The sequence below is a fragment of the Myripristis murdjan genome, chromosome 17 (assembly GCF_902150065.1).
Source record: "Myripristis murdjan chromosome 17, fMyrMur1.1, whole genome shotgun sequence".
In the NCBI taxonomy this organism is placed as follows: Eukaryota; Metazoa; Chordata; class Actinopteri; order Holocentriformes; family Holocentridae; genus Myripristis; species Myripristis murdjan.
Window position 1 is genome coordinate 34898338 of NC_043996.1, and position 72089 is coordinate 34970426.

The 72089-nt window shown below is 42.4% G+C and overlaps 2 protein-coding genes across 2 annotated transcripts; both read left to right on the forward strand.

Moving 5' to 3' along the window:
- The first annotated feature begins 11549 nt into the window (after nt 1-11549).
- LOC115375418 (uncharacterized) lies at nt 11550-16867 on the forward strand. Its single transcript, XM_030074807.1, has 7 exons — nt 11550-11614; nt 11691-12241; nt 13062-13143; nt 15217-15501; nt 15627-15701; nt 16128-16193; nt 16737-16867. The coding sequence occupies exons 1-7, from the start codon at nt 11572-11574 to the stop codon at nt 16865-16867; spliced, it is 1233 nt and encodes a 410-aa protein (XP_029930667.1). The 5' UTR covers nt 11550-11571.
- A 9255-nt stretch (nt 16868-26122) lies between these two features.
- On the forward strand, nt 26123-39039 carry LOC115375419 (uncharacterized). The gene is made up of 8 exons (XM_030074809.1): nt 26123-26153; nt 27940-28000; nt 28248-28455; nt 30634-30790; nt 33219-33308; nt 37744-38034; nt 38160-38234; nt 38773-39039. The coding sequence occupies exons 1-8, from the start codon at nt 26123-26125 to the stop codon at nt 38901-38903; spliced, it is 1044 nt and encodes a 347-aa protein (XP_029930669.1). The 3' UTR covers nt 38904-39039.
- Nucleotides 39040-72089: the final 33050 nt, after the last annotated feature.

Sequence of the window (72089 nt, forward strand, 5' to 3'; positions counted from 1 at the left end):
CTTATTTTACACTATTTCTATTTTGTTATTTGGTAAATCACTGAGAGACTGAGACGCACAGCAACACGGCACACTTTACTAATCAACCCCACAGTTTGTTTCCTCATTACCTCCTTTTATCATGGCCTCCACCGTGCCCCCTTGGTGTTTGACGGAGCAGATGTATTGATACGTGATGAGCTCTTGCTGATCGATCAGCACGATGGCGGCGGCGTGCTCTTCCTCTCTGAGCTCCACTCGCTCTCCCTCAGAAGTCGGCCCGTTGTTCTCCTGTGTCCTCCAGGAGAACTGGACCTGAGGAGGAAACATGGATGTGGCCAGACACAGCAGGGAGCTCTTCCCCTTCAGGTCGGCTCTGGTCGCTGGGTAGATGCTCACTTTGGGCGGCACAACTGGACGACCTGAGGTTTGACAAGAGCAACAAGCAGCACACAGTCACAGTCAGTGTGAAAACCCTGTTTTGACTTGCCTGTGTCTTGTCCTGTGATCAGTCTGGGCTCAGGAAGCTGCTGGATGCTGTGTCAGTCTTTGTGAGGCTCTCATCAAGTGGATTAAATGTTGCTCCAAGTTTTCCCCAAGAGTCGCTCCTGGCTCTGTTCTTGTTTTCTTCTGTCCATCTGGATTAACAATCTGGATGACAAATGTACGTCTGTATGCAGATGACGCCCTCATCTATTCTTACAGATATCTGGCAGCTCTTATTGATGATGGACTTTCTTCACTTTTTCAGAATCGGGGTGAAATACTAAAAACTGCTCTAACCTATCATGTGGCAGAAACATATATTTTTACAATGTTTAACAAAAGAAAATGTATCTGCTGTCATTTCCAAAACAAACATATTTCCTAAAAGATTTATTTATTGAAGATTTTTTTTTTTTCTGGCTTTTCTGTTTCATTTGACAGTCACAGGGGAGAGAGACAGGAAGGGCAGGGGAGAGAGGGGATGACCTGCAGCAAAGGACCTGAGGTCGGATTTGAACGCCGGTCGCTGTGATCAGGACTGAGCCCTGGTACGCGCTCTTTACCGATGAGCCACCGGTGCGCCCAATATATTTTCAATGTTTAACCAAAAAAAAAAAAAAAAAAAACATTTAGTCCCTATCATATTTATTTTTCTGTCTCATAACAAAAAAAAATCAAATATCAAATCACATTTTAAAACATATGTATATATTCATCTTCATGTATCATGAAAATATACATATTTTTAATTTTCATTTTGAGCCCTTCTTTAACCATTAAGTCTCTTTACAATCGTATACCATACTACATATATTTTCTAATGCATGGAATATAAAATATATTTACTATCAATAATGTATCATGTCATTGTTATAATTTATTATTTAAGGTATCATAACAGTGGAACAAGTGTGATTTTTGCAGATTTCTTTCTACTGGGTGTATGTCACAGCCCATCAGAGCGCTGGTCATCATCCACTTCATCTCATACAGTCTGGCTTTTGGAAAGGTCACAACTCAAACTTTAATTTGACAATTCTGAATTTGATTTTAAAATTTTTACTTTGACTGCAAAAATCTGAGATTAAAGTCAGTTAGTAAGACACTGTACTGCTGGCACATTGTACTGCTGTTGTATCAAACACACATCAACACAGTTTGGGAAGACGGCTTTTTCAGTTGAAGCAGCTGAACTGTGGAACTCCTCGCCAAATCAGATCAGAGAGAACACAACCTTCACAAGTTTCTAATCACACGGAGAAACAACGGCTGAAGGAGATTACTACTGTCTCTGGGAAAATCACACAAGAAACCAGAAAATACTGATATTTTTACAACAGGCTGCAGAAATATTATGCTGTCATTTATTTATTAAATTCTCGAGTTGGTAATTAAAATTTCCGTTGAAAACAATGCAGTGAATAAGAGTTTTGTCTTCCCATTGAAGGGCTGAGGCTGAGAGTAGAGCTTCATGAAACAAACTGTGAAGAATCATGTTCATCACAGAGACTGACTTTGATTAATTGTAGATTTGATACAAATAGTGGACTAATGAGCCGAGCAGGAAAAGCCTCCACAATAATTCATCTATAATTTCATGCCTCCATTTCTTTCAGGACAGAGAAGAGAGAGAAGAAAAGCAGCCACAAGTTTCCAACAGCAGCACATTTCATTTACTGATCCTTAATACATGAACTTCAGCATCCAGCAACACACACTATGTTATTATGGGCTGTATTCCATTCTGTGATAACACAGAATGGAATTAGAGGAGCACTGCTGACTTTCTCTAATCACTTGGCAGATTTTCAAGATGTTAGGATGCACAAGAAAATGATCCAGCCAAACAAACGTTCTTCACACACTCATTTAGTTTTTCATGTATGAATGGCTGCAGATTGAATTGTCTGCCAGTGATGACACACTGACATGGAAGTCTAAAGCAGCAGAAAACAAACCTAAAGCCCCATTTTCAACTTCTACAAGAAAACAAATGAAGGAAAGAATAATTTTGTGTCTTACCTGTTACATACAGTCTGGTGCCTGAGCCAAAGATCTTGCTGCCCCCCACAGTGAAAAGTGCTGTGACAAAAACCTGTGTGTGTTGTTGAATGTGTCAGCTGAGGTGAACACGTCCAAATTATTGAACAAGTGTCATATTTGGGCTTCATGATGTGTTTCTCTGCTGTTGCTGCCAACATGACTGTCAGAGGTTGATTTCTTTTGCTTTATTTGAGCCACTGAGGTAGAAAGAGGCGGTATCCTAGATTCCTCCTCCAGTTGAAATGAGTCCAACAGATGAGACGTGCTGTCTGTCACTTTCCAAAGATTCACAAACTTCTGCTTTAACTCTGAACTCAACGTTGAAAGTGGATTTGTCCCTGATCCGGTTTGTCACATTCAGACCTGACCAGGGGTTCAGCACTTTGCTCAAGGGCTCCTCAGCAGTGGCTGTTAAAGGAGGGCAGACGTCACATTTGAACAAGGAGCGCGTGGACTTTGTTGTGCTCTAAAGTGGCTCTCTTCATATCTATGGAGCAGAGAGTTTGCTGTTGGTGTTGGACACCATGTTTTGGTTTTGCTCCACTGACCTCTGAGGTTCCACAGGGATCAGTTCCAGAGCCTTTTTATATTTGTCTCTGGGAGATTTATTACATATTGTGTAGCATCATAACACAAACAAAGTCCCTCTGCAGCCAAACTCTGACTGGCTCACAGCACAGAGCCGGTGAATTTTAACATCTGTCACAGAGATGATACTTATCATATCAAACACACGACAAAATTAAACACAGCACTTCAGAACACTGGACACAGATTATGAAGTTGACTGTATTGAGTAACCTACAGTTTAAAGTACTGGCAGTGCTGGGACGTTTGAAGTCGAGGCATGTCCCGCGCACGACGGGACGAGTCACATGAGGCTTGTGTCGCTTTACAGAAAACCAGGTGACCTGCGACAAACGAGGCCTCGCATCACATGGGACACGACACTGAAGGTCCTGATCAACTGGCCACACATTTTGCTGTCAAAGAGTGTAGGAAAATGGTGCCGGAAGTGCCCACTTTTACCCTCCTCCCACATTATTTTAAGCACAATCAGAGGTTCCTATATTGCAACACTTCCCACTGAGCAAGTGGGAAGTCTATATAACGTCCATATTTCGTTAAAACAGAGCTTTTGACCTGCGTCCACGCACCAAATACAAGAAACGTGCGTCTTATCGAGTAGAAGCGGTGTGACGATTTTCAAACTGATCTGACATTGCGATTTTTCGTAATTTATGTTTAAAATTGCGATTTTCACCTTCATTGAAAAATAATGGGGAACCGGCCGACACCCATGTATTTTCAAAGCCTCACAGCTCAGTCATTCTTTGGCATTGCGTGAGCTACAGTGAGAGACCTGATGGCTAGAGTGGAGCAGCCCTGGAAAATCACCTAAAAATCCTGTCTTAAAATTGCTCCACTGGCCACTATTTTTACTCCACATGCAAAAATTTCGGGTAAAGTAGTAGGAAAAATAGTTTTGCTTTGAAAAATGTAAATACAAAAGCAAAGTAGCTTAAACTTTTTAAACGGTGACACTTAACGAGGCAGGAGTGCCAGCTCTCTCCCCCATAGACTCCCATTATATCTGGAACTCAAAATCTGGGGAGAGAGGGAGAAACACACACTTTTTCAACTCGCAAAAACACATACATTTTTGGGAGTTAGAAAATAATTTTGAAAGCCCAAAGCCTTGCCTTTCTCATGATACCTTTTATTTCCGCTCGGACTTACTGTCATTGAGGAAAAAACAGTTCTCTCGTTCTCTCGTTCTCTCGTTCTCTCGTTCTCTCGTGCATGCTGTGTGATGTATAGAGCAGAAACACCTGTAGCTACTTCAATGTATTCAATGTATCCTTGGAATATGCTTTTTATTTGATCAGCTGCTGCGTGGCAGGGCCTCTGAACTCTAGCCAGAACTCACTTGATTCCACTGACCTGTTCCATTGCGGCACAACTTAGTGGCATTATCCTTGTATTTCTCTGCATGAGAAATACAAGGTGTGGCGTGTGAGCGTGTGAACGGGTTGAAATGTGTGTGTCTCACCCCCAATGTGTGAGACTTGAGAGCTTTGCCCCAGCAGCAGCAGGAAGCCCTCACCCTGGCACCAGATTGTAAGGAGGACTACAGTTATACAAAAATGATTTATTCAAAAAGCGATTCAAATTATATCTGGTTCGCATTCAACCATTTCTAGTGCACAATGTAGTAAAACGTGGCCTGGTGTGTTTTATTTTTCTCTCTATGGCCCCTCCGCGGCTCCGCAGTAAACAAACATAAAACAAGAGAGGAAGAATATTTACATTTTTAATCCAATCAAAGAGGACCTCACACAATTCAAACACATACAATGTACTGTACCTCAACCAATAGAATTGCCCCATCGTGATTTGGTCATACGCACTGATGCGTGCTCGGACGATACATACCGTACCGTGATGCGTCGGGTGGGAGACCGCAAGATGAACATGATGAGGAACTGCAGCAACTCCATCATTTCATTGAAAGAATTACCATTCAGTCGTCGAAATAATATAGATAAACTGGCTATTAAAGAATTGGGACCACCCAGACCAAATTTAAATATCAAGCAGCTGAGTCTATTGTATTTGAGGCATTTAACTTGATATAGCTATACAAAAATACTACTGTGTGTACAATTCATGTCTGGTGCTGCCATCTAGTGGTTGAACAGGAAAACCACATTAAACAATGCAATGTAACACTGTAAAGTTAGCTATCTGACGGGAATGAGCCGAACGTCTTTTTATTTTTTATACCGTAAGTGTTGTAATATAGGGGCATGGATGAGGTGCACAGAATAGAGGCACAGTGAATGAGCTGAACACAACTCGGCACTTTTTGGCCCCAACTTCTTTAGTGAATGCGGCGCTCCTGGGGCAGGCAGAGCTTTTTCCTTGGTCATCGCATGTTTCTGTCATAATATATTATTTATGTGAGACTAACAGCTGAAATTTACACACACACACACACACACACACACACACACACACACACACACACACACACACACACAAAACACTAACAAAATCAAGTTTCATTAAAATATTTCACAATTGGAACTGCATGAAGGGCGTTACTCTGCTGCCCATAACGGATGCCACACCCCAGAAGAAAACTATGGACCAGAAATGATCTTTCATTGTCTGTTTTTTTTTTTTTTTTTTTTTTTGCTCTTTTTCTCTCTTTTTTTTTTGTTGTTCAATATAAAACTTTCAAATCAAACTAAAATCAAAAGATAATTAAAAACTTATTTTTTTATTCGTATCATAATAGTTGTGGGGGCGGGGCCTGTTTGGATGGCGGCCCCCCGCCTCACAAATCCTTCTCATTCTGCCTTTAATGTTAATTAGCGTTCACAAATCAGCCTGTTTTCATCAAAAATGTTTCTTTCCACTTCATGAAATTGTTGACACGTTTTAGAAAAATATCATTTATTTCCACTTTGAAATAATCTCCAGTTCCAGGGCAGAAGGGGGCGGCATGGCTCAGGTGGCAGAGCGGTCGTCCAGTAACCGGAGGGTTCCCGGTTCAATTCCCGGCTCCTCCACAGTGCGTCGAAGTGTCCTTGAGCAAGATACTGACCCCCTCACCGCTCCTGATGGACAGCTAGGCGCCGTGCATGGCAGCTTCTCCCATCAGTGTGAATGTGAGGCAAACGTTGTAAGGTGCTTTGAGGGGTCAGTAGGTTAGAAATGCAGTCCATTCACCATTTTATTCCATTTAACGATGTGTTGAGGTGAGCGTTGCCTTTTCGTGCACGTCCTGGCTGAGGTGACGTGTTATTGTCGGTACGGTGTCACAGTAATAAATGTCCCATCAGCAGGTGATGGAAACATGAACAGGTCCTCACTTTACACAAACACATGGGCTCAACCCGTCAGGCAAGGAGATGAGTTGGATTTGATGTTGCTGCCGTCCCTTTCTCAGCTGACTTTGTGTTCTACCTGACAGGGTTTCATTCCCACCACCTGACCAGCAGGTTGGTCACTTTTATACAGTTTATGTATTTATTTATTTATTCATCATCATCATTATTTTATTCATTTTATACAGTTTATAATGATGGATCCACACAGGTCACACACCGACCAGAGAGTCAAACACAAAACAAAATACAACACAACATTTAACATCATGCTCAAAACGACACAATGTAAAGCAAAGCTTCAGAGCTCAGAGCCGTTTGTGTGGCTTCAGCAGTGTCCTGGAAGAACCAGATGACAGCTGAGATGGGAGCTGAAATATGTGAAGCTGGGCTCAAATCAAGCTCTCTTCCTGTGGTAAACAGGGTTTGCCATCTGTTCATTTCTTGGTTAACGCTGCAGAGTTTTTGTACAGCGACGAGCCAACACTTCTCACTGTGGTAATCATAACAGGCACAGTAGTAGGTGGCGTCATGGGAGGCTTTTACTTTGTCGATCACCAACTCACAGCTGCTGCCTCTCCCTTTAGCTGAGAAATCATCTTCTTCAGGATGGTTGAAACCTTTTTTAACTGTACCGTCATTCACATTAATACGAAGAATCACTTTGAATGTTTCTGTCTCTTTCTTCTGGTACCAGAACACATAGGTGTTACACAGGTCAGTTCCTGTACATCTGAAGGAGACTCTCTCATTGGTGCTGTTGGTCAGTGATACCTGGTCCTGATCCAGCTGTTCTGCCATGGCAACCCCTGCTGTGGAGAAAGGGACAGGTAAATGAAGGTGAGTGTTCCAGAGTTTGCTGGATGCTGATTGGTTGGAAACACTCACCTAAACACAGAGAGCACAGAGCAACACTTGGCAGTGAAAGCATTTTGTCCAGTGAGGTTTCCTCTGTTGAAGCTGGGTACAAGTGGGGCTCCGATTCAGCCGAGGCCAAATAAGGACGGCCGCTGACATCACATGAGGGCGGCGTGCTTTCTAACGCCTCCTCAGATGATTGACAGCTGAGTGGGACCTATGGTGTCAGAGCTTTTCAAACACGTCAGTAACATCCTCCTGTTGGTCACACACCAACAGGTGAGGTGGATGTGCTGCTCTGCTGGATGTAGTGTTGGTGTCAGAGCCTTCCAGCAGCATGGGAGTGTTTTTCTGAGACCAACAGGGAGGCGGTGGAAAGACCATGTGATGCTGTGTGTTTGTAGTGATGGACAACAGAGCAGATCAGCTGAGCTTCCTCCATCTGTTCCTTCCAACAGGCCGACCAACGCCGCAGAGCACAAGCTTCCTGCTGCGCGGCGCCAAGCGGCTGTCAATCAAACTGTGGTTTAGCCCCGCCTCCGCTCCCAGGAAACACCGGCTCAGCCTTTACTAGAAAACCAACCAACAGTTTCACCACATTTTCCATCATGCTGACAGCTTTTCTGTCCCGCTCTGAACTCAAAGACTTCTCTGCAGTGACTTATTATTGCTGCTCAGACCAGACCAGTCACCCCAGTTATTAATCAGCATCAATTATTGTTTATGTTGCTTATAAAACTGAAACCATAGGACAGGCTGATTCATTTTTCATGGTGAAATACACCATGGTCACAGTTTGAATGAAAAGTTTCTCTCCAGTGTGTTATTGCTGGAGATTTTCTTGAAGTTCTCACTGCACACACACGTCGTCACCAACTGGTTTAAAATCAATAAAAAACAGAGAAGTCGAGTCAAGTCAGCTGATTTGTACGGCAGATTTCATACTGAAGTAGATTCAAAGAGCTTCAGATAAACAAATAAAAAATCATAATTATCACTATTATGAATGCTATCATTGTGATGAAACTAGTGTGTGTTTCAGTTTATTACACACTCCAGGAGTCCAGGACTGAACAAGGGTCCTTAAGGTCACCTGGGGGTCGTTAAGGTCACATACAGAAACAACTGTACACACACACACACACACACACACACACACACACACCCACACACACAGGAATGGAAACAATACCTTGCCTGGCTACACCTGACAGAAATGATAATAAAAGTTCAAATCGTTGCTGTATGTAAAGGCCAGGATCTCTGTTTCCTCTCTGTGGCTTTTCAGGCCGACAAGTTGACAACAAACAGGACGACTTCATCCTCACAGCAGCAACACAAAACTAGAATATAAAACTAGAATATTAAACTGAATATAAAATGGACTGTAATCCCTAAAAAATTAATGCCATATTTTTCTTTAACCCCTTAAATTAAAGCTGAAAGTCTGCACTTCAGTCTTGATTAGTCCATTTCAAATCCACTGAGGTGTGTTCAAGGCCAACATGATGAATATTGTGTCTCTGTCCACATACTGATGGAGCTGACTGTATACATGTGCTGATATTAAAATGATGTGTTTAGAGGTCAGCTCAGTGATGCTGGATCACATTTCTTGTCTTTCCATTTTGCTTTTGTCTCAGCCAAATCTGTGTGGACATCAGGGTCTCTGCAGGGCAGAGTCTCTTCAGACGGGGCCGGCGGCTTGTTGCAGGTCAGCTCGGGGTGAGGAGCAGGACAAAGTTTGGAAGGCCCTGGTCTGAATGAGGAGTGGAGCCGTCAGTGAGTCAGTGCTGCAGGATGTTTCCATGATGCTGTTGACTCTCCACTTCATGTTGTCTGCTTTCCAGTGCAGCTGTGCTCAGTGTGTGGGGCAGGGTCTGTGTTCAGCTCCTCCACTAGATGGCGCTGTGGTGTTTGGGCAGCAGAGGGGCTCTGTGCTGAGTGGAGAGCGTGTGCTGTGTTTGTGAAGGAGGGCCCTGAACGCCTCCTGGCAGCTCTGCAGGAAGAGTCCCACAGACACAGTTCACCTGCGGCCCGACGGCATCGCTCTGCGGCTCCTCCGGCTCCTCGCGTGTCGCCTCCTCTTTCATTTCTACGTCACTGTGGAGGTCAGAGGTCAGAGGTCACGGCGGCCGGACCGCAGAGGGAACGCGTCTCCCCGACGAGCGCCGTAAGTTTCTCTGGATAATGACTCCGTTTCACAGCAGCGGCAGCACAGGCTCAAAGTGAGCCGCCGGACTTGTTCAGATGGACGTCCTTTAGTTTGAATAAAGCCGTGGATCATGTCAGGCTGGGACTTTCACTAAAATGCTTTCATTCAACACATCCTGAGCTCAGCAGCACAGAGAGCAGCACAGGAAACAGCTGGCAGCATTTCTACCTCTTCTTACCACACAGGCCAGTTCAGCCTTCTGGCCTGCTGAACCAGGATATTAATGTCAGAAATAGTTCATATTTTACTGATATTTTGATTTTGTCTCTAGATAGATATCTATTTTTTTTATTTTTATTTAAAGTAGGCTATTTGTAATTTGAATTTGATGTTGTATCGGCCCACAGTTACATTTTATAATTTAAATGTATAAGGGCTGTGCATTTTAAGTTGCATTATTTTGTGTCATAGTTTCATTTCATTTTCTTATTTGATCTCAAAGGGACAGTGTGCAGCTCAAACATATACTGTATGTCACTATTTGATGCCATATCTTGCTTTGTGTTTTGTTGACACTACAATAAATGTGTTTTTTGAAGAATAGTTTGATGTAGTTGGATTATTCAAGGTATTTCCTCTAGTTTTAGAGCTTCTTTTGAGTTTCTAGTTCTTGTAAAGCTGCTTTGATGGACTGTAGTGGAAATTAGAACAGTGAGCTAAGACATTTGGTTAGAGGATTATTGCTTTTAATAGCATTATTTAAAACATATGAACATGCTGAGGGCTAAACACTGTACAGCAAGTTTCAAAGGAGAGAAAGAGGGAGATACAGTAATAATAATAATAATAATAATGATAACAACAACAACAGCAATAATAATAATAATAATAATTATTATTATTATTATTATTATAATAACAATAATAATCAACTTTATTTATATAGCACCTTTCATACAGTGGTTGCAGCCAAAGTGCTTCACAGCAATATAATTTAAATGAAATGAGCATAAACAGACAGAGTACAGAATAAAAGCAAGTCGTGCCAGACAGCAATTTTTTCATGTCCCCTCCAGGAATTACTCTCTGACATTTTGCTGTTTATTGTCGCCCCAATAATGAAATGGGATTTTTGACCCTGAACTGAGAAAAACCTGTAATTTCTAAGAGATGTACTGTGTGTGTGTGTGTGTGTGTGTGTGTGTGTGTTTCACTTTTACTCGACTCCTGTTGGTTTTAAATGGGCTGAACAAATCAAAGTGACTTGACTCAGTTTGTCCATTTTACTGGAACAGGGACCACATTTGATCATTTAGGACCAAACATGTCTTATAGATATGTTACACTGTTCTATATATCCTATGTAATGTATGTATATTTCCCAACATGCATGTTATATTTTCCACATGATGTCATCCATGTCAGATTTCCTTGTTTGATGAGATTTTCATAAATAAAGGCCATTTCTGTGGACACATTTCTCTGTCATCATGTTGCTTTGTTTTATCACCAATTCTAAGACACGACAACAGCTGACTTCATGTTGCACACAACATGTTTTTACTCATTTTTATTTCTCACACACAAACACACACACACACACACACACACACACACACACACACACACACACACACACACACACACACACAGAAATGTCAGCAGATCCAGAAAAGACAGAGAAAAGGTGTGCAGGTGGAAACCCAAGACGAGCTTCTGTCAAACTTCAGCGTGAAACAACATCTGCACTGAGTGCAGCTTCTAGAAGAGGTGAAGAGCTGCTGAGGTCCAAATCCAGCCAGACAAATCATGTGAAAGTGAGGTAGCAGAGCTCCCACTGAGCACACACACAGTTTTTCTGTGGGAGAGGCCAGGATCTCAGTCACAGTGGGGTTGGGATCCTGGGGGGAGGAGGTCCACACACAAGTCAGGATGGAAGCTGCTTTGAAAAGTGCCGTATGAATCCTCCGCCCTCCAGAAGCTCCCACGCCACGCAAACCTCCACCATAGGTCCCACTCAGCTGTCAATCATTTGAGGAGGCGTTAGAAAGCACGCCGCCCTCATGTGATGTCAGCGGCCGTCCTTATTTGGCCTCAGCTGAATCGGAGCCCCACTTGTACCCAGCTTCAACAGAGGAAACCTCACTGGACAAAATGCTTTCACTGCCAAGTGTTGCTCTGTGCTCTCTGTGTTTAGGTGAGTGTTTCCAACCAATCAGCATCCAGCAAACTCTGGCACACTCACCTTCATTTACCTGTCCCTTTCTCCACAGCAGGGGTTGCCATGGCAGAACAGCTGCAGCAGGACCAGTTACCACTGACCAGCAGCACAAATGAGAAAGTCTCCTTCAGATGTACAGGAACTGACCTGTGTGACAGCAGCTATGTGTTCTGGTACCAGAAGAAAGAGACAGAAACATTCAAAGTGATTCTTGCTATTGATCGGGATTCCTGTGCAGTTGATTCACGTTACAACCATCCTCAAAAAGATGATTTCTCATCTGAAAGAAAAGACAGCAGCTGTGAGTTGGTGATCAACAAAATAAAAGCCTCCCATGAAGCCACCTACTACTGTGCCTGTTATGTTTCCCACAGTGAGAAGTGTTGGCTCGTCGCTGTACAAAAACTCTGCAGCGTTAACCAAGAAATGAACAGATGGCAAACCCTGTTTACCACAGGAAGAGAGCTTGATTTGAGCCCAGCTTCACATATTTCAGCTCCCATCTCAGCTGTCATCTGGTTCTTCCAGGACACTGCTGAAGCCACACAAACGGCTTCTTCATGCATCTTCATTTTCTGCTGCTTATCTGGAAGGCTGAGTGTGGTCAGAGTGTCTCTGTAGGAAGTTTAGCTGCAGCCATGAAACTGCCTGCAGGGATAATCTGCCCGGCGTCCTCCCCTGCCGGTGCGGGGTTCAGCTGCAGGAAACTGTGGACTGTCTACTCTGTAATGACACACACACAGCTGTGCTGCAAACACATTACTGTCTAAAACCCCTCAGGTCAGACCAACATAAAGCCTAAAGCTGAGAGTCACCAGAGACAGGAACACTGATAAGAAATTAAGCCAAACCTGTGGATAGGTGCTAACAGAAGCATATAGAGAGAATAAAAAAGGCTCTGGAACTGATCCCTGTGGAACCTCAGAGGTCAGTGGAGCAAAACCAAAACATGGTGTCCAAATCCAACAGCAAACTCTCTGCTCCATAGATATGAAGAGAGCCAGTTTAGAGTGCAACAAAGTCCACACGCACCTTGTTCAAATGTGACCTCTGCCCTCCTTTAATAGCCACTGCTGAGGAGCCCTTGAGCAAAGTGCTGAACCCCTGGTCACGTCTGAATGTGACAAAGCGGATCAGGGACAAATCCACTTTCAACGTTGAGTTCAGAGTAAAAAAGCAGAAGTTTGTGAATCTTTGGAAAGAGACAGACAGCACATCTCATCTGTTGGACTCATTTCAACTGGAGGAGGAATCTAGGATACCGCCTCTTTCTACCTCAGTGGCTCAAATAAAGCAAAAGAAATCAACCTCTGACAGTCATGTTGGCAGCAACAGCAGAGAAACATCATGAACCCCAAATATGACACTTGTTCAATAATTTGGACGTGTTGACCTCAGCTGACATATTCAACAACACACACAGGTTTTTGTCACAGCACTTTTCACTGTGTGGGGCAGCTACAGGTACAAGATCTTTGGCTCAGGCACCAGACTGTATGTAGCAGGTAAGACACAAAATTCAATTTTCCTTCATTTGTTTTCTTGTAGAAGTTGAAAATGGGGCTTTAGGTTTGTTTTCTGCTGCTTTAGACTTTCCATGTCAGTCTGTCATCACTGGCAGACAATTCAATATGCAGCCATTCATACATGAAAAACTAAATGAGTGTGTGAAGAACGTTTGTTTGGCTGGATCATTTTCTTGTGCATCCTAACATCTTGAAAATCTGCCAAGTGATTAGAGAAAGTCAGCAGTGCTCCTCTAATTCCATTCTGTGTTATCACAGGCTGATATTCACTGTCTGGGACTCAATGATCATGATGGAGGAAAACTGCTTATATTGATTCATATTCATACAGCCCATAATAGCATAGTGTGTGTCGCTTGATGCTGAAGTTCATGTATTAAGGATCAGTAAATGAAATGTGCTGCTGTTGGAAACTTGTGGCTGCTTTTCTTCTCTCTCTTCTCTCTCCTCAAAGAAATGAAGGCATGAAATTATAGATGAATTATTGTGGAGGCTTTTCCTGCTCGGCTCATTAGTCCACTATTTGTATCAAATCTACAAATTAATCAAAGTCAGTCTCTGTGATGAACATGATTCTTCACAGTTTATTTCATGAAGCTCTGCTCTCAGCCTTAGCCCTTCAATGGGAAGACAACACTTTCATTTACTGCATTGTTTTCAATGGAAATTTTAATTACCAACTCGAGAATTTAATAAATAAATGACAACATAATATTTCTGCATAATATCTCCTTCAGCCGTTGTTTCTCCGTGTGATTAGAAACTTGTGAAGGTTGTGTTCTCTCTGATCTGATTTGGCGAGGAGTTCCACAGTTCAGCTGCTTCAAATGAAAAAGCCGTCTTCCCAAACTGTGTTGATGTGTGTTTGATACAACAGCAGTACAATGTGCCAGCACTACAATGTTTTACTACCTGACTTTAATCTCAGATGTTTGCAGTCAAAGTAAAAATTTGAAAATCAAATTCAGAATTGTCAAATTAAAGTTTGAGTTCTGATTTTTCCAAAAGCCAAACTGGATGAGATGAAGTGGACGGTGACCAGCGCTCTGATGGGTTGTGACATACAGCCAATAGAAAGAAATCTGCAAAAATCACCCAGAGACATTGGTCCACTGTTATGATACCTGAAATAATAAATGATAACAATGACATGTTACATACATGATAGTAAATATTTTTTATATTCCATGCATTACAAAATACATTTAGTATAGTATATGACCTTAAAGAGACTTCATGGTTAAAGAAAGCATAAAAATGAAAATTAAAAAATATGTATATTTATATGATACATGAAGGTGAATATATCAGTATGATTTAATATGTGAATTGATATGTGATGGTAATTTTTTGCCGATAGACAAAAAAAAAAATAGATATCACAGGGAAAAAAATATTTTGCAAATTACAACAGATACATTTTCTTTTGTTAAACTCTGTAAATTTATTGTGCACACCGGTGGCTTATTGGTAAAGAGAGCGTACCAGGGCTCAGTCCTGATCGCAAGGACCGGGGTTCAAAACCGACCTTAGGTCCTTTGCTGCAGGTCATCCCTTTTCTCTCCCCTGCCCTTCCTGTCTCTCTACACTGTGACTGTCAAATAAAGCAGAAATGCCCAAAATAATAAATAAATAAATAAAATCTTTGAAAAAAAACATTGTAAATATGTATTTTTATGTCACATGACTGCTTAGAGCAGTTTTTAGTATTTTACCCCAATTCTGAAAAAGTGAAGAAAGTCCATCATCAATAAGAGCTGCCAGATATCTATAAGAATAGATGAGGGCGTCATCTGCATACAGACGTACATTTGTCATCCAGATTGTTAACCCAGATTGTAAAGAAGAAAACAAGAACAGAGCCAGGAGCGACTCTTGGGGAAAACTTGGAGCAACATTTAATCCACTTGATGAGAGCCTCACAAAGACTGACACAGCATCCAGCAGCTTCCTGAGCCCAGACTGATCACAGGACAAGACACAGGCAAGTCAAAACAGGGTTTTCACACTGAGTGTGACTGTGTGCCTCTCGTTGCTCTTGTCAAACCACAGATCGTCCAGTTGTGCCGCCCAAAGTGAGCATCTACCCAGCGACCAGAGTCGACCTGAAGGGGAAGAGCTCCCTGCTGTGTCTGGCCACATCCATGTTTCCTCCTGAGGTCCAGTTCTCCTGGAGGACAAAGGACAACAAGAGGATTCCTGAGGGAGAGCGAGTGGAGCTCAGAGAGGAAGAGCACGCCACCGCCATCGTGCTGATCAATCAGCCAGAACTCATGTATCAATACATCTGCTCCGTCAAACACCAAGGGGGCACGGTGGAGGCCAAGATACAACCAGGTAATGAAGTCTGGCTGCTTGTGTTCAGCAGTGATTTAGCTTCATCTGGAAACACGTCCAACAAGCCAAGAGGAGCAGAGAAATGACACTTTTCTCTTCAACATGTCCCTCATGTTGTGTTTCAGAGCTTCCAGCGCCTACAACCTCCCTCCCTCCAGTCAGAGACACAACAAAGCCGCCAGCCAGGGACCAGACTGACAGTAAGATCAGCTGCTGCCTTCGCTAATTCACAAGAAATCATGTGTTCAGTTCAGTAATCAGACGGCTTCAGCTGAATCTACAGAGTCCAGTAAGAAGATGGAGAGGGAGCTTCACATCACAGCCAGTTTGTCTTTGGTCCTGATTTTCTTGTAAAGGCAGAAACTCATTTCATTGAGCTATGGACAGATTGTTTGATGAAGTGGGAGGTTTCTCTCAACCTGGCTGTAAAATATGGGTTTTTTTTATATATATATTTTACTCTTTTTTTCATGTTTTCTAATGAAAAATTGGTACTTTTAAAACATGAGGCCTGCTCTCATAATTCAGCAAATGCAACAGGTGATTGTGGTTCAGGTGTAAAAGCACAGCTGATCTTCTTCCAAAAGCCAAGAGGAGCAGAGAAATGACATTTTCCCTCCTTGCAGCGTCTGCAGCCTCCATCCCTCCAGTCACAGACACAGCAGAGCCGCCAGCCGGGGAGCAAAGTGACGGTAAGATCAGCTGCTGCCTTCGCTAATTCACTTCCATCAGCACGTTGGACTGAAGTGCAGCAGCTTCCTGAAGACCGGAGGTTCAACATTTGCACAGCAGCATCTCACTTCTTCTTCTGATGTCTGACAGTAACACTGTGAGCACTGACAGCAGCTCTTCATACTCAACTGCTGCAATAATGTCAAGCATCAACATCTGCACCTTTGCATCGTATGTGGCTTTGCACACATTAGTTGCACATGATTCCACTTGCACAGCATTCAATTTCATTTGTGTCCCAGTTGCCAGTTACTTTACTTTCCCCTCATTTTTATCAGCCAGTTTTTATTTTGCCGTTCTTTCTATGTGTTTTATTCTGTGTGTGCTTGGTGCTTTGTGTCCTGCTGCTTTTGCACACACACATTTCACTGCACGTGGTGTGTGATTGTGTGTGTGGCCACGCACATTAGATGTGATGATAAATCCTGTGCATCAATGTGTGTGTGTGTGTGTGTGTGTGTGTGTGTGTGTGTGTGTGTGTGTGTGTGTGTGTGGTCTCCCAGTGTCCTTCCAGTTCCAGTGCAGGGTGAAGCTGCTCTCTCTGGTTTCCACAGTGATGATAGTGAAGAGCATGGTGTACTGCTGTGGACTCTCTCTCCTGATCATCCACAGAAATAAGGGACCTGCTGACTGACTGTTCTGCAGCACTGCTTGATGATGTCATCACTGACTGTCCTACAGTGCCGCTTGATGATGTCATCACTGAGCGAAGTGTCATCAGTTAATTGCATTTCCTGTTTTGCTCAGTCATTGGAAACATTGTCACTTTATGTTTAACCCTTTGAAAGGCTTTTATTTTGGAAAGGCAATTTATTCTCAAAATTCACTTTTAGTATCGCCTGTTCATTTTCTTCTTGGTGGCAATTTTCTTGATTTTTGTTTGTTAGTTTTTTTTCCCATTATTTCTGGTGACTATATTTTTTTGGATGCTAAATTTGCGATGTTTCAGAGTAATTGACTTAAAATATGATTGTATGAAATTACAATTGTACTTTTTGTTTTGTTGTAATTTTTTAATGAATTCTTTCTAATTCTTTGGACGTTTTCTTTGGTTCCTTCCAGTCTTTGTCTGATTTCTTGCTGATGAACTCATCATATTTTCTCCATGTTTTGGAAGGAGATCATGAGCTTTTGTTTATTGATAAAATCTGTTTTTCAGGTCAGGATCCATAATAAATGTTTCCCCTCCTGGTTGTGAAATTCTCCTCTGAACAAAAACCAACATGAGATGAATTTTCTGTTCTGTTCTATCGACCTTTTCAATAAAGTGTCACATCACAGTGTGTGTGTGTTTGTGTCCTACGTATATATGATACATACATACATTTATTTTTTATTTTAATTATTGTTATTGCTATTAATTAATTAACCAATTAAAAAAAAAAAACATCTATATATATTTGTCCCTTTCTGTTTTCCTCTACTCCTCCTTTATGAATTATGAAAGCCTGAGTCAAGATTTTTTTCTTATGTGTTTTTACTCTTCTTAGGGCATGAACATTTTTGTGAATCTCCATACTTCTTTAAGATGCAGGACTGGTATTACCATGTCATTATACAGGTATTAATATGTTTTCAGCAACAAGAACTGACAGTCTCTGCATGAAGCTCAATGGAGGGGAGCAGCAGAGAGCATTCTAACAGCTGATATGCAATTCCACCATAGAAACCACTGCATTTAGGAGAAAATGACTTTTAACCAGCTGTCCACTGCAGTGACCGCCATGCACTCCTACTTTGGCCAGCAGTTATCAGTGCATACCAACATGTATGCACTGATAACTGCCAGTGCATACATGTTGGTATATATTTATATTAATATTGATATTTATATTCATATATATAGATATAGTATATATATGAGAGTATGATTGCTGTGTGTTGAAGTGGGCGGTGGGCTTCCTGGAAGGGCTCTTGAGCAGAACCAAGAGGTGCAGCAGTTGTTTTCTTGATATGAGAAACCACAGCTAACGGAGCGGAGGCTGCACAGAAGCTGCTGTGAAAGCCACAGCGCCTGTCTGGAACATTCTGTGTCCCCCAGCAGGAAGTCAAATGTTGATTCACTGTCAACACTGCAGCTTTTATGTGTCCTCACTGCTGAGCTGCACTCAGCTGCTGCCACCACTGCTGCCTCTGCTGCTCTCATTATTATTACTGTCAGTATTAGCACTATCATTATAATCACTATTATTATTATCACTGTCATTATTATCACGATTATTATTATCATTCTGATTATTATTATCAATCTTATTATCGCTATCATTATTATCAGTGTGATTGTTGTTGTCATAGCAACCACAGTTCGCTTTGTCGTTACTGCTGTTATCACCACTGCTATCACTATACAGCCCTGAGGCGACCTGCGGCCTGTCTGTCTCTCTGTCTGTCTCTGCTACTAATACTACTGTCATTACTACTACTACTACTAATACTACTGTGACTACTACTACTACTGCTACTGCTACTGCTTTTATTGCTACTACTGCTACAAATACTACTACCACTATATTAATACTACTGTTACTACTACTACTGCTACTACTACAAATGTTACTACTACTACTGCTACTGTTACTACGACTGCTACTTTTACTACTACTACTACTACTACTGCAGTTACCAGTACTACTACTATTAGTGTTACTACTACAACTACTACTACTACTACTGTTTGTACTACTACCATGACTAATAATAATAATAATAATAATAATAATAATAACAATACTGATAAAGTCAGTGAGCATTAGTAGAAACAGACAAATGAAAACAGTGAAAGTTCTGTGCAGGAACTGTTTTAATGGATGAGATTTCTTGGTGAAAACAGACAGAGCTGTGCTTCTAAAATCCATTCTGCATGTCCACACATCAAACATGTTCACTGCCAAACTCACAACCTGGACAAAGAAGGAAAACATGACATGAAGTTGTTATGATTTCTGCGTGTTTCATACAGGTGAACTGAGCTATGAGGCAGACTGACTGATTTTACATCTGATGGATGAAAAGTGCTCTTTGAATCAGTTCCCAACAAAGCAAACACAACAGAAACACAGCGTCACCAAAACTGAAGGACATAAAGAGCAGCGCTGATTCAGAGCCTTTGACACCAGGAGTTTCCTGTTTGTTCTCTGTTGGAACCTTTAGAACAAGCAGCAGCAAGACCACAGAAGCATCTGGAGAGACGAGGAGCTCCATGACAGACAGGAGGAAGAGGAGGGCAGGGATGACATCATCAAGCGGCGCTGCAGGACAGTTGGTGATGACATCATCAAGCGGCGCTGCAGGACAGTCAGTCAGCAGGTCCCTTGTTTCTGTGGATGATCAGGAGAGAGAGTCCACAGCAGTACACCATGCTCTTCACTATCATCACTGTGGAAACCAGAGAGAGCAGCTTCACCCTGCACTGGAACTGGAAGGACACTGGGAGACCACACACACACACACACACACACACACACACACACATACACACACACTGAGGTTACTGTAGTTTTGTAAAAACACAATATCACTTCAGTTAGTTTTCAATTTTTCCTGAAAGTCTAGTTTTCATTTTTCTTTCCGTTAACCCAAATCCTTTTTCACAGCTAGTTTTAGTTGTGAGTTTAGTTTTAGTGAGCTAGAATAACCTTGGTGCAGACAACCAGCCGGCTCAAACGGAGCGTGAGGGATGGATCTTGGTCCCACTCAGATCAGATCTCAGTTGTGTGTGGACAGAAACACAATCTGAATATTGCAGCAACATCATTCATTTACAGCCTGAAGCCCCACAGTCCCACAGTGAGCGTCCTGCCTGTTGTCTGGAGACTGGACGATTAGAAAGCAGGAAATGTGTTTCCTCATATGAAAGCTATTTGTGCACAGTGTGTGAGGAGCTCAGAGGCGGTGTGTTGCTGCGTTCTCGGGACAGTTTCCCTCCACTGGGACCATCAGAGCTGAGGAACAGCCTGGGATTGGTGGATGAAGCTACGCCAGCTGCCCGCTGCCAGTCCTGCTGCTAAAAACTGGGAAGAAACAGCAGCAGAAGCTTTTCTTGTTTCTTGGCTCTAACATCTTTTTCATGGCTGCTGTCTCTGCTCTGAAAGACATGTTGCTTTTCAGACAGACTCCAGACGCAGCGCATTCAAATCAACTTATTTGACACTATTTCTATTTTGGTATTTGGTAAACCACTGAGAGACTGAGACGTTACAGCAACACGGCACGCTTTACTAATCAACCCCACAGTTTGTTTCCTCATTACCTCCTTTTATCATGGCCTCCACCGTGCCCTCTTGGTGTTTGACGGAGCAGATGTATTGATACGTGATGAGCTCTTGCTGATCGATCAGCATGATGGAGGCGGCGTGCTCTTCCTCTCTGAGCTCCACTCGCTCTCCCTCAGGAATCGGCCCGTTGTTCTCCTGTGTCCTCCAGGAGAACTGGACCTCAGGAGGAAACATGGATGTGGCCAGACACAGCAGGGAGCTCTTCCCCTTCTGGTCGGCTCTGGTCACTGGGTAGATGCTCACTTTGGGCGGCTCAACTTGACGATCTGAGGTTTGACAAGAGCAACGAGCAGCACACAGTCACAGTCAGTGTGAAAACCCTGTTTTGACTTGCCTGTGTCTTGTCCTGTGATCAGTCTGGGCTCAGGAAGCTGCTGGATGCTGTGTCAGTCTTTGTGAGGCTCTCATCAAGTGGATTAAATGTTGCTCCAAGTTTTCCCCAAGAGTCGCTCCTGGCTCTGTTCTTATTTTCTTCTTTACAATGATTAACAATCTGGGTTAACAATCTGGATCACAAATGTACGTCTGTATGCAGATGATGCCCTCATCTATTCTTACAAATATCTGGCAGCTCTTATTGATGATGGACTTTCTTCACTTATTGAAAATTCGGGTAAAATACTAAAAACTGCTCTAACCTATCATGTGGCATAAACATATATATTTACAATGTTTAAAAAAAGAAAATGTGTCTGCTGTCATTTCCAAAACAAACATATTTCCTAACATATTTATTTTTATTTATTTATTTTATATATATATATATATATATATATATATATATATATATATATATATATATATATATATATATATAATTTAAGATTTATTTATTTAATTTTTTTTTTTTTTTTGGCATTTCTGCTTCATTTGACAGTCACAGGGGAGATGGACAGGAAGGGCAGGGGAGAGAGAGGGGATGACCTGTAGCGAAGGACCTGAGGTCGGATTTGAACCCCGGTCGCTGCGATCAGGACTGAGCCCTGGTACGCGCTCTTTACCGATGAGCCACCGGTGTGCACAATATATTTACAATATTTAACAAAAGAAAATGAATCTGCTGTCATTTGCAAAACATTTAGTCTGTATCATATTTATTTGTTTGTCTCATGACAAAAATGATTTCAAATATTAAATCACATTTTAAAACATATGTATATATTCACCTTCATTTATCATGAAAATATACGTATTTTCAATTTTCATTTTGATCCCTTCTTTAACCATTAAATCTCTATACAATCATATACCATACTAAATATATTTTCTAATCCATGGAATATAAAATATGTTTACTATCAAGAATGTATCATGTCATCATTATCATTTATGATTAAAGGTATCACAACAGTTGAAAAAGGGTTCTGGGTGATTTTTGCAGATTTCTTTCTATTGGGTGAATGTCACAGCCCATCAGAGCGCTGGTCACCGTCCACTTCATCTCATCCAGTTTGGCTTTTGGAAAGGTCACAACTCAAACTTTAATCTGACAATTCTGAATTTGATTTTCAATTTTTTACTTAAACTAAAAAAAGTTGAGATTAATGTCAATTAGTAAGACATTGTAGTGTTGGCACATTGTACTGCTGTTGTATCAAACACACATCAACACAGCTTTTTCAGTTGAAGCAGCTGAACTGTGGAACTCCTCGCCAAATCAGATCAGAGAGAACACAACCTTCACAAGTTTCTAATCACACGGAGAAACAACGGCTGAAGGAGATTACTACTGTCTCTGGGAAAATCACACAATGAACCAGAAAATACTGACAATTTTACAACAGGCTGCAGAAATATTATGCTCTCATTTATTTATTAAATTTGTGAGTTGGTAATTAAAATTCCATTGAAAACAATGCAGTGAATTAGAGTTTTATCTTCCCGTTAAAGGGCTGAGGCTGAGAGTAGAGCTTGATCAAATAAAGTGTGAAGAATCATGTTCATCACAGAGACTGACTTTGATTAATTGTAGATTTTATACAAACAGTTGATTAATCAGCCGAGCAGGAAAAGCCTCCACAATAATTCATCTATAATTTCATGCCTTCATTTCTTTCAGGAGAGAGAAGAGAGAGAAGAAAAGCAGCCACAAGTTTCCAACAGCAGCACATTTCATTTACTGATCCTTAATACATGAACTTCAGCATCCAACAACACACACTATGTTATTATGGGCTGTATGAATATGAATCAATACAAGCAGTTTTCATCCATCATGATCATTGAGTCCCAGACAGTGAATATCAGTCTGTGATAACACAGAATGGAATTAGAGGAGCACTGCTGACTTTCTCTAATCACTTGGCAGATTTTCAAGATGTTAGGATGCACAAGAAAATGATCCAGCCAAACAAACGTTCTTCACACACTCATTTAGTTTTTCATGTATGAATGGCTGCATATTGAATTGTCTGCCAGTGATGACAGACTGACATGGAAAGTCTAAAGCAGCAGAAAACAAAGCTAAAGCCACATTTTCAACTTCTACAAGAAAACAAATGAAGGAAAAATTAATTTTGTGTCTTACCTCTTACATACAGTCTGGTGCCTGAGCCAAAGATCTTGTAGTCGCTGCTCCCCACAGTGAAAAGTGCTGTGACAAAAACCTGTGTGTGTTGTTGAATGTGTCAGCTGAGGTGAACACGTCCAAATTATTGAACAAGTGTCATATTTGGGCTTCATGATGTGTTTCTCTGCTGTTGCTGCCAACATGACTGTCAGAGGTTGATTTCTTTTGCTTTATTTGAGCCACTGAGGTAGAAAGAGGCGGTATCCTAGATTCCTCCTCCAGTTTAAATGAGTCCAACAGATGAGACGTGCTGTCTGTCACTTTCCAAAGATTCACAAACTTCTGCTTTAACTCTGAACTCAACGTTGAAAGCGGATTTGTCCCTGATCCAGTTTGTCACATTCAGACCTGACCAGGGGTTCAGCACTTTGCTCAAGGGCTCCTCAGCAGTGGCTACTAAAGGAGGAGCATGTGGACTTTGTTGTGCTCTAAACTGGCTCTCTTCATATCTATGGAGCAGAGAGTTTGCTGTTGGTGTTGGACACCATGTTCTGGTTTTGCTCCACTGACCTCTGAGGTTCCACAGGGATCACTCAAACATTTCTAGTGCACAACGTAATAAAACATAGCATGGTGTGTTTTATTTTTCTCTCTATGGCCCCTCCGCGGCTCCGCAGTACACAAACATAAAACAAGAGAAGAAGAATATTTACATTTTTAATCCAATCAAAGAGGACGTCACACAATTCAAACACATACAGTGTACTGTACCTCAACCAATAGAATTGCCCCAATGTGATTTGGTCATACGCAAAATCACTGATGCGTGCACGGACGATACGTGCAGCGCGCGGATGCTTCGGGCGGGAGACCGCAAGATGAACATGGTGAGGATCTGCAGCAACTCCATCATTTCATTGAAAGAATTACCATTCAGTCGTCAAAATAATATAAATAAACTGGCTATTAAAGAATTGGGACCACCCAGACCAAATTTAAATATCAAGCATGTGAGTCTATTGTATTTGAGGCATTTAACTTGATATAGCTATACAAAAATACTACTGTGTGTACAATTCATGTCTGGTGCTGCCATCTAGTGGTTGAACAGGAAAACCACATTAAACAATGCAATGTCACACTGTAAAGTTAGCTATCTGACGGGAATGAGCCGAACGTCTTTTTATTTTTATACCGTAAGTGTTGTAATATAGGGGCATGGATGAGGTGCACAGAATAGAGGCACAGTGAATGAGCTGAACACAACTCAGCACTTTCTGGGATTTTTAGTGAATCTGGTGCTCCTGGGGTAGGCAGAGCTTTTTCCTTGGTCATCGCATGTTTCTGTCATAATTTATTATTTATGTGAGACTAACAACTGAAATTTACACACACACACACACACACACAAAACACACACACTAACAAAATCGAGTTTAAAATATGAATTTCACAATTGGAACTGCATGAAGGGCATTACTCTGCTGCCCATAACAGACGCCACACCCCAGAAGAAAACTATGGACCAGCAATGATCTTTCATTGTCTGTTGTTGTTTTTGTTTTTTTGTTTTTTTGCTCTTTTTCTCTTTTTGTTGTTCAAAATAAAACTTTCAAATCAAAATCAAATCAAAAGATAATTAAAACCTCATTTTTTATTTGTATCATAATAGTTGTGGGGGCGGGGCCTGTTTGGATGGCGGCCCCCCGCCTCACAAATCCTTCTCATTCTGCCTTTAATGTTAATTAGCGTTCACAAATCAGCCTGTTTTCATCAAAAATGTTTCTTTCCACTTCATGAAATTGTTGACACGTTTTAGAAAAATATCATTGATTTCCACTTTGAAATAATCTCCAGTTCCAGGGCAGAACGGGGCTCAGGAGGCAGAGCGGTCGTCTGGTAACCAGAGGGTTCCCAGTTCAATTCCCAGCTCTTCCACAGTGTGTCGAAGTGTCCTTGAGCAAGATACTGACCCCCTCACCGCTCCTGATGGACAGCTAGGCGCCTTGCATGGCAGCTTCTCCCATCAGTGTGAATGTGAGGCAAACGTTATAAGGTGCTTTGAGGGGTCAGTAGGTTATAGAAATGCAGTCCATTCACCATTTTATTCCATTTAACGATGTGTTGAGGTGAGCGTTGCCTTTTCGTGCACGTCCTGGCTGAGGTGACGTGTTATTGTCGGTACAGTGTCACAGTAATAAATGTCCCATCAGCAGGTGATGGAAACATGAACAGGTCCTCACTTTACACAAACACATGGGCTGAACCCGTCAGGCAAGGAGATGAGTTGGATTTGATGTTGCTGCCGTCCCTTTCTCAGCTGACTTTGTGCTCTACCTGACAGGGTTTCATTCCCACCACCTGACCAGCAGGTTGGTCACTTTTATACAGTTTATTTATTTATTTATTTATTTATTTATTCATTTATTTATTTGTTTGTTTGTTTGTTTATTTATCATCATCATTATTTTATTCATTTTATACAGTTTATAATCATGGATCCACACACGTCACACACCAACCAGAGAGTCAAACACAAAACAAAATACAACACAACATTTAGCATTATGCTCAAAACGACACAATGTAAAGCAAAGCTTCAGAGCTCAGAGCCGTTTGTGTGTCTTCAGCAGTGTCCTGGAAGAACCAGATGACAGCTGAGATGGGAGCTGAAATATGTGGAGCTGGGCTCAAATCAAGCTCTCTTCCTGTGGTAAACAGGGTTTGCCATCTGTTCATGTCTTGGTTAACGCTGCAGAGTTTTTGTACAGCGACGAGCCAACACTTCTCACTGTGGGAAACTCTCTTCCAACAGCCACAGTAGTAGGTGGCTTCATGGGAGGATTTTACTGTGTTGATCACCAACTCACAGCTGCTGCCTCTCCCTTTAGCTGAGAAATCATCTTTTTGAGGATGGTTGTAATCATTATAAACTGCACCATTGCTCACATCAATACGAAGAATCACTTTGAATGTTTCTGTCTCTTTCTTCTGGTACCAGAACACTTCACTGTAGCTACACAGGTCAGTGCCTGTACATCTGAAGGAGACTGTTCCATTTGTGCTGTTGGTCAGTGATACTTGGTCCTGATCCAGCTGTTCTGCCATGGCAACCCCTGCTGTGGAGAAAGGGACAGGTAAATGAAGGTGAGTGTGTCAGAGTTTGCTGGATGCTGATTGGTTGGAAACACTCACCTAAACACAGAGAGCACAGAGCAACACTTGGCAGTGAAAGCATTTTGTCCAGTGAGGTTTCCTCTGTTGAAGCTGGGTACAAGTGGGGCTCCGATTCAGCCGAGGCCAAATAAGGACGGCCGCTGACATCACATGAGGGCGGCCTGCTTTCTAACGCCTCCTCAAATGATTGACAGCTGAGTGGGACCTATGGTGTCAGAGCTTTTCAAACACGTCAGTAACATCCTCCTGTTGGTCACACACCAACAGGTGAGGTGGATGTGCTGCTCTGCTGGATGTAGTGTTGGTGTCAGAGCCTTCCAGCAGCATGGGAGTGTTTTTCTGAGACCAACAGGGAGGCGGTGGAAAGACCATGTGATGCTGTGTGTTTGTAGTGATGGACAACAGAGCAGATCAGCTGAGCTTCCTCCATCTGTTCCTTCCAACAGGCCGACCAACGCCGCAGAGCACAAGCTTCCTGCTGCGCGGCGCCAAGCGGCTGTCAATCAAACTGTGGTTTAGCCCCGCCTCCGCTCCCAGGAAACACCGGCTCAGCCTTTACTAGAAAACCAACCAACAGTTTCACCACATTTTCCATCATGCTGACAGCTTTTCTGTCCCGCTCTGAACTCAAAGACTTCTCTGCAGTGACTTATTATTGCTGCTCAGACCAGACCAGTCACCCCAGTTATTAATCAGCATCAATTATTGTTTATGTTGCTTATAAAACTGAAACCATAGGACAGGCTGATTCATTTTTCCTGGTGAAATACACCATGTTCACAGTTTGAATGAAAAGTTTCTCTCCAGTGTGTTATTGCTGGAGATTTTATTGAAGTTCTCACTGCACACACACGTCGTCACCAACTGGTTTAAAATCAATAAAAAACAGAGAAGTCGAGTCAAGTCAGCTGATTTGTACGGCAGATTTCATACTGAAGTAGATTCAAAGTGCTTCAGATAAACAAATAGAAAATCATGATTATCACTATTATGAATGCTATTATTATGATGAAACTAGTGTGTGTTTCAGTTTTTTACACACTCCAGGAGTCCAGGACTGAACGAGGGTCCTTAAGGTCACAGACAGAAACAACTATACACACACACACACACACACACACACACACACACACACACACACAGGAATGGAAACAATACCTTGCCTGGCTCCACCCGACAGAAAGGATAATAATGCTAAAAATTTAAAACAATAAAATAAAATATTATTACTCATAATAATAATGGTAAAGGTTCAAATCGTTGCTGTATGTAAAGGCCAGGATCTCTGTTTCCTCTCTGTGGCTTTTCAGGCCCACAAGATGTCAACAAATAGGACGACTTCATCCTCACAGCAGCAACACAAAACTAGAATATAAAACTGAATATAAAACTGAATATAAAACTGAATATTAAATTGATATTTAAACTGAATATAAAACTAGAATATAAAACTGAATATAAAACTGACTGTAATCCCTAAAAAATTAATGCCATATTTTTCTTTAACCCCTTAAATTAAAGCTGAAAGTCTGCACTTCAGTCTTGATTAGTCCATGTCAAATCCACTGAGGTGTGTTCAAGGCCAACATGACGAATATTGTGTCTCTGTCCACATACTGATGGAGCTGACTGTATACATGTGCTGATATTAAAATGATGTGTTTAGAGGTCAGCTCAGTGATGCTGGATCACATTTCTTGTCTTTCCATTTTGCTTTTGTCTCAGCCAAATCTGTGTGGACATCAGGGTCTCTGCAGGGCAGAGTCTCTTCAGACGGGGCCGGCGGCTTGTTGCAGGTCAGCTCGGGGTGAGGAGCAGGACAAAGTTTGGAAGGCCCTGGTCTGAATGAGGAGTGGAGCCGTCAGTGAGTCAGTGCTGCAGGACGTTTCCATGATGCTGTTGACTCTCCACTTCATGTTGTCTGCTTTCCAGTGCAGCTGTGCTCAGTGTGTGGGGCAGGGTCTGTGTTCAGCTCCTCCACTAGATGGCGCTGTGGTGTTTGGGCAGCAGAGGGGCTCTGTGCTGAGTGGAGAGCGTGTGGTGTGTTTGTGAAGGAGGGCCCTGAACGCCTCCTGGCAGCTCTGCAGGAAGAGTCCCACAGACACAGTTCACCTGCGGCCCGACGGCATCGATCTACGGCTCCTCCGGCTCCTCGCGTGTCGCCTCCTCTTTCATTTCTACGTCACTGTGGAGGTCAGAGCTCAGAGGTCAGAGGTCATGGCGGCCGGACCGCAGAGGGAACGCGTCTCCCCGACGTGCGCCGTAAGTTTCTCTGGATAATGACTCCGTTTCACAGCAGCGGCAGCACAGGCTCAAAGTGAGCCGCCGGACTTGTTCAGATGGACGTCCTTTAGTTTGAATAAAGCCGTGGATCATGTCAGGCTGGGACTTTCACTAAAATGCTTTCATTCAACACATCCTGAGCTCAGCAGCACAGAGAGCAGCACAGGAAACAGCTGGCAGCATTTCTACCTCTTCTTACCACACAGGCCAGTTCAGCCTGCTGGCCTGCTGAACCAGGATATTAATGTCAGAAATTGTTCATATTTTACTGATATTTTGAGTTTGTCTCTAGATAGATATCTATTTTTATTTAAAGTACGCTATTTGTACTTTGAGTTTGATGTTGTATTGGCCCACAGTTACACTTTATAATTTAAATGTATAAGGGCTGTGTATTTTAAGTTGCATTATTTTGTGTCATAGTTTCATTTCATTTTCTAATTTGATCTCAAAGGGACAGTGTGGAGCTCAAACATATACTGTATGTCACTATTTGATTCCATATCGTGCTTTGTTTTTTGTTGACACTACAATAAATGTGTTTTTTGAAGAATAGTTTGATGTAGTTGGATTATTCAAGGTATTTCCTCTAGTTTTAGAGCTTCTTTTGAGTTTCTAGTTCTTTTAAAGCTGCTTTGATGGACTGTAGTGGAAACAGAACAGTGAACAAAGACATTTGGTCAGAGGATTATTGCTTTTAATAGAATTATTTAAAACATATGAACATGCTGAGGTCTCAACACTGTACAGCAAGTTTCAAAGGAGAGAAAGAGGGAGATACAGTAATAATAATAATAATAATAACAACAATAACAACAACAACAACAACAGCAATAATAATAATAATTATAATTATTATAATAATAATAATTATTATTATTATTATTATTATTATTATTATTATTATAACAATAAGAATCAATTTTATTGATTTAGCACCTCTCATACAGTGGTTGCAGCCCAAAGTGCTTCACAGCAATATAATTTACATGAAATGAGCATAAACAGACAGAGTACAGAATAAAAGCAAGTCGTGTCAGACAGCAATTTTTTCATGTCCCCTCCAGGAATTACTCTCTGACATTTTGCTGTTTATTGTCGCCCAATAATGAAATGGGATTTTTGACCCTGACCTCGATTTTATTTGAGTGATCTTTGAGAAAAACCTGTAACTTCTGTGTATTTGTGTGTGTGTGTGTGTGTGTGTGTGTGTGTGTGTGAAGCCCTTTGGCTCGACTCCTGTTGGTTGGGCTGAACAAATCAAAGTGACTTGACTCAGTTTGTCCATTTTTCTGGAACAGGGACCACATTTGATCATTTAGGACCAAACATGTCTTATAGATATGTTACACTGTTCTATATATCCTATGTAATGTATGTATATTTCCCAACATGCATGTTATATTTTCCACATGATGTCATCCATGTCAGATTTCCTTGTTTGATGAGATTTTCATGAATAAAGGTCATTTCTGTGGACACATTTCTCTGTCATCATGTTGCTTTGTTTTATCACCAATTCTAAGACACGACAACAGCTGACTTCATGTTGAACACAACATGTTTTTACTCATTCTTATTTCTCATTCACACACACACACACACACACACAGAAATGTCAGCAGATCCAGAAAAGACAAAGAAAAGGTGTACAGGTGGAAACCCAAGACGGGCTTCTGTCAAACTTCAGTGTGAAACAACATCTGCACTGAGTGCAGCTTCTAGAAGAGGTGAAGAGCTGCTGAGGTCCAAATCCAGCCAGACAAATCATGTGAAAGTGAGGTAGCAGAGCTCCCACTGAGCACACACACAGTTTTTCTGTGGGAGAGGCCAGGATCTCAGTCACAGTGGGGTTGGGATCCTGGGGGGAGGAGGTCCACACACAAGTCAGGATGGAAGCTGCTTTGAAAAGTGCCGTATGAATCCTCCGCCCTCCAGAAGCTCCCACGCCACGCAAACCTCCACCATAGGTCCCACTCAGCTGTCAATCATTTGAGGAGGCGTTAGAAAGCACGCCGCCCTCATGTGATGTCAGCGGCCGTCCTTATTTGGCCTCGGCTGAATCGGAGCCCCACTTGTACCCAGCTTCAACAGAGGAAACCTCACTGGACAAAATGCTTTCACTGCCAAGTGTTGCTCTGTGCTCTCTGTGTTTAGGTGAGTGTTTCCAACCAATCAGCATCCAGCAAACTCTGGCACACTCACCTTCATCTACCTGTCCCTTTCTCCACAGCAGGGGTTGCCATGGCAGCACAGCTGCATCAGGACCAGTTATCACTGACCAGCAGAACCAATGAGAAAGTCTCCTTCAGATGTACAGGAACTGACCAGTGTAGCTACAGTGAAGTGTTCTGGTACCAGAAGAAAGAGACAGAAACATTAAAAGTGATTCTTTACATTAACAGAAAAACTGGTGTACTTAATTCAAATTTTGGCCATCCTCAAAAAAATGATTTCTCAGCTGTAAAAGACACAAATGGCTGTGAGTTGGTGATCAACAAAGTAAAAGCCTCCCATGACGCCACCTACTACTGTGCCTGTTATGCTCTCCACAGTGAGAAGTGTTGGCTCATCGCTGTACAAAAACTCTGCAGCGTTAACCAAGAAATGAACAGATGGCAAACCCTGTTTACCACAGGAAGAGAGCTTGATTTGAGCCCAGCTTCACATATTTCAGCTCCCATCCCAGCTGTCATCTGGTTCTTCCAGGACACTGCTGAAGCCACACATATACACTATATTGCCAAAAGTATTCACTCAGCTATCCAAATCATTGAATTCAGGTGTTCCAGTCACTTCCATGGCCACAGGTGTATAAAATCAAGCACCTAGGCATGCAGACTAATTCTACAAACATTTGTGAAAGAATGGGTCGCTCTCAGGAGCTCAGTGAATCCCAGTGTGGTGCTGTAATAGTAATGTAATAGGATGCCACCTGTGCAATAAGTCCAGTCGTGAAATTTCCTCACTACTAAATATTCCACAATCAACTGTTAGTGGTACTATAACAAAGTGGAAGCGATTGGGAATGACAGCAACTCAGCCATGAAGTGGTAGGCCACGTAAAATCACAGAGCGGGGTCAGCGGATGCTGAGACGCATAGTGTGCAGAGGACGCCAACTTTCTGCAGAGTCAATAGCTACAGACCTCCAAACTTCCAAGAACAGTGCATAGAGACCTTCATGGAATGGGTTTCCATGGCTGAGCAGCTGCATCCAGGCCTTATATCACCAAGCAGTGACAAATCACGCTTCTCCGTCTGGTGATCTGATGGACGAGTCTGGGTTGCCAGGAGAACGGTACTTGTCTGACCGCATTGTGCCAAGTGTAAAGTTTGGTGGAGGGGGGATTATGGTGTGGGCTTGTTTTTTGGACGTTGGGCTTGGCCCCTTAGTTCCAGTGAAAGGAACTCTTAATGCTTCAACATACAAAGACATTTTGGACAATTTCATGCTCCCAACTTTGTGGGAACAGTTTGGAGATGGCCCCTTCCTCTTCCAACATGACTGTGCACCAGTGCACAAAGCAAGGTCCATAAAGACATGGATGAGCGAGTTTGGTGTGGAAGAACTTGACTGGCCTGCACAGAGTCCTGACCTCAACCCGATCGAACACCTTTGGGCTGAATTAGAGCGGAGACTGCGAGCCAGGCCATCTCGTCCAACATCAGTGTCTGACCTCACAGATGCACTTCTGGAAGAATGGTGACAAATACCCATAAACACTCTCCTAAACCTTGTGGAAAGCCTTCCTAGAAGAGTTGAAGCTGTTATAGCTGCAAAGGATGGGCCCACATCATATTAAATCCTATGGTTTAAGAATGGGATGTCACTCACGTTCATATGCGTGTGAAGGCAGACGAGCAAATACTTTTGGCAATATAGTGTATATACATCATCATACATCTTCATTTTCTGCTGCTTATCTGGAAGGCTGTGGAGGTCAGAGTGTCTCTGTAGGAAGTTTAGCTGCAGCCGTCAAACTGCCTGCAGGGATAATCTGCCCGGCGTCCTCCCCTGCCGGTGCTGGGTTCAGCTGCAGGAAACTGTGGACTGTCCACTCTGTAATGACACACACACAGCTGTGCTGCAAACACATTACTGTCTAAAACCCCTCAGGTCAGACCAACATAAAGCCTAAAGCTGAGAGTCACCAGAGACAGGAACACTGATAAGAAATGAAGCCAAACCTGTGGATAAGTGCTAACAGAAACATACAGAGAGAATAAAAAAGGCTCTGGAACTGATCCCTGTGGAACCTCAGAGGTCAGTGGAGCAAAACCAAAACATGGTGTCCAACAGCAACAGCAAACTCTCTGCTCCATAGATATGAAGAGAGCCAGTTTAGAGCACAACAAAGTCCACACGCTCCTTGTTCAAATGTGACCTCTGCCCTCCTTTAATAGCCACTGCTGAGGAGCCCTTGAGCAAAGTGCCGAACCCCTGGTCAGGTCTGAATGTGACAAACCGGATCAGGGACAAATCCACTTTCAACGTTGAGTTCAGAGTTAAAGCAGAAGTTTGTGAATCTTTGGAAAGAGACAGACAGCACGTCTCATCTGTTGGACTCATTTCAACTGGAGGAGGAATCTAGGATACCGCCTCTTTCTACCTCAGTGGCTCAAATAAAGCAAAAGAAATCAACCTCTGACAGTCATGTTGGCAGCAACAGCAGAGAAACACATCATGAAGCCCAAATATGACACTTGTTCAATAATTTGGACGTGTTGACCTCAGCTGACACATTCAACAACACACACAGGTTTTTGTCACAGCACTTTTCACTGTGGGGGGCAAGATCTTTGGCTCAGGCACCAGACTGTATGTAACAGGTAAGACCCAAAATTCATTTTTCCTTCATTTGTTTTCTTGTAGAAGTTGAAAATGGGGCTTTAGCTTTGTTTTCTGCTGCTTTAGACTTTCCATGTCAGTCTGTCATCACTGGCAGACAATTCAATATGCAGCCATTCGTACATGAAAAACTAAATGAGTGTGTGAAGAACGTTTGTTTGGCTGGATCATTTTCTTGTGCATCCTAACATCTTGAAAATCTGACAAGTGATTAGAGAAAGTCAGCAGTGCTCCTCTAATTCCATTCTGTGTTATCACAGGCTGATATTCACTGTCTGGGACTCAATGATCATGATGGAGGAAAACTGCTTGTATTGATTCATATTCATACAGCCCATAATAACATAGTGTGTGTTGCTGGATGCTGAAGTTCATGTATTAAGGATCAGTAAATGAAATGTGCTGCTGTTGGAAACTTGTGGCTGCTTTTCTTCTCTCTCTTCTCTCTCCTGAAAGAAATGAAGGCATGAAATTATAGATGAATTATTGTGGAGGCTTTTCCTACTCGGCTCATTTATCGACTATTTGTATCAAATCTACAATTAATCAAAGTCTCTGTGATGAACATGATTCTTCACAGTTTATTTCATCAAGCTCTGCTCTCAGTCTCTGCCCTTCAACGGGAAGACAAAACTTTAATTTACTGCATTGTTTTCAATGGAAATTTTAATTACCAACTCACAAATTTAATAAATAAATGAGAGCATAATATTTCTGCAGCTTGTTGTAAAATTATCATTATTTTCTGGTTTCTTGTGTGATTTTTCCAGAGACAGTAGTAATCTCCTTCAGCCGTTGTTTCTCCGTGTGATTAGAAACTTGTGAAGGTTGTGTTCTCTCTGATCTGATTTGGCGAGGAGTTCCACAGTTCAGCTGTTTCAACTGAAAAAGCCGTCTTCCCAAACTGTGTTGATGTGTGTTTGATACAACAGCAGAACAATGTGCCAGCACTACAATGTCTTACTAACTGTTGAAGGTGCTGCTGCTAAAAAAAAAAAAAAAAAAAAAATTTCACTGCTGCTCGTGCGCTGCTGCTAGAGAATAGTTCTTGAAGTTTCCTCCAGCAGCTTGAGTGTGTGTTGACAGAGTGAAGAGGCAGCTCTCAGGCTGTGACACAACAGCAGACATGGAGAGGATCGCTGAGTGCATATGAACTTCTGCTGCTTCCGTTTGGATTTGATGGTTTATATATCACTGATTCTTGGGAATTTGGATAAAACAGGTTTTAATTTTTGGAAAAAAAGTGCTTTAAATTACAAAATCTGAAGGTATATCATTATAGGCCAAGGTCTTGGCTGTTCAGCAATGTGCCGGTGCAACCTCCTCATTTTGCATTTTTTTCATAAAATAGGTTTTTCCAGTTATTAGGCTACTTTGTTTTTGTCAACACCGTCACCGTAATGTTTTTTTTTTTTAATTTGAAAAACATATTTTTGTATTAAAGAGACTATTACTTTAATAACTCAACAGCACCCAGGAAACATATTGTAAGCATATTCATTTAAAACCAATATAACTGCCTCTAACGGTGGTGACACTCGTCTGACGGTGGTGACAGTCGCCTCATTACAACATACAATCCTGAGCTCTGTTATAAGCATTTTTCAGACTTCAGTCATCACCGTCAGACAGAAAACCTGACGGTGGTGACGTCTGACGGTGGAGACACAAACCTGCTCTTTCACATGATCAGCATGAGTTGTTCACATTAGCCAGCTTGTTTTCGCCCTGTTGCTACCTGCATCAGACCTCTTCTTAAAAAGTGTACATTTATTCCATAATCTAATTTAATATTTTTTATACAGAAGTGACGGTGTTGACATGTTATGGTTGTGACAGTAGCAGTGTCCAAAAATATGAAGAGATTTAAGAGAAAATAGCAAACTTCCAGGAGCCTGAGCGGTCTTGAAGCATGCAGTAGAGCTGAAGGTTTGAAAAGGGCTCCTCAGGAATGTAACTGACCTTGTAGTTTTTTTATTATTATTTTTTAAATAAATATCTGACGGTGGTGACGAATATCTGGGACACATTTTGAGCAACCACAAAATAATAGTAAATATTGTTCAAAACCCATCGTTTGTAGTTTTTAATACATATTATGATGTATTCTTTCATGTGGTAAAGATATTATTCGATGAAATTATTACTTTTTGTTGTTTTAATCAAGTTGAAATGATTACCTCCTATCCGAGGACAACTGGTTTTGTAGGCCATGGGCCAACATATAATCATTAAATTAATGCAAATTAAAAATAAACCTATAAAAGAACCTTACAAATGTGCAAAGGACCCCCTGATTATGCCCTTGATTCTTTTTATTTATTAAAATGTTGTAAATTTCCAGCAGAAATAGCATTTTTCTTAGTGGGACATTATTTATCCAAATTCTCAAGAATCAGTGAAATGTGAGCTGAGCTCATTGTGTTTGTACACAAGAGGATTCAGGCCACACCAAAATGGAGAAAAATCACCTCTGCAATTCATTTCAGAATCCTGAAAAATATGTCAGAATTGGGTTAGGGTTGCAATCCGAATTCTGAAAGTTGAATCAGATTTCTGCCTTTATTCTTAGATTATTGCAATTAAAGTAGAAATTATAAACTTAATTTTGACTTATCCAAAAGCCAAACTGGATGAGATGAAGTGGACGGTGACCAACGCTCTGATGGGTTGTGGCATACACCCAATAGAAAAAATCTGCCAAAATCACCCAGAACCCTTGTTCCACTGGTATGATACCTTACATCATAAATGATAACAATGACATGTAACATACATGGTAGCAAATATGTTTTATATTCCGTTCATCAAAAAAGATATTTAATGTGGTATCTGACCAGGGCCGGAGTGGGACTCATTTTCAGCCCTGGAGTTTAATGCCTCAGACCGGCCCACTTTAGATCACGACCTATTATTATTAAAATCAAAAAATATAACGGGTCACTACTATTGTTTGAGCATAGAAAGTGGTTATATTAGAACTAATGCTTGCTTGTTCACACACTCACACACCTGTTCCTTCCATACTGACAGGAGCAATCCCCCCATCACTACTGGCTTCTGGCTCTGCTTCTGACACTAAATCAAATTTTAAAAATTGTCATAATTCTCAGCACAAATCTCCCCTTTTTACAAAGCCTTCTGATCAATTCAGGTCAGTTTCATTAATGTAGTGCTGAATCATCTAGCATTTCAGGACACTTTTCATATAGAGCAGGTCTACACCATACTCTTCATTATATTAATTCTAATAATATTCACTCAATGAGCAATCCTGCCTGCCCACTCTGGACTTGTGGGCTCATGGCTGATGCTTGGTGCTGGATCTTGCTTCTGACTCTGAGGGGCTACAAGACAAAGTTTCCCAGTTATGTGGCGTCGCATCATACTATTATTTAGATTATATAACACTATGTTATATGCCACAACGCCACACAATTCATTGACTTGATAATTAATTAACTTGAACGGTGGTTTGCAGGCAAAGTTCAACATCTTGCCTTACCCGTTTCATCGTCCTCATGTGTCGTTTCAAACAGAGAGCTCATTTTAGTGAAAAAGTTGCCAATTTTAGCAGATTTGGCTGCGTATGTTTCCAGAGCTTTCCTCTTCTTGCCTTCTCCGCGCCACCCTTTGCTCTTTCTATTTTCCATCTTTCAAACACCACTGACCGAGTGCACGGACGTGATGCAAAAAAAAAAAAAAAAAGAGCTGCCAGTGGAGGCGGAGGTGGCCCAGGGACAGCGGTAAGCAGATTGGCCCACCAGGAATTGTCCCAGTCCTCCCAATTAGCCACTCAGGGCTTGTATCTGACCTTTAAACAACTTCATGGTTAAAGAAAAGTTAAAAATTCTAATTTGAAAAAAATATGGATATTTATATGATACATGAAGGTGAATGTATCAAAATGATATAATGTGTGATTTGATATGTGATAGTTTTTTGTCAATAGATGAGAAAAATGAAAACGATAAGCAAAAAATGTTTTGCAAATGACAGCAGATATTTTATTTTGTTAAACAATGTAAATATATATTTTTATGTCACATGACTGCTTGGAGTAGTTTGTAGTATTTTACCCCAATTTTGAAAAAGTGAAGACAGTCCATCATCAATAAGAGCTGCCAGATATTTGTAAGAATAGATGAGGGCATCATCTGCATACAGACGTACATGTGTCATCCAGATTGTTAACCCAGATTGTAAAGAAGAAAACAAGAACAGAGCCAGGAGCGACTCTTGGGGAAAACTTGGAGCAACATTTAATCCACTTGATGAGAGCCTCACAAAGACTGACACAGCATCCAGCAGCTTCCTGAGCCCAGACTGATCACAGGACAAGACACAGGCAAGTCAAAACAGGGTTTTCACACTGACTGTGACTGTGTGCTGCTCGTTGCTCTTGTCAAACCTCAGGTCGTCCAGTTGTGCCGCCCAAAGTGAGCATCTACCCAGCGACCAGAGCCGACTCAAACAAGAACAGCTCCCTGCTGTGTCTGGCCACATCCATGTTTCCTCCTGAGGTCCAGTTCTCTTGGAGGACAAAGGACAACAAGAGGACAATTCCTGAGGGAGAGCGAATGGAGCTCAGAGAGGAAGAGCATGCCGCCTCCATCGTGCTGATCGATCAGGAGGAGCTCATCACGTATCAATACATCTGCTCCGTCAAACACCAAGGGGGCACGGTGGAGGCCAAGATACCACCAGGTAATGAAGTCTGGCTGCTTGTGTTCAGCAGTGATTTAGCTTCATCTGGAAACACGTCCAACAAGCCAAGAGGAGCAGAGAAATGACACTTTTCCCTCCAACATGTCCCTCATGTTGTGTTTCAGAGCTTCCAGCGTCAGCAGCCTCCATCCCTCCAGTCACAGACACAGCAGAGCCGCCAGCCGGGGAGCAAAGTGACGGTAAGATCAGCTGCTGCCTTCGCTAATTCACTTCCATCAGCACGTTGGACTGAAATGCAGCAGCTTCCTGAAGACTGGAGGCTCAACATTTGCACAGCAGCATCTCACTTCTTCTTCTGATGTCTGACAGTAACACTGTGAGCTCTGACAGCAGCTCTTCATACTCAACTGCTGTAATCATGTCAAGCATCAACATCTGCACCTTTGCATCGTATGTGGCTTTGCACACATTAGTTGCACATGATTCCATTTGCACATCATTCAATTTCATTTGTGTCCCAGTTGCCAGTTACTTTACTTTCCCCTCATTTTTATCAGCCAGTTTTGATTTTGCCATTCTTTCTCTGTGTTTTATTCTGTGTGTGCTTGGTGCTTTGTGTCCTGCTGCTTTTGCAGACACACACTCAGCATTTCACTGCACGTTGTGTGTAATTGTGTGTGTGGCCACGCACATTAGATGTGATGATAAATCCTGTGCATCAATATGTATGTGTGTGTGTGTTTGTGTGTGTGTGTGTGTGTGTGTGTGGTCTCCCAGTGTCCTTCCAGTTCCAGTGCAGGGTGAAGCTGCTCTCTCTGGTTTCCACAATGATGATAGTGAAGAGCATGGTGTACTGCTGTGGACTCTCTCTCCTGATCATCCACAGAAACAAGGGACCTGCTGACTGACTGTCCTGCAGCGCCGCTTGATGATGTCATCACTGACTGTCCTGCAGCGTCGCCTGATGATGTCATCACTGAGCGAAGTGTCATCAGTTAATTGCATTTCCTGTTTTGCTCAGTTGTTGGAAACGTTGTCACTTTATGTTTAACCCTTTGAAAGGCTTTTATTTTGGAAAGGAAATTTATTCTCAAAATTCACTTTTAGTTTCGCCTGTTCATTTTCTTCTTGGTGGCAATTTTCTTGTTTTTTGTTTGTTTGTTTTTTTTCCCATTATTTCTGGTGACTATATTTTTTTGGATGCTAAATTTGCGATGTTTCAGAGTAATTGACTTAAAATATGATTGTATGAAATTATAACTGTACTTTTTGTTTTGTTGTAATTTTTTAATGAATTCTTTCTAATTCTTTGGACGTTTTCTTTGGTTCCTTCCAGTCTTTGGCTGATTTCTTGCTGATGAACTCGTCATATTTTCTCCATGTTTTGGAAGGACATCATGAGCTTTTATTTATTGATAAAATGTGTTTTCCAGGTCAGGATCCATAACAAATGTTTCCCTTCCTGGTTGTGAAATTCCCCTCTGAACAAAAACCAACATGAGATGAATTTTCTGTTCTGTTCTATCGACCTTTTCAATAAAGTGTCACATACACAGTGTGTGTGTGTTTGTGTCTTAGGTATATGATATATACATACATTTATTTTTGAATTTAATTATTGTTATTGTTATTAATTAATTAACCAATTAAAAAAAACATTATTTTATCTATATATATTTGTCCCTTTCTGTTTTCCTCTACTCCTCCTTTATGAATTGCGAAAGCCTGAGTCAAGATTTTTTTCTTAAGTGTTTTTACTCTTCTTAGGGCATGAACATTTTTGTGAGTCTCCATACTTCTTATAGATGCAGGACTGGTATTACCATGTCATTATACTGGTATTTTATACTGGTATTAATATGTTTTCAGCAACAAGAACTGACAGTCTCTGCATGAAGCTCAATGGAGGGGAGAAGCAGAGAGCATTCTAACAGCTGATATGCAATTCCACCATAGAAACCACTGCATTTAGGAGAAAATGACTTTTAAACAGCTGTCCACTGCAGTGACCGCCATGCACTCCTACTTTGGCCAGCAGTTATCAGTGCATTCCAACACGTATGCACTGATAACTCAACCTGATCTCACAGAAATCCGTGAAATGAGCACAACCTCTTAACAACGCATTGCGTGCTCCTGGCACATAACCTGCTATAATTATGTGTGGCCACCACAGAAACAGCGTCCACTGAAAGTCAATTAGGATCCGTGTCGTATGGCCACCACGCAAACGCTGTCCACTGAAAGTCAATTTCATGTGGGTGGTAGTTCATAGATCCCGGAAGTGCAAATTTAATCAAAATAAAATAATAAAATAAAAAATAAAAAATCGCCAGTTTTCTAGACTAGGCCTACCGTATTGACCCGCATAAAAGACGACCCTGATTTTAAGATGACCCCTCTTTTTCAAGACTATTTAAAAAAAAAAAAAAAAAAAAAGCCACCGGCCTGCATCAGGCGGGTCGGCCGCGGCACAGGCTGGTACCGCGCCCACCCGGTCAGGTCTGCGGGATCTGACAGGTGAGCGGTCAGTGCCGCGGTCGGCCCGCCTGGTGCCATGGCCGGTAGGAGTAGTATCTAACATGGAAGGGCGCAAGCCAGTAATTTCGCCTAGGGCGGCACATAGGCAGAACCGCCACTGTATAGTTTATAATGTCATCATTTTCATATTTTTCTAGTCCACAAAAATCACATTTTAAGCCATTTTGAAATCAATGAACGAAATTTTATTTTAATCTGAAAACACCGGCGTTACCAAGGCAACGCGCTTCATGCTACCTGGTGACTCCCGGCTTCTCGGCTTCAAAGACGTCACGCCGTGGGTGGTGGTTCATAGATCCCGGAAGTGCAAATTTAATCGGTATTCTGAAAAAAAGGTCTGATTATTAGCCATAACGTTGTAACCACCCAAGGCAGACTTACCACGAGCTATGAGGATGTGTAACGATGGCATGTGTCCACAAGTCCCGTATAATATCAACTTTATTTTAAGAAAACACGTTTTATTTGCGATATCATATCACGGAGAAGCACTACATTACCCATAATCCTAGTGTTTATCAGCGACGTGTCTGAATTGACAGCTTTCATCAATAAAGTCAATAAAATCTAATAAAGTGCATGAAAGTTGATAATGTGCTGATATGTTACGCCATTGAACACAACTCTTTCAGTCAGCGAAACAGAGCGGGTCGACAAACCGTGGAAACACGTCAAAAATAGCACTAACGATTTATATAGTCTATAGATATATTTTATTTTTCTCATAACACATCTTTACTCGTGGCATAAACATAGGCTACATGTTAAGGTTATGCTTTTGCTGTTGAAAAACTACCGTATGTATGGTTTTTAAACCTAAATTCACAATGTTTATCCTAACCCGGAAGAGGGGTACCAGAACTACAATTCGTGCAGAGTTGCAACACACAGAGCTTTCCTGCGCCATAGCTTTTGTAGTTCTAACATGTTATGTCTATTATATGAAGTGGTGATCACTAATTTTGCAATCTTAATCAAAGTTTTTGGGTGTGGGAAGAACGCCTGAATGGTCAGATTTTAATTTTTTTTTTTCTTAAGATAGTGAAATCATGTTTTTTCCATGTTTTGACACTAGTCGGTGGCGCCCCCTATTGGTTTGCCATCGGACATGATAGTAGAGGTCAAGAGCTTTCCAAAAATGTTGACCCCATGTCTCTACCATATTTTGTTGCTGCACTGTAAGCCTTTAAAAGTGTCTCAGGTGCAAGGTTCAAAGGGCACTTGTGGGGAGCAGGAACTGCCCACTGGTCTCACACTGAGATATGTTACTCCATAGGTCAAGACCTTTCAAACGATGTCTTCATTGTTGTTCTGTGACAAAGTTTGATTTTCATCGTGCTCCAAGCCAAGGCTGTCTCAGGTGTACATCTGCAGACCTCTTTTAGGGCCAAACTTGATAAAATCAGTCAAACTTCTTTAAGGGGGTATGTAATGGCCAAATTTATTTAGAATATTGATGTTAGTCATATACACAGTCATACTTTTCAATTTGGACCATTTCAAAGCTTTTTTTCCCCATAAAATACTCAATGTTTCATATTTCAGATTTTCCCATTAACTTAATATGGCCACCTGAGACACTTTTAAAGGCTTACAGTGCAGCAACAAAAAATGGCACAGACATGGGGTCAACATTTTTGGAAAGCTCTTGACCTCTACTATCATGTCCGATGGCAAACCAATAGGGGGCGCCACCGACTAGTGTCAAAACATGGAAAAAAACATGATTTCACTATCTTAAGAAAAAAAAAATTAAAATCTGACCATTCAGGCGTTCTTCCCACACCCAAAAACTTTGATTAAGATTGCAAAATTAGTGATCACCACTTCATATAATAGACATAACATGTTAGAACTACAAAAGCTATGGCGCAGGAAAGCTCTGTGTGTTGCAACTCTGCACGAATTGTAGTTCTGGTACCCCTCTTCCGGGTTAGGATAAACATTGTGAATTTAGGTTTAAAAACCATACATACGGTAGTTTTTCAACAGCAAAAGCATAACCTTAACATGTAGCCTATGTTTATGCCACGAGTAAAGATGTGTTATGAGAAAAATAAAATATATCTATAGACTATATAAATCGTTAGTGCTATTTTTGACGTGTTTCCACGGTTTGTCGACCCGCTCTGTTTCGCTGACTGAAAGGGTTGTGTTCAATGGCGTAACATATCAGCACATTATCAACTTTCATGCACTTTATTAGATTTTATTGACTTTATTGATGAAAGCTGTCAATTCAGACACGTCGCTGATAAACACTAGGATTATGGGTAATGTAGTGCTTCTCCGTGATATGATATCGCAAATAAAACGTGTTTTCTTAAAATAAAGTTGATATTATACGGGACTTGTGGACACATGCCATCGTTACACATCCTCATAGCTCGTGGTAAGTCTGCCTTGGGTGGTTACAACGTTATGGCTAATAATCAGACCTTTTTTTCAGAATACCGATTAAATTTGCACTTCCGGGATCTATGAACCACCACCCACGGCGTGACGTCTTTGAAGCCGAGAAGCCGGGAGTCACCAGGTAGCATGAAGCGCGTTGCCTTGGTAACGCCGGTGTTTTTCAGATTAAAATAAAATTTCGTTCATTGATTTCAAAATGGCTTAAAATGTGATTTTTGTGGACTAGAAAAATATGAAAATGATGACATTATAAACTATACAGTGGCGGTTCTGCCTATGTGCCGCCCTAGGCGAAATTACTGGCTTGCGCCCTTCCATGTTAGATACTACTCCTACCGGCCATGGCACCAGGCGGGCCGACCGCGGCACTGACCGCTCACCTGTCAGATCCCGCAGACCTGACCGGGTGGGCGCGGTACCAGCCTGTGCCGCGGCCGACCCGCCTGATGCAGGCCGGTGGCTTTTTTATTCAAACAAGATTTTGTCCATATAAAAAGTAGCCTATTTTCCAAAAATGGTCTTGAAAAAGAGGGGTCATCTTAAAATCAGGGTCGTCTTTTATGCGGGTCAATATGGTAGGCCTAGTCTAGAAAACTGGCGATTTTTTATTTTTTATTTTATTATTTTATTTTGATTAAATTTGCACTTCCGGGATCTATGAACTACCACCCACATGAAATTGACTTTCAGTGGACAGCGTTTGCGTGGTGGCCATACGACACGGATCCTAATTGACTTTCAGTGGACGCTGTTTCTGTGGTGGCCACACATAATTATAACAGGTTATGTGCCAGGAGCACGCAATGCGTTGTTAAGAGGTTGTGCTCATTTCACGGATTTCTGTGAGATCAGGTTGGATAACTCCCAGTGCATACATGTTGGTATATATTTATATTTATATTGATATTTATATTCATAGATATAGATATAATATATATATGAGAGTATGGTTGCTGTGTGTTGAAGTGGGCGGTGGGCTTCCTGGAAGGGCTCTTGAGCAGAACCAAGAGGTGCAGCAGTTGTTTTCTTGATATGAGAAACCACAGCTAACGGAGCGGAGGCTGCACAGAAGCTGCTGTGAAAGCCACAGCGCCTGTCTGGAACATTCTGTGTCCCCCAGCAGGAAGTCAAATGTTGATTCACTGTCAACACTGCAGCTTTGATGTGTCCTCACCGCTGAGCTGCACACAGCTGCTGCCACCACTACTGCCTCTGCTGCTCTCATTATGAGCACCATCATTATTAGCACTATCATTATAATCACTATTATTATTATCACTGTCATTATTATCACTATTATTATTATCATTCTGATTATTATTATCAATCTTATTATCGCTATCATTATTATCAGTGTGATTGTTGTTGTCAAAGCAACCACAGTTCGCTTTGTCGTTACTGCTGTTATCACCACTGCTATCACTATACAGCCCTGAGGAGACCTGCGGCCTGTCTGTCTCTCTGTCTGTCTGTCTGTCTGTCTGTCTCTGCTACTAATACTAGTTATTACTACTACTACTACTAATACTACTGTGACTACTACCACTACTACCGCTACTGCTTTTACTGCTACTACTGCTACAAATACTAATACTACTATATTAATACTACTGTTACTACTACTATTGCTACTACTACAACTGTTACTACTACTACGGCTACTGTTACTACGACTTCTACTTTTACTACTACTACTACTACTGCAGTTACCAGTACTACTACTACTACTGTTACAACTACTACTACTGCTACTAGTGCTACTGTTACTACTACTACTACTACTACTACTACTAGTAGTACTGCTTTTACTGCTACTACTGCTACAAATACTACTACTACTACTATATTAATACTACTGTTTCTACTACTACTGCGACTACTACATCTGTTACTACTACTACTGCTACTGTTACTACGACTGCTATATTTACTACTACTATTACTACTGCAGTTACCAGTACTACTACTAATGTTACTACTACTACTACTGCTACTACTACTACTATTAGTGTTACTACTACTACTACTACTACTGTTTGTACTACCACCACGACTAATAATAATAATAACAATAATAATAATACTGATGAAGTCAGTGAGCATTAGTAGAAACAGACAAATGAAAACAGTGAAAGTTCTGTGCAGGAACTGTTTTAATGGATGAGATTTCTTGGTGAAAACAGACAGAGCTGTGCTTCTAAAATCCATTCTGCATGTCCACACATCAAACATGTTCACTGCCAAACTCACAACCTGGACAAAGAAGGAAAACATGACATGAAGTTGTTATGATTTCTGCCTGTTTCATACAGGTGAACTGAGCTATGAGGCAGACTGACTGATTTTACATGTGATGGATGAAAACTGCTCTTTGAATCAGTTCCCAACAAAGCAAACACAACAGAAACACAGCGTCACCAAAACTGAAGGACATAAAGAGCAGCGCTGATTCAGAGCCTTTGACACCAGGAGTTTCCTGTTTGTTCTCTGTTGGAACCTTTAGAACAAGCAGCAGCAAGACCACAGAAGCATTTGGAGAGATGAGGAGCTCCATGACAGACAGCAGGAAGAGGAGGGCAGTGATGACATCATCAGGCGGCGCTGCAGGACAGTCAGTCAGCAGGTCCCTTGTTTCTGTGGATGATCAGGAGAGAGAGTCCACAGCAGTACACCATGCTCTTCACTATCATCACTGTGGAAACCAGAGAGAGCAGCTTCACCCTGCACTGGAACTGGAAGGACACTGGGAGACCACACACACACGCACACACACACAAACACACACACACACACACACACACACACACACTCTGAGGTTACTGTAGTTTTGTAAAAACACAATATCACTTCAGGTAGTTGTCATTTGTTCCCCCTAAAGTCTAGTTTTTATTTTTCTTTCTGTTAACCAGAATTGCTTTTCACAGCTAGTTTTAGTTGTGAGTTTAGTTTTAGTGAACTAGAATAACCTTGGTGCAGACAACCAGCCGGCTCAAATGGAGCGTGAGGGATGGATCTTGGTCCCACTGAGATCAGATCTCAGTTGTGTGTGGACAGAAACACAATCTGAATATTGCAGCAACGTCATTCATTTACAGCCTGAAGCCCCACAGTCCCACAGTGAGCGTCCTGCCTGTTGTCTGGAGACTGGACGATTAGAAAGCAGGAAATGTGTTTCCTCATATGAAAGCTATTTGTTCACAGTGTGTGAGGAGCTCAGAGGCGGTGTGTTGCTGCGTTCTCGGGACAGTTTCCCTCCACTGGGACCATCAGAGCTGAGGAACAGCCTGTGATTGGTGGATGAAGCTACGCCAGCTGCCCGCTGCCAGTCCTGCTGCTAAAAACTGGGAAGAAACAGCAGCAGAAGCTTTTCTTGTTTCTTGGCTCTAACATCTTTTTCATGGCTGCTGTCTCTGCTCTGAAAGACATGTTGCTTTTCAGACAGACTCCAGACGCAGCGCATTCAATTCAACTTATTTTACACTATTTCTATTTTGGTATTTGGTAAACCACTGAGAGACTGAGACGTTACAGCAACACGGCACGCTTTACTAATCAACCCCACAGTTTATTTCCTCATTACCTCCTTTTATCAGGGCCTCCACCGTGCCCCCTTGGTGTTTGACGGAGCAGATGTATTGATACGTGATGAGATCCTCCTGATCGATCAGTGCAATGGAGGCGGCGTGCTCTTCCTCTCTGAGCTCCACTCGCTGTTCCTCAGGAATCCCCTTGTTCTCCTTTGTCCTCCAGGAGAACTGGACCTGAGGAGGAAACATGGATGTGGCCAGACACAGCAGGGAGCTCTTCCCCTTCAGGTCAGCTCTGGTCACTGGGTAGATGCTCACTTTGGGCGGCACAACTGGACGATCTGAGGTTTGACAAGAGCAACGAGTGGCACACAGTCACAATCAGTGTGAAAACCCTGTTTTGACTTGCCTGTGTCTTGTCCTGTGATCAGTCTGGGCTCAGGAAGCTGCTGGATGCTCTGTCAGTCTTTGTGAGGCTCTCATCAAGTGGATTAAATGTTGCTCCAAGTTTTCCCCAAGAGTCGCTCCTGGCTCTCTTCTTGTTCTCTTCTTTACAATCTGGGTTAACAATCTGGATCACAAATGTACGTCTGGATACAGATGACGCCCTCATCTATTCTTACAAATATCTGGCAGCTCTTATTGATGAAGGACTTTCTTCACTTTTTCAAAATCTGGGTAAAATTTTAAAAACTGCTCTAAACTATCATGTGGCATAAACATATATATTTACAATGTTTAACAAAAGAAAATGTATCTGCTGTTATTTGCAAAACAAATATATCTCCTAACATATTTATTGTTATTAATTCATTCATTTATTTATTTATTTATTTATTATTTTAAGATTATTTTCTTGGCATTTCTGCTTCATTTGACAGTCACAGTGGAGATGGACAGGAAGGGCAGGGGAGAGAAAGGGGATGAACTGCAGCAAAGGACCTGGGGTCGGATTTGAACCCCGGTCGCTGCGATCAGGACTGAGCCCTGGTATGCGCTCTTTACCGATGAGCCACCGGGGTGCCCAATACATTTGCAATGTTTAACAAAAGAAAAAGAATCTGCTGTCATTTCCAAAACATTTAGTCCCTATCATATTTATTCATGACGAAAATTATTTCAAATATCAAATCACATTTTAAAACATATTAATATATTCACCTTCATGTATCATGAAAAAATACATTATAATTTTCATTTTATCCCTTCTTTAACTACAAAGTCTCGTTACATTCATATACCAAACAAAATATATTTTCTAATGCATGGAATATAAAATATATTTACTATCAAGAATGTAACATGTCATTGTTATCATTTATAATTTAAGGTATCACAACAGTGGAACAAGGGTTCTGGGTCATTTTTGCAGATTTCATTCTATTGGGTGGATGTCACAACCCATCAGAGCGCTGGTCACCGTCCACTTCATCTCATCCAGTTTGGCTTTTGGAAACGTCAAAACTCAAACTTTAATCTGACAATTCTGAATTTGATTTTCAATATTTTACTTAAATTGCAAAAATCTGAGATTAAAGTCTGTTAGTAAGACATTGTAGTGCTGGCACATTGTACTGCTGTTGTATCAAACACACATCAACACAGTTTGGGAAGACGGCTTTTTCAGTTGAAGCAGCTGAACTGTGGAACTCCTCGCCAAATCAGATCAGAGAGAACACAACCTTCACAAGTTTCTAATCACACGGAGAAACAACGGCTGAAGGAGATTACAACTGTCGCTGGGAAAATCACACAAGAAACCAGAAAATACTGATATTTTTACAACAGGCTGCAGAAATATTATGCTGTCATTTATTTATTAAATTCTTGAGTTGGCAATTATGATTTCCATTGAAAACAATGCAGAGCAGAGCTTCATGAAATAAACTGTGAAGGATCATGTTCATCACAGAGACTGACTTTGATTAATTGTAGATTTGATACAAATAGTGGACTAATGAGCCGAGCAGGAAAAGCCTCCACAATAATTCATCTATAATTTCATTTCTTCATTTCTTTAAGGAGAGAGAAGAGAGAGAAGAAAAGCAGCCACAAGTTTCCAACAGCAGCACATTTCATTTACTGATCCTTAATACATGAAGTTCAGCATCCAGCAGCACACACTATGTTATTATGGGCTGCATGAATATGAATCAATACAAGCAGTTTTCCTCCATCATGATCACTGAGTCCCAGACAGTGAATATCAGCCTGTGATAACACAGAATGGAATTAGAGGAGCACTGCTGACTTTCTCTAATCAGTTTCAGATTTTCAAGATGTTAGGATGCACAAGAAAATGATCCAGCCAAACAAACATTCTTCACACAGTCATTTAGTTTTTCATGTATGAATGGCTGCATATTGAATTGTCTGCCAGTGATGACAGACTGACATGGAAAGTCTAAAGCAGCAGAAAACAAACCTAAAGCCCCATTTTCAACTTCTACAAGAAAACGAATGAAGGAAAAATGAATTTTGGGTCTTACCTGTTACATACAGTCTGGTGCCTGAGCCAATGATCCCATAGCCGCTGTCCCCCACAGTGAAAAGTGCTGTGACAAAAACCTGTGTGTGTTGTTGAATGTGTCAGCTGAGGTGAACACGTCCAAATTATTGAACACGTGTCATATTTGGTCTTCATGATGTGTTTCTCTGCTGTTGCTGCCAACATGACTGTCAGAGGTTGATTTCTTTTGCTTTATTTGAGCCACTGAGGTAGAAAGAGGCGGTATCCTAGATTCCTCCTCCAGTTGAAATGAGTCCAACAGATGAGACGTGCTGTCTGTCACTTTCCAAAGATTCACAAATTTCTGCTTTAACTCTGAACTCAACATTGAAAGTGGATTTGTCCCTGATCCGGTTTGTCACATTCAGACCTGACCAGGGGTTCAGCACTTTGCTCAAGGGCTCCTCAGCAGTGGCTATTAAAGGAGGGCAGAGGTCACATTTGAGCAAGTACCATGTGGACTTTGTTGTGCTCTAAACTGGCTCTCTTCATATCTATGGAGCAGAGAGTTTGCTGTTGCTGTTGGACACCATGTTTTGGTTTTGCTCCACTGACCTCTGAGGTTCCACAGGGATCAGTTCCAGAGACTTTTTATATTTGCCTCTGGGAGATTTATTACATATTGTGCAGCATCATAACACAAACACACAAGGTCCCTCTGCAGCCAAACCCTGACTGGCTCACAGCACAGAGCCGGTGAATTTTAACATCTGTCACAGAGATGATACTTATCATATCAAACACACGACAAAATTTAACAGAGCACTTCAGAACACTGGACACAGATTATGGAGTTGACTGTAAGTAACCTACATTTTAAAGTACCAGCAGCGTTGGGACGTTTGAAGCCGAGGCTCGGAGGTGTGTCCTGAGCACAACGGGACGAGTCACATGAGGCTTGTGTTGTTTTAAAGAAAACCAAGTGACCTGTGACAAACGAGGCCTCACATCACGTGTCGTAATGAAGAAAACAGGACACCGTTGTGCATACTGTCACGGTATGTTTACTGAATGAACTCTGACCCTGTTACAGTGGCACTATGGGTAATGTAGTCTCTCACTACACCTCCTCCTTTTAGCTAAGCAAAGGGTCTTTTAAACTAAGGTAATCTTTTAACACAACAATCTTACTTTCAAAATAAAGCATTATTCTATTGAACACATCTCTTGGTTATTTCTGTAACACTTTAAAACATTATATGAACAGCCTGCATTCACATTCACATTCAAGAACAGTAATAGAAGAGTCTCTTTTTTTCATTCACTTCAACTCACAAATCAAGTCTCTCTGGAGCCCTGGAAACTCTGCCTGATGCAGTGACTGTGGGCTGTCCTGGGGCCTCCCCTGTGGCCCTAAGGTGGATTCTGTTTCTCCTTAGTGTGCCCCTGTCAGTCTCTACCAAGTATGATCTTGGTGCGTTTGCAGTTCCGAGTACAGTCCCTGGTGCATCCTCAGTGGTAATCCACACCTTCTGTCCAGTGGGGAGCTCTGGGAGTGTTCTGGAATGGTGGTGAAAGTTGTAGTGAGCGGCTTGCTTCTGCCTCTCTTCCTCATCCTTTTTGCGAAACGCCTGCAAGTCAGGCCACATTGGATCCAGCTTACTTGGAGACTGGGGTAGCGATGTGCGTAGGTTTCTCCCCATCAGCAGCTGGGCAGGTGAGAAACCATGTGCCAGTGGTGTCGCTCTGTAAGTGAGTAGTGCTCTGGTTTGGTTGGAGTCTTTTTTCCACAGACTCTTAACCGTCTGCACAGCACGTTCAGACTCTCCATTAGCCTGTGGATAACGAGGGCTGCTCGTGATGTGCGTGAAACTGCTCTCTTTTGCAAATGTTCGGAACGGCTCTGACGAAAACTGTGGGCCGTTGTCGGACACTACAGTCTCCGGGTATCCGTGATGAGCGAATGCTTCTTTTATTGCTCGGATCGTCGACTCAGCTGATGTGACTTTGAGCTCCGCTACCCCGATGTATCTTGAAAAGTAATCTACAATCAGCAGGTAGTTCTTCTTTGACCACTCGAATAAGTCCATCCCTACCTTTTGCCACGGTCGGTCCGGGACAGTGGACTGAATCAGTGGTTCTCTGTACTGTGTTCTGTGTCGCTGACATATTTCACATTTGTCTACTGTCTCTTTGATCTGGGCAGAGATACCAGGCCACCACACTGATTCTTGGGCTCTGGCCCGGCACTTGGAGATTCCCTGATGACCTTCATGGAGTTTATTCATCATATCTCCTCTGAGAGCCTGGGGGATCACGATCCTCTCCCCTTTCATGAGGAGGCCTCCTGCCAGGTGGAGCTCAGCTCTGACCTGCCAGAAGGGCAAGATATCCTGTCTCAGTCCATGTTTCTCTGGCCATTCCGTCAGACAGTAGTGTGCCACTCTTTTGCATGTGTCATCCATTTGTTGTGCCCGCTTGATTTCCTCCAGCCTTGACTCTGTAGCAGGGAGTGATGACACCACCGCATCCACGAACACTTTGACCTCCTTCTCCAGTTGAAGGTCGTCAGAGGATGGTGGTTCACTCAGTGGAGCTCTTGACAACGAGGTGTTTACCTGGGACATGGACAATGTTGTAGTCGTATCTCAAGAGTCTAAGGCGGAACCTCAGAACTCTGGGTGGCAGATCATCTAACCCTCTGGTGCTGAGGAGGGGGACCAGGGCTTTGTGGTCTGTCTGGAGTGTGAAGTGTAGACCCTGCACGTAGGAGTTTAGTCTCTCACATGCCCACATGACGGCTAGCGCTTCCTTTTCAATTTGCGCATAGCGCTTCTCTGTATCTGTCAGTCCTCTCGAGATGTACGTCACCGGTTGCCAGGAGTCGTCTGGCTGCTTCTGTGTGAGAACAGCGCCGATTCCGTATGCTGATGCGTCCGCTGCTACTCTTGTCTCTGCTGTGTTGGAGTACTGAGCGAGTGCTTTTGGTGAGCTCAGTTCCTCTCTCAGCTTTTGGAAGGCAGCCTGCTGAGATTCTGCCCAGACCCACTCATTTTTCTCTCGCATTAGGTCTGTTAGTGGCACAATGATGGTAGCCAGCTGGGGGACAAATTTTGCCAGATAGTTTGCCATATCTATCAAGCGTCAGACGTCCTCCACACATGTTGGCTCTGGCATCTGTAGGATCGCCTTGACTTTGTTTGGGTCTGGCTCGATGCCTTTTGAAGAGATTTTGTGGCCAACGAAGATCGTGTGTTCCTTTGCAAACTCACATTTCTCATTCAGAGTGAGGCCTTTGTCCTGCATCTGCTGTAGCACACGATGCAGTCTCTGGTCGTGCTCCTCTCTGTTCCGACCATACACTAACACATTGTCTGCATGACACAGCACGCCCTCGAAACCCTCAAACATCTGCGACATCCTTCTCTGGAAGTGTTCGGGCGCCGATGCAATTCCAAAAGGAAGGCGGTTGAAATAGTATCTCCCGAACGGGATGATGAAGGTTGTAAGGGGTCGTGACTCTGGCGTTAGGGGATTTAGGGGGTGATGAAGGTTGTAAGGGGTCGTGACTCTGGCGTTAGGGGGACTCTGGCGTTAGGGGGATTAGGGGGCGTTAGCGGGATTTGCCAGAAGCCAGATCGGGTGTCTAGTTTTGTGAAAACTTTTGCCTCTGACATCATTGCGAGTGTTTGGTCGACGGCCGGTAGAATGAGACGTTCTCTCTTGACTGCCGCATTCAGTGGATTAAGATCCACACAGATTCCGAGTTTGTCCTTCATTGGTATTGGAACGACTACCATTCCTGAACACCAGGCCGTCGGTTCAGTCACTGGGGATATGACTCCCATGTTTTCCATCCTGTCGAGTTCCTCCCGTACTTTTTTTTCTCAGGGGAAGTGGAACCCGTCTTGGTGTTGAGAGGGCGTACGGCGTGGCTCCCTGTTCCAGCTCAATATGGTATGGCTCTTTCAGCTCTCCGAGCCCCTGGAACACTTTTGGGTATGCTGCTTTGAAATCCTCCTCGGTTTGCAGCTGCACCACTGTGGTTGCATCAACCCTGTGTACCAGTCCCATGGCCTCTATTGCTGGTAGGCCTAACAGGGGTTGTGTCAGTCCTGCCACTACATACACATGTTGCTCTGTAGATCGCCCTTTTGCCACCATTTTACTCTGGAAGCAGCCTTTTACATTCAGCTGATTGCGGCCTGGTCCGAACAGTCTTTTACGTGGTTTCTGCAGCTTACCGTCCCTCTCTGGCTTGAAGACGTGTTCTGTTACGGACGTCATGTCCGCCACCGTGTCGATCTTGAAGGTGACAGCTTCTCCGTTCAGATTTACTTTTTCCATCCATGGCCTGGTTGTTTGTGAATCTACTTCACCTAAAAATGCATAGTCCTCCGGTTCACAGTCTGAACCACCTTGTGTGACTGTGTGCAGCTTACCGTTCTGGCAGGCGACCGCATAATGCCCCCTTTTGTGACATTTTCGACATTCTGCGTCTTTGGCTGGGCAGTCCTTCCATCCATGTTTGCGTCCTTGCCCGCATCGGCGGCACTCCTTTTCTCCTTGTGCGTCAGATTTTCAATCTTTGTTTATCTTTAGTCCTGAGTGCTGGAACTTTTTGTCCTTTTTCATGTTTGTTTTGATGGCGTCCACGTTTGTTTTGGGGTCTCCTCCCACTGCCTCACTGTGCAGGATAACCTGTTGTCTCTTAACAGTTTCACATTGCCTCACTTTCTGGATTGCTTTGGCGAGGGTTAGGTCTGAGTCCAGTTGTAGGTGCTCTGAAAGTCTTTTATCTTTTATCCCCACTACAATTCTGTCTCTTATGAGTTCGTCTTTAAGCACACCAAAATTGCAGCTCTCAGCTAACTTGTGCACAGCTGTTATGAATGCTTCTGCACTCTCTCCTTTTAGCTGACATCTCACATTAAATTGAGCTCTTTCAAAAATTAAATTGTGTTTTCCAACAAAGTGCTGCTCGAATGCAGATTTCACAGACTCATATTTCTTTTTTTCATCATCAGTCATTGGCAAAACTCCCAAAAAATCATCAGCTGCATCTCCCATTGAATAAAGGAGTGTGTTCACCTGATATTCTTCGGGTTTGGTATTTAGTCAAAAGGGGGGCTCCCCGGCTTTTTCAGCTTTGAAGAGCGCGCCTCGTCCGTCGCAGTTTTCCGCGCTATTATTCGGCTACTAAACTGACACACACCGCGTCACTCACTGACTAAACTATCTGCACAGCAAGCAGAGGTAACTCACAGAGTTTTTTCACGTTCGTTTTTCACTTCTGACACCATGTCGTAATGAGGAAAACAGGACACCGTTGTGCATACTGTCACGGTATGTTTACTGAATGAACTCTGACCCTGTTACAGTGGCACTATGGGTAATGTAGTCTCTCACTACATCACGTGGGACACGACACTGAAGGCCCTGATCAACTGGCCTCTTCTGGAGCTACTTCAGCGAGAGTGTGATTCAATGTATCGTTGGAATATTCTTTTTATTTGATCAGCTGCTGCATGGCAGGGCCTCTGAACTCTACCTGGAACTCACTTGATTCCTCTTCCTGTTCCATTGTTATAAAAAATAGCGGCACAACTTAGTGGCATTATCCTTGTAATTTTTTTTCAAAAAGCAACTCAAATTATATCTGGTTTGCACTCAAACAAGAGAGGAAGAATATTTACATTTTTAATCCAATCAAAGAGGACGTCACACAATTCAGCCTGCCGAGGGCTTTGCTATAGCACCAAACCCCCACAGCCCACATCCGCTCTCAGATCTCAGATCCACCTGAAGGCCTTTGGGAAGAGCCTGACAGACACAGACACAGCGCTGGAGGAGCAGCTCAGGCTCCACATCAGTGCACACAACGAAAAGGTAAAGCTCTCTCTTTCTCTCTCTATCTCTCAATTTCAATTTCAATTTAAATAGCTTTATTGGCATGACAAGGCAGTGCTTATATTGCCAAAGCAAATAGCAGTGATAATGACAATAAAAATAAAAATAAAATAAAATAAAATAAAATAAAATAAAAATAAATAAATAAATAAAAAAAATAAAAATAAAAATAAATAAACAAATGGATAGTCGGCTAGTGATACAATGTACACAATAACAATATAGATATAAACAACTTAACAATCTCTTATCTTCTCTCTCTCTCTCTCTGTCTCTCTCTCTCTTATCTTATCTCTCTCTCTCTCTCTCTGTCTCTCTCTCTCTCTCTGTCTCTCTCTCTGTCTCTCTTTGTCTCTCTCTCTGTCTGTCTCTGTCTCTCTGTCTATCTCTCTCTCTGTCTCTCTCTTTGTCTCTCTGTCTGTCTCTCTATCTGTCTCTCTCTCTCTCAATTCAATTCAATTCAATTAGCTTTATTGGCATGTCTGCATATTATACAACATTGCTAAAGCATATTTACACAAAATACAATCATAGCAGACAGATAAACAATATATAAATATATAAACAAAAAAACAAACAAACAGAGAAAAAAACAAAAAACAAACAAAAAAACAATACAAGAGAGCATGGAGTACAATAGGGGCTATGGAAGGTAGGTAACAACAAATGAATTATTGATGAGTAATCATTAATGGTGATTAGCCGTGTGGCTCTAACAGAGCAGTGGAGCTCATGGCAGGCTGACACATATCAGGCCTTCCTCTCTCCCAGCAGGACTGGAAGTCTCTCCAAGTCATTTAAATAGGCGAATTCTGGGAATATTTTTGCAATTTTTTTTCAAAATATTGGTCTCTAATATGTTGATTTTGTTTGCAGTGAATTAGGAAGTGCAGCTCTGTCTCTACTGTTGCCTGGTCACAGTGAGAGCACAGCCTCTCCTCTCTGGGCAGCAGGTCTGTCTGTGCCGACCTTCTTCTACTGCCAGCTTGTGTTCACTCAGTCTGGACTTAGTCAGTGTTCTTCTCAGTTTTCTGTCAGACACTGTGCTCAGGTAGGTTGCCACAGTGTAGGGGAGCGCGGGGTAGAAACTAATGCAGGGTCAGTTGTAACACGGACTTTTTAAGTAGTTGCACAAGGTCAACCGGCAAGTGCTTCTGGTTAGTTCGTCACATGATCGTAAGAGAGCCCAGCGCGAATTTTAGGGAGAATTTGTAACTGGAATAAGACAACTTTTGTCGGTTCACAACACCATATTTATTACCGGCTCCATGCCGTCGCTAAAACTTCAAAACAACAACAGTAAAGTCAACAACGTCACACCCACTTCCGGACATCCGGTTCAGACCTTCACAATACAAGCCCTTACATAAACTTAAAGTGCAAGCATGTGTACATTAACAAACTCAATGTCTTTTTTTTTTTTTTTTTTTTTTTGAAAGACATTCAATGATTTAAAAAAATGACACACAAAAAAAAACGTGTGACCTTTGTGCAAGGAAACAAACAAAACATCTTATAACTTGTGACCAAAAAGATTACATTCTGAAACAGTCCACGTCTTTCTCTTTCAAGTACTTTAAGTAAGTTGCCACTGTCCTTCACTAAGAGCCTTCAGTAACTGAAGAGGTGAAGCCCCCTTTTTTGTAAGGCAGTCCGCAAGTTGTTCTTTTGTTTTGTACCATAGGACCCGCTCAACCTTTTTGGTTTGGATGAGCTCCTTGATGCTGCTGATCTCCAGACGGAGTCTCTTTTCAGTGACTGACTTTGTGGACTTCAGTGCATCAGCCAGTGAATGATTATCCGTGACACAGGTTATGGGTGCAGCATGTTCAACATCACCCGCAGTTAGTTCAGAGAAGAGTGTAGACAGAAATATGGCATTATCAATCCCTTCTGACATTGCCAGTGTTTCACCTGCAAGTGTGCTGCGTACAATCCTCTTGACTCTCCTAGACTGCCAAGAAAGGGGTGAAAACTTGCCATTTTCTCCCATCAGCATAATAAAGTGCCCTCCTTGTGTGCCCCCATCAGAAAGATTATCAAATGAGGCATCACTAAACATAATCATCTTCAGGGCACTGTCTTTGCCCAAGTGCTGAAAGTTGAGAATTACTTTCTTGGATTTTATTTTAGACACTATCCTGTTTGCCTCATGAATAGTTTGGACAGTTGCGTTTTTAATGCTTGACGCCAAGTTGCTCGCATCAAACATTACATCTGGCCTTGATTGTCTTGAAACCCAGAGGATTTGACCTATCTTGGACCTGAGTTCATCTCTTTCTTTCTCATAGAGAGGAGAATCTTGTTCCACAGCTCGTGTGGGATCCATATGTATGGGCTGCAAATGCTGTATGTAGTTTTCCTGGTGAATTTGCACTTTTCTGTTCAGAGTGACAAAGTCTATTCCAACATAACAGAAGTTTTCGTGTTCCTCTCGTCCAATTTGGAATGTAGATCTGAGCTGTGGTCTCACTGTAGTAGAGAAGCTTGGTGTGCCTCCCCATATGAAGTCATCCACATGACAGGCTAAAACCCCAGATACAGCACAGCCCTTATCTAGCCAGTAGAAAATGGCTGGATCAACTTTGGAAATGTTTCCTCCAGTTTGCAGCACAATTTCCTTTACTCTTTTGTACCAGTAGAGAGAAGCATCTGCCAGTCCATAGACACACTTTTTTAGCTTCCATAATGTGCCTTCACTCTCCGCCTCCGGAGGAGGCCTGATGTATAGTTCACGTGACAGTGTTGTTCCCTGCAAAAATGCAGATTTTATGTCCATTGAATTAAGTGTCCACTGTCTTTGACAAATCACTGCCACAAGTAATCGAAGTGACTCTGTGGCACATGTGGGTGAGTCCTTTTGCAACTCTGACACTTGTAATTCCTCAAATCCTCTAGCCACAAGTCGTGCTTTAGGCACTAGTCCTGTAAGTGTCTCTTTGAGAGTACAAACCCACCTGGTAGAAACACATTCCTGTCCCTCATCTTTAACTTCCTCAAACACATTGTTATCTCTCCAGCTCTTTATCTCAACATGTTTTGCAAAGTCAAATGAAACATCTTTTGTTACAAATATATTCTCACATACATTTGTTACATTAGTGTCATCAACATTAGTTAAAGGTACATCATTTGTTACCACTTCAAGGTTCTCTACTCTTGACATATCAGCTGACTCTGTAGTGCCTGCAACATGAGTTGGTTCAATATAAAGCAAATTGTACCAGCTCTTGTACTTGCCCATAGCTTTGCCTGCACGCCCCAAAACTTTAGCTGTATGTAAAATACCTCCATCTTTGTCTGTGTATTTTACAATTTGTCCCTTTTTTAGACTAACATCAGTTCTCTGTTCTGTACCATCATGTGTAACTGTATTGTCATTTATGTTAGCTGTTTCATTTTGCACCCCAGAAGCTATTTGTGTTGTCTCCATGTCTCTCAGTCCCTGTTGCACCACAGGTGTGTTGTCTTCTATGAGCACTATGTCACTGGCAGCCTGTCCAGCGACGTCCTGTCCTTGCTCAATGTTTGTGTTATTTTCCGAATCAGCCGTTGCACATTGATCCATTTTTTCTGTGTTCACTTTCCTCAGTCTGAGCCGATGCACTCGAACACATGTTCCTCCATGTCTGACAAAAATCACTGAACCGTCCTGTCCAATGACAACTCCTGGTCCCTTCCACTCAGGACAGTCAACTCTCTTGTAATATACTCTGTCTCCACTTTCATATTTTTCATCAGTGTTACGTGTTTGTTTCCGAAGGGCTCTCCGTATTCTTTCTGAACACTCGGCTTCTGTAAATGCCCTTCTTGCTGCATGCAAAGCAGTGATGTGTCTTGCCACCCATTCACTTTTTGTTGTTCCCTCTAAGGCTGGGGGCTTATCAGTTAGTACAGAGGGCAGATTAGGATTCTGTCCAAACACAAGCTGATGAGGACTGTATCCGTGTACACTTTGCATGGTGTTCTTTGCCATTAAAGCCCAATCCATCGCTGTGCTCCAGTCACAACTGTTGCATGCTTTTACTTTCTTTATGACCTCAGTAAGTGTTTGATTATGACGTTCTAAAAGGCCATTGCTCCAGGGGCTGTAGGCAGCTGTTGTCTTGATTTCTATATTAAAATTTTCTGCCATATCTCTCACTTCGTCATTATTAAACTCGCCACCATTGTCAGAAAATAATTTCTGGGGGGGGGCCATGAACACTTATCCAGTCGTGAACAAAGTGTTTCACCATTTCTGACGACTTCTTTGTGGTCAGAATGCTGCCTGCACTGAATCGTGTGAACTGATCAATAATGTGGAGATACCACAAACCTGGTTCCAGTTCGTGCAAGTCTACAGCTACAGTCTCATTGTACTGAGATGCCAGGGGTAAGCAGGGCCAGACTGGGAGACTTTTTCAGGCCACGAATCAGTGAGGTATCAGGCCAGAGCGTGGGCGGGGGGGTTAATGCGGTGCCACTCGGATGCAGGTCGGTGGGAGGGGGGGGCACTGCAGGACTGCGTCTTGCTGGTGTCTTGCGGGTGCGGGACCGGCCGGTACCGCACCCACCCAGTCAGATCTGCCGGATCTGACAGGTGAGCGGCCTGATGCTGGCCGGTGCTGCGTCGCGGATTAGTAACATGAAGGGCGCAAGCCAGTAATTTTGCCTAGGGCGGCAACAAAGGCAGAACCGCCACTGCTTCCGCCTCCTCTCCCCTCCTCCACAGTCAGACACACACACACACGAGTCGCGACACCCCCTCCTCAACATGCGCTGCCTGTTTACAACGGACTCGGACTGTTGGGGCGGGTGTTAATCAAAACAAACCAATCATGTCTTGACCTCTTCACAGGTTGCTGGCCTCTGATTGGCCTGGCCTGTCTCTCTGACGTAAAAAAAAAAAAAAAAAAAAAAAAAAAAAGATCAGGTCCAGTCAGATCAGGTCGGTCCGGTCCGACAGCTGATTGGCCTGGCCGGCGACCTGTTTAAAAAAAAATAAAATAAAAAATAAAAAAAAATAAGACGGGCAGGCCACCGGGCCAGTGACAGGCCGGCGCTTCGGGAAATCTCCCGGTTTTCCCGATGTACAGTCCGGGCCTGGGGGTAAGCCAACAGCAGGCTTTGGCGTAGATTTGCTGTATCTTTGGCAAATTTCACAATCACTAACAATCTTTTGCAAAATAACAATACATTCAGCATCATTGTTGCCTGAACTTTTTAGGAGCTTCTGTAATCTGTCAGCGGAGGCATGGCCAAATTGTTTATGGAGCTTCAATAACACTTTCTGTTTAGTAGCTGAACTCATTTCCTCAGTAACTGTCAGTATTTCATCCTCATGCTGATTTTCATCCACAGGTTGACTTTCCTTTCTTTCTTCAGGAATGCTGTCCTCTGTAGCTGTCAGGACTTGATTTTCCTTTTTTATGTTCTCACTTTTGTTGTCTGTTATGTTCACACAATAATGACCAGAGCTTGTGTAATCAAGTTTCACAGGTTTATTGAACATCACTGCTCTGTCATGTTCCATGTCCAGTACTGTTCCTGCTCGCTTCATTGATGCTTTGCTTAAAAGCAGTGAAACATCAGCTGGCACTACTTCTGTTTCAATGTGACATCTGGTCTCTCCAATTGTTGCAGGAATTTTCAGACTTTTGGTGGAAAACACCACTTTTCCATCTCCAAACTTAAATGGCCTGTGACTGCGTTTTTCATTTTTTTTTTATTATCATTCAGCTGTTTCTGGCTCATTTTAGTTATGTAGCCATCTAGCCACCCCTGTCCACACACAGTCCGTGTACATGCAGGGCTCTAGTTTCGCAGACCAGGCGAGGCGGGGGCGTAGCGCAGATGTGCTTCGCCAACTGGGTGTGGCCAGGCGGATTTTCCAAGTTTGGCACGCCGTGCTCGGTGGCGCAAGTACTCCGCCGTCCCTCCTACCGGCGCAAGGGAGGAGAGAAGGCGTGGAGTGGGTTTGACACAGCCGATTCACATGTAACCAATCAAATGAGCCCCTGTCCTCGCCTTTAAAATGCGCTGCGTGAAGGCGTAATGAAAGTTTACACAGCTGACATGGAGGTCTATTGCCGCAGGCGGAGCGGAGCTCAGGAGACAGGCGCGGAGTGGAGACCGGCGAGCAGTGCGGACACGTCACCAAAACCTCACAGGCAGGCTTCCGGGATGTCAGACACATGAACGATGCAATAAATACCGAAAAAAAACACTATTCAATGCTACGATCACAATCAGCACATACATATATCTCCATATCAACTGTCCCGTCACAGCTGATGTCAGATCAAAGGAGATTGGCACCGTTTATGCTGATTGTGAGGTTTTGGTGATGTGCGCCGGTCAGCCAAACTTCCACTGCGCTGGCTCCGCTCCGCCTTGCGCGGAAAGTAGACGTGGTTTCAGATGGCGAGCTTTTGGCGCACCTCGGCGAAGCCTTTTGGTACGAAACTGTCACTGCGCCAAGCCGAATCTGTCGGCACCTCCCCCCGCTGCGCCGCCACTCCCATCTCGGCGAACCTCCGCCTGCGAAACTTGGACACTGTCCGCCTCTGCCGCTTCGCCGGTCGAAACTAGCTCTGCGCGGGGTTCGCCTCACTGTGCCACCCCGCGCTGCGCCGGGAAACTAGAGCCCGCAGTGTCTATTATTGCTGAGCCAAAACATTCTGTCATAAAGATTTCTGCTGCTGTGGGATTTATTTGTGCTCCTTTAGTGGGCTCTTTGGCGTACAGAGTAATGTTGACCTCCTCTACTGTATCTTTATTACTTTCAATTTCCTCAGTTAGCTTCACATGCTCACTTTTATGTGGACAGTCTTTGGCCCAATGAAAAGTTGACTGACAGACAGCACACTTTGATCTACGACCGTACCTGTCCAAAGGATTTGTGCCAGGCACTGGTGTCTTTTGTTGATCCTTTTGAGGCCACAGCTTACCCTTTTGTCGTCTGTGCTCCTCCGTTACAAACGCAGTGTCTTCCTTGTTGATTCCCATGCTGGGAGTGGGAGGTGACGGTTTTCCTCCGAATATCCTCTTCAGCGCCGACTTCATGGACGCAAACTTTAAATCTGCACATGCTGTGAGAGCCAACTGGCGATCTTTCATGTCGAGGCATGCAGTATCCAATAGTTTGAAAGCCAAGACTGCGTCGGGTAGCTCCATCTTGTACTTTCGCATACGAGAGTAACGCTGCTCAAAATCAATAATATAGTCTGTCATTGACACGCTGCTGTCTCTCGTTATCCGGTCAAAACTCGAGTAAGCTTCATAGACTTGATCTTTCTCTTCTTTCAAAAACAAACTGTCCAACTTTGCAAGTAAAGTGGTCATACCATCATCTTTATTCAAGTCGTCTACGGGTATTTCCATTACCGTTTCTCTTGCACTGCCCAATAGCGCCAAAACCACGGCAAGTGCTTGTTTCTTTTTTTCAAGTTCTGTAACTCTGCTCCAAATCGCGACTTCATTCTTCCAACTTTCATATGGCTTCCTCTCATCGAAGCCTGGTGGGACTCTGTAGTTACTAACCATCCTCTGCTACCATGTAACTGGAATAAGACAACTTTTGTCGGTTCACAACACCATATTTATTACCGGCTCCATGCCGTCGCTAAAACTTCAAAACAACAACAGTAAAGTCAACAACGTCACACCCACTTCCGGACATCCGCTTCAGACCTTCACAATACAAGCCCTTACATAAACTTAAAGTGCAAGCATGTGTACATTAACAGAATTGGCTGCATTTTTGAGGAGATACGTGTAAAAGTGTGTATTACCACCAAGTAAGTGAATTTCTTTACCTTTCTAATTTTTTGACTACTGAACTGTGTGCGTGCGTTACCGAATCCAATCTTACATCAACGTATTGAGCATCATGTTGCCTAAAACATAGCACTGATTCAAAACATTTAGCTAACTCATAGCGAGTGCTAGTCAGGTTTGAGACCAGTGACTACACAGTGGGGTTGGTTGTAACGCAGTGTTACAACTAAGCCGCAATAAAAACAACTGCATATTTGTCACTAACATAAGAGTAACGTTAACTACGTAGTGTAGCTGTATGTGTGTGTGTGTGTGTGTGCGTGTGTGTGTGTGTGTGTGCACGCGTGTGTGCACAAGGTGGAGCATGTGTGTGTGGATATAACATGTGAGCCCCTATCATCATGGGATTCCTACTGTATTCTTTCTAGTAGCTAGTGTATATTGAAACAGATACTCCAACTAGTATATTAACAGATTTTTTTTCTTCTGTGAGGCTTACAAGCCAGAGTTATGATTTATGTGGTGTCAGAATAACCCCATGTGGGATGGGTTAATTGTCTTTATTCATTCATTCATTCATTCATCCACAGAATGATATTACCCCTGCAGTCTGCACAACACTGCACATCTGCGTGGGTTTTTACTATTATTATAGACCTATTTTTTTATTTCCTATGGTAGGCGTACAGTATTCTCATAATATCCTAAATGGGACTCACGGCGTACTTGTGGTACTGTAGGCCTGCGTTTATATTGGCCATAAGACTTTTATGACAATATTGCTATAGTGTCCCTATAATATTCTTATAATATTAAAGTATTAAACTGTATTAAACCAAACCTTTCTGTAAGTGTTACAACTAAGACTCCCTTCGTTACAATTAAGCCCACCTGTGGGGTAAATTGTAACATTTCTCTTCTTCCACTTAGGGTGAAATTCCACGGAAATGGTAGGTTCTAGAAACAAAGTTAAATTGTTCATTTGTAGCAGAGATGTGTATGTTGCTTGTATTAAAAAATGAGTTCTCTAACTCCTACATATCCTACATTTTTTTGCCTTTGGCCTGAAACGTTAGGTTCTACCCCTCGCTCCCCTACTGTCTGTTTAGGGTCACATATGTTTCCATTTTGCTCTGGGATTTCGTTAGTACTGTCCAATAATTTCTGTATTTTTCTTTTTCTTTCATTATAATTTGGTTTGGTCTAATTTTCTGAGTGCATACAGTACAGCCCAAAAGTTTGGACACACCTTCTCATTCAATGCGTTTTCTTTATTTTCATGACTATTTACATTGTAGATTCTCACTGAAGGAATCAAAACTATGAATGAACACATGTGGAGTTATGTACTTAACAAAAAAAGGTGAAATAACTGAAAACATGTTTTATATTCTAGTTTCTTCAAAATAGCCACCCTTTGCTCTGATTACTGTTTTGCACACTCTTGGCATTCTCTCAATGAGCTTCAAGAGGTAGTCACCTGAAATGGTTTTCACTTCACAGGTGTGCCTTATCAGGGTTAATTAGTGGAATTTCTTGCTTTATCAATGGGGTTGGGACCATCAGTTGTGTTGTGCAGAAGTCAGGTTACTATACAGCCGACAGCCCTATTGGACAACTGTTAAAATTCATATTATGGCAAGAACCAATCAGCTAACTAAAGAAAAACGAGTGGCCATCATTACTTTAAGAAATGAAGGTCAGTCAGTCCGGAAAATTGCAAAAACTTTAAATGTGTCCCCAAGTGGAGTCGCAAAAACCATCAAGCGCTACAATGAAACTGGCACACATGAGGACCGACCCAGGAAAGGAAGACCAAGAGTCACCTCTGCTTCTGAGGACAAGTTCATCCGAGTCACCAGCCTCAGAAATCGCAAGTTAACAGCAGCTCAGATCAGAGACCAGATAAATGCCACACAGAGTTCTAGCAGCAGACCCATCTCTAGAACAACTGTTAAGAGGAGACTGCGCAAATCAGGCCTTCATGGTCAAATAGCTGCTAGGAAACCACTGCTAAGGAGAGGCAACAAGCAGAAGAGATTTGTTTGGGCCAAGAAACACAAGGAATAGACATTAGACCAGTGGAAATCTGTGCTTTGGTCTGATGAGTCCAAATTTGAGATCTTTGGTTCCAACCGCTGTGTCTTTGTGAGACGCAGAAAAGGTGAACGGATGGATTCCACATGCCTGGTTCCCACTGTGAAGCATGGAGGAGGAGGTGTGATGGTGTGGGGGTGTTTTGCTGGTGACACTGTTGGGGATTTATTCAAAATTGAAGGCACACTGAACCAGCATGGCTACCACAGCATCCTGCAGCGACATGCCATCCCATCCGGTTTGCGTTTAGTTGGACAATCATTTATTTTTCAACAGGACAATGAGCCCAAACACACCTCCAGGCTGTGTAAGGGCTATCTGACCAAGAAGGAGAGTGATGGAGTGCTGCGACAGATGACCTGGCCTCCACAGTCACCGGAGCTAAACCCAATCGAGATGGTTTGGGGTGAGCTGGACCGCAGAGTGAAGGCAAAGGGGCCAACAAGTGCTAAACACCTCTGGGAACTCCTTCAAGACTGTTGGAAAACCATTTCAGGTGACTACCTCTTGAAGCTCATCGAGAGAATGCCAAGAGTGTGCAAAGCAGTAATCAGAGCAAAGGGTGGCTATTTTGAAGAAACTAGAATATAAAACATGTTTTCAGTTATTTCACCTTTTTTTGTTAAGTACATAACTCCACATGTGTTCATTCATAGATTTGATTCCTTCAGTGAGAATCTACAATGTAAATAGTCATGAAAATAAAGAAAACGCATTGAATGAGGTGGTGTGTCCAAACTTTTGGCCTGTACTGTATGTCCTGAGGCTGGGGTGGTCTTGGTGTAAAGACCTGAGTGGTTGGTGGTTTGCTCAGCCTCAGGACCAGTAGGCAGAGGGGGCTCCTTCCTGGGTTCAACTCCTGGCAGCGTAGGGCTTTGTATGAAAAGGAGAGTGGGTCACTTGTTTTGATATGATTCCAGAAATTTAGGGCTGGTTTTTTAATGTTTAATAGTAGAGGATATTGGCCTAATTCAGCTCTGCAGGCAGAGTTGGGAGCTTTTCTCTGCACCTGGAGGATACTTTTGCAGAACTCTGTATGTAGGATTTCAATTGGATGTTTGTCCCATTTTGTCCAGTCTTGTTGAATTTGTGTACCCCACACCTCGCTGCCATATAATGCAATGGGTTCAATGATTGATTTGAATATTTTGAGCCAAGTTCTAATTGGTAGTTCAGTGTTTATTGATCTTTTGATGGCATAGAAAGCCCTTTTTTGCTTTGTCTTTTAGTTCATTCATAGCCAAGCTAAAATTTCCTGTGTTTGAAATCTTTAGTCCTAAATATGTGTAGTGATTTGTTTGTTCGATAGGGTTGTTTCCAATTGTGAAGCTGGTGTTTCTCTGTAGTCTGGACCTTTTCTGGAAGATGACCACTTTGGTTTTGGGTTGGTTGACTGTCAGGGCCCAGGTTTGACAGTATTTTTCTAGTTCTTATAAGTGTTGCTGTAACCCCTCTTTGGTGGGGGACAGCAGGACCAGGTCATCAGCATACAGGAGGCACTTTATTTCAGTGTCTTGTAATTTCAGTCCAGGTGCTTGAGAATTTTCTATTTGTTTTGCCAATTCATTGATGTATATATTGAATAGCGTGGGGCTGAGGCTACAGCCTTGTCTTACTCCACGTCACGGCAGAAAGACTCTGTTTTCTGTGTTCCAATCTTAATGGAGCATTTTGCTTTAGAATACATTGATTTGATCAGATCGTATACTTTTCTTCCAATACCACTTCCAAACAATTTAAAGAAAAGGCCATTGTGCCAAATTGAATCAAAAGCTTTTCGAAAACAAAACAAGCATAAATTTTTCCATCATTTTTGTGCACGTAATTATCAATTAGAGTGTTCAATGTAAAAATATGTGGTATCTGTGGTTCTAAATTTAGGTAGAAATCCATTTTGGCTTTTGCTTAATAAATGATGCTGTGTAATGAAGTTTATGATTCGTAAATTTAGAATACTACATAAGACTTTCCCCAGACATGAATTTATGCAGATCCCACTGTAATTTTGGGGGTCTGTCTTGTCCCCACTTTTAAATATGGGACTTATTAATCCTTCACTCCATATATCAGGAAAATAGCCAACTCTGAGTACTAAGTTGAAAAGTTTCAGAATGGCTGATCTGAACATAGTGTCTGTATGTTTCAGCATCTCGTTAAGGATGCCATCAGGTCCACAGGCTTTTCTGCATTTTAGGGTTTTCAGTTTTTGGTCTAATTCATTTTTGGTAATTTGATAATCTAATGGGTTTTGTTAGTCCTTAATGATTGTTTCTAATTGGTTCAATTTTCTTTGTATTTGGTCTCGTTCGGGTGTGTTGTGAGTTTCTTCATATGAGATGAGATTATTTTGGGCCAAATTCAATGTAATAGGACTGTACAGATTTTCAAAGTGTTTTTTCCATATTTCACCATTTTGAATAGCCAATTCTTCCTTGTGTGGTTTGCTGAAAGAGTGCCATTTTTTCTAAAAATTATTTGAGTCAATGGACTCTTCAATTGCATCAAGTTGGTGTTGTTCATGCTGTTTCTTTTTAGTTTTCAGTGTTTTTCTATATAATTTCAATGTTTCCCAATATTGGAGGCGCAGCTCAGCTCATTGCACGCATCGGCAGAACAAGGGAAACAAATTCCCCGTTTGCTCTACAGGTTTGATTGAGGGGGCGCACACACCACCTCCAATGGTGACGTTGTTTTCGTTCCTGCCGCAATCTTACAGTTTTTCTCGATTGCTAAACAGGTGAAACGTGCTGATGGTTTTGCCAGAAGAGTGACTGATTCAATCAGTGGCTTCAGGCAGTGGAGCATTTGGTTCAGACAACAGGGTTTAGTGTTTTAGCAATTGAGAAAAACTGTAACACAAGCAAAATGATGAGTTCTTCCTCCTCAAGCGTATCCATGTTTGTTTACAATACCGGCATGCCATATCCGGGCAATACCGACTTTTTCATGATTTCCGGGTCCGATCTGCTGCTGTCTGCCCCTAGTGGAGACCTCCAGTATCACACGTTTTGGACACGTGCTGCAGTGCACAGTGCACTCACGAAGCGCACTGTGTACACGTACGTTTGGTCATACAGCAGGTACATTCTGGCCTTAAGTTTAACTTCTCCAGCTGAACTGTGGATGTGAAGTCTATTGTTTTCCACAAAGAAGACACAAGAGGACAACCAAGTTTGAGCTTAAAGCAACCAGAGTTTCCCTCTATCTACTTGGAGAAGACAGTGACTGTGCTGAGAGACTTTGTTCTGGACCATACCTGTCCCCGTGAGTGACTGTTGGAGTAAGCAGAGACATTAAAGGTAACACAAGTTTTATTTTAGCTCACCGAGGAGTGAAGCGGCCATCTGAGTTTGGGGCCTCGAACCAGGCCTGCAACTTTTTATTTGTTTAAATAAGTGAGTTTTGCCGGCTTTAGGGGACTGCTTTAGGTGTGTGTGTGTGTGTGTGTGTGGGCCCACAAATTACTGTTTGAGACATTCAGTGACCTTGGAGAATTAATATTTTTGTGTTTTGCCTAATTCTATTTTGAGAAAAGGTATTTTTTGGTATTTATGCAATAGAGGTATTGTGTATTTTTGCATTTTCCTGAAAAAGGGGAATTTTCATTTGAAGGTTTAAAAAGACATTTTGTACACTCTAAAAACTGCTGGGTTGTTACAGTAACCCAAATGCTGGGTTCAGGCAGCTGGATCATGGGTTGGGTGACTTTGACTCAACTTTGGGTTAAAAATGGTGACTCAACGCAATGGGTTGGAGATGCCTGCAGCCAGCCAGCCTTTTTTGAGCAGAGGACGACACAACTTGACCAAGCAGCACGCAGCAGCATTGCTCCGGGTCCGGGATGTAACTGAAAACGGAAAGATAGTGAAACTGCAACTAATTTATTTTACTGTCAAAGTGAGCTAAAAAAAAAAAAAAAAAAAAAAAAAAAATCTGCCAAATAAACAAACATTTTGTCTGTCTATGCTGTGGATGCACAGCCCCCTAGGCTAGACTAATAGGTTTGATGGTTAAAGTGTTTATTATGTGAGCTAAACAGGCTCCGAATATTTCAGCTACCTCTGGCTCAAAGGTTCAAGTTTACATGATTTTAAAGTGGAAAAAATAATCAGTCCCCCCCCCTCCTCCAGCAACCCTAGTGAGGATAAGTGAATGAATGAATGAATGAATAATTCATTTTAACCCAAATAATACCGATAACCCAGAATTTGGGTTGTATTTTCAACACACTTTTTGGTAAGTTTAACCCATCATTATAGTCATTTCTACCCATTTTTTGGGCAGAAAACATAACCCAACATGCTGGGTCAGACCAATAACCCAACTGTGCTGTGTTATAACAACCCAGTGTTGGGTCGGTCCCTTTTTGACCCAGCACTTGGTTACCAAAATAACCCAAATTGAGTTGTTTTTAACCCAGCAGTTTTTAGAGTGTATTGTTTATGTTATTTGCATTGTTTCATGTTGCACTAATCATTTGCAATAATTCATTCACTAAATAATTGAGAATTATTTTTCTAAATCCTTGAGAGTGTGTGAATTCATTATTTTCTATTAGATAGAGGGTACATTTAGATAAAATCTTTAAAAGGTAATAAAGGTTCATTTCATAATATTTGGGTTTTAAAACTGCTTAAAAAAGGTCAATTCATAATTTAGTGAGTTTAAAATACTTTTGTGTGTTTTCAGCTAAAAAGAGATCCAAGATAATATTAAAACTGAGTTAATCAGGGTTAAAATAAATTAGATATTAAAAGAACCCCAAAGCCCTCCCTCATTGATAAGATTACTGAGGGGAGCACTACATATGTGATTTAAGCTCTGGCTGATCCTGCGTCTGACCTCACTGCACCTTAATTCATGATGTCCACTGAAACGACAAGTCCAAAGCATTCATTTTAAAGACACTTCAATCTTGGTGATGGATTTGGGGCATGTGTGTCTGAGTTAACGGGAATGAGCCAAACGACTTTTTATTTTTTATACCGTAAGTGTTGTAATATAGGGGCATGGATGAGGTGCACGGAATAGAGGCACAGTGAATGAGCTGAACACAACTCGGCACTTTTTGACCCCCACTTCTTTAGTGAATCCGGCGCTCCTGGGGTAGGCAGAGCTTTTTTCCGAGGTCATCGCATATTTCTTTATTATTTATGTGAGACTAACAACTAACAAAACACTAACAAAATCGAGTCCGCCATCCATCCGGCCGCCATCCTGTTTGGATGGTGGTCCCCCACCTCACAAATCCTTCTCATTCTGCCTTTAATGTTAATTAGCGTTCACAAATCAGCCTGTTTTCATCAAAAATGTTTCTTTCCACTTCATGAAAATGTTGACACGTTTTAGAAAAATATCATTTATGTCCACTTTGAAATAATCTCCAGTTCCAGGGCAGAACGATGTGTTGAGGTGAGCGTTGCCTTGTCGTGCACGTCCTGGCTGAGGTGACGTGTTATTGTCGGTACGGTGTCACAGTAATAAATGTCCCATCAGCAGGTGATGGAAACATGAACAGGTCCTCACTTTACACAAACACATGGGCTGAACCCGTCAGGCAAGGAGATGAGTTGTATTTGATGTTGCTGCCGTCCCTTTCTCAGCTGACTTTGTGCTCTACCTGACAGGGTTTCATTCCCACCACCTGACCAGCAGGTTGGCTCTCACTTTTATACAGTTTATTTATTTATTTATTTATTTATTCATCATCATCATTATTTTATTCATTTTATACAGTTTATAATGATGGATCCACACACGTCACACACCGACCAGCAACCAGAGCAGACAGGAGAGAGTCAAACACAAAACAAAATACAACACAACATTTAGCATTATGTTAAAAACAAAGAGAACACAGTTTATTTATATGTGAGCTTCATATGTATAAGTCAGAATTGACCTGTTGTTATTATGACTCCTTCCCGCTCCTGTTGACTTGTTTTACCGTCCCATTCAAGTCACATGCTGAGGAGGTAAATTGACTCCCATCCCGCAGGAGTCCCACAGGAAAATAATTACAAAAAAAAACCCTCTCTGTTTGTGCTGAGGTTCAGAGCTCAGTCTATCCAGCAGCCAGGATATTGATTCTTTATTGGCAGATTGTTTGGAGGAACTGCTGGTGGCAACGACACAATGTAAAGCAAAGCTTCAGAGCTCAGAGCCGTTTGTGTGTCTTCAGCAGTGTCCTGGAAGAACCAGATGACAGCTGAGATGGGAGCTGAAATATGTGAAGCTGGGCTCAAATCAAGCTCTCTTCCTGTGGTAAACAGGGTTTGCCATCTGTTCATTTCTTGGTTAACGCTGCAGAGTTTTTGTACAGCGATGAGCCAACACTTCTCACTGTGGGAAACTTCCTTCGCACAGCCACAGTAGTAGGTGGCTTCATGGGAGGATTTTACTTTGTCGATCACCAACTCACAGCTGCTGCCTCTCCCTTTAGCTGAGAAATCATCTTTTTGAGGATGGTTGAAACCTTTTTCAACTCTGCCATTGCTCACATCAATAAGAAGAATCACTTTGAATGTTTCTGTCTCTTTCTTCTGGTACCACAACACAAAGTTGCTGTAACACTCGTCAGTTCCTGTACATTTGAAGGAGACACTCTCATTGGTTCTGCTGGTCAGTGATACCTGGTCCTGATGCAGCTGTTCTGCCATGGCAACCCCTGCTGTGGAGAAAGGGACAGGTAAATGAAGGTGAGTGTGCCAGAGTTTGCTGGATGCTGATTGGTTGGAGACACTCACCTAAACACAGAGAGCACAGAGCAACACTTGGCAGTGAAAGCATTTTGTCCAGTGAGGTTTCCTCTGTTGAAGCTGGGTACAAGTGGGGCTCCGATTCAGCCGAGGCCAAATAAGGACGGCCGCTGACATCACATGAGGGCGGCGTGCTTTCTAACGCCTCCTCAGATGATTGACAGCTGAGTGGGACCTATGGTGTCAGAGCTTTTCAAACACGTCAGTAACATCCTCCTGTTGGTCACACACCAACAGGTGAGGTGGATGTGCTGCTCTGCTGGATGTAGTGTTGGTGTCAGAGCCTTCCAGCAGCATGGGAGTGTTTTTCTGAGACCAACAGGGAGGCGGTGGAAAGACCATGTGATGCTGTGTGTTTGTAGTGATGGACAACAGAGCAGATCAGCTGAGCTTCCTCCATCTGTTCCTTCCAACAGGCCGACCAACGCCGCAGAGCACAAGCTTCCTGCTGCGCGGCGCCAAGCGGCTGTCAATCAAACTGTGGTTTAGCCCCGCCTCCGCTCCCAGGAAACACCGGCTCAGCCTTTACTAGAAAACCAACCAACAGTTTCACCACATTTTCCATCATGCTGACAGCTTTTCTGTCCCGCTCTGAACTCAAAGACTTCTCTGCAGTGACTTATTATTGCTGCTCAG

What these genes read in the sequence shown, in the direction of transcription:
- LOC115375419 (XM_030074809.1), top strand. Translation starts at nt 26,123, where the DNA reads ATGGCAACCCCTGCTGTGGAGAAAGGGACAG. An exon ending in TGCTGTGGAGAAAGGGACAG is followed by an intron (nt 26,154 to 27,939) that starts GTAAATGAAGGT and finishes TGTGGACATCAG; the next exon opens with GGTCTCTGCAGGGCAGAGTC. An exon ending in TTGTTGCAGGTCAGCTCGGG is followed by an intron (nt 28,001 to 28,247) that starts GTGAGGAGCAGG and finishes GTGTTTGTGAAG; the next exon opens with GAGGGCCCTGAACGCCTCCT.
- LOC115375418 (XM_030074807.1), top strand. Translation starts at nt 11,572, where the DNA reads ATGCTTTCACTGCCAAGTGTTGCTCTGTGCTCTCTGTGTTTAG. An exon ending in CACCAGACTGTATGTAGCAG is followed by an intron (nt 13,144 to 15,216) that starts GTAAGACACAAA and finishes GTCAAACCACAG; the next exon opens with ATCGTCCAGTTGTGCCGCCC. An exon ending in GGAGGCCAAGATACAACCAG is followed by an intron (nt 15,502 to 15,626) that starts GTAATGAAGTCT and finishes GTTGTGTTTCAG; the next exon opens with AGCTTCCAGCGCCTACAACC.